This window comes from Prinia subflava, unplaced genomic scaffold (assembly GCF_021018805.1).
Source record: "Prinia subflava isolate CZ2003 ecotype Zambia unplaced genomic scaffold, Cam_Psub_1.2 scaffold_70_NEW, whole genome shotgun sequence".
NCBI lineage: Eukaryota > Metazoa > Chordata > Aves > Passeriformes > Cisticolidae > Prinia > Prinia subflava.
In genome coordinates, this window is record NW_026961077.1 from 152,462 (window position 1) to 214,000 (window position 61,539).

Sequence of the window (61,539 nt, forward strand, 5' to 3'; positions counted from 1 at the left end):
GGCAAACACCATCTGCAGCAGAATCTCAGCCAGTGCTGGAAAAAGCAGGAAAGTTGATGCAGCTGCTTCTTTGCTTGCTAGGACCCACTAAAACCAACAGGACTCATGCTTGGCACAAAGCAAGAAAGCACGAGTACACCAACAGAAAGCTGACTGCGGTGTCCACTCTGCACAACAAAGCTGCGTGTTTCTAGAGAGCACTTTCATGGAAACGAAGCAAATAAAACAGTAGCAAGTTTGCTCGTGCTTCCGCAGACATGAAAAACACAAGCTATATGAGAATCTCAGCCACTGCTTGAAAAAAGTGGCAAAGCGTCTGCAGCAGCTTCTTGACTTGCTGAGGAAAAAAAACCACCAGGGCCTTGTTCATTCTGGCAAAAGCAGAAAAATGCACAAGCCCACCAACAGAAGGCTTGCTGCAGCGTTCACTCTGCCAAACCAAGCTGTGTGTTCTACAGAGCACACCCATGGAAATCAAGCAAAAAACCAGTAACATATTTGCTCTTGCTTCTATGGACAACGAAAAACACCAACTGTAGCAGAGTCTCACCCAGTACTGGAGAAGGCAGGAAAGTTGCTGTAGCAGCTTCTCTAATTGCTGGCAACACTGAAAAGCACCAAGAGGGCTTGTGCTTGGACGAAATCCGGAAAGGACAAGCACAGCAAAAGGTAGCTGATTGCACTCTTTTCTCCGCAAAAAAAAAGAGAAAAACAAAACAAGTTGTGCTTTCCACATAGCCACTTACCTAGAAATCAATCCAAAAAGTCTGGAGAAAGGACTAACAGCAACAGTGGCAGAATGTGAAGCGGTGCTGGAAAAGGCAGAAAAGTGTCTACAGTAGCTTCCTTGCTTACTGCGAACACAGAAAACCAACAAGGAGGTTCATTCTATCAAGCCGAGAAAGCTGACTGCACTGTTCACTGTGACAAACAAAGCGCTGTGGTCTCTACTGCTCTGAGAGACAAAGGCAGCAAACTAGCCCGCTACACCTTTGCTCTTTCTACTGCAGATGTGAAAAACACCATCTTTATCAGCCTCGCACAAAGTGGTGGAAAAGTCAGGAGACTTGCTTCAGCAGCTCGCTTGCTGAGAAAAACACAAAACCTACAGGGCTAGTTGATTCCCGCAAACCGAGAAAGCAGAAGCACACTACAGAAAGCTGACTGCACTGTTTACTCTGCCAAACCAAGCTGTGTGTTCTACAGAGCACACCCATGGAAATCAAGCCAAGAAGGCAGTAATACCTTTGTACTTGCTACTCCACACATGGCAAACAACCATCTGCAGCAGAATCTCAGCCAGTGCTGGAGAAAGCAGGAAAGTTGCTGCAGCAGCTTCTTGGCTGGCTGGGAACACAGAAAAGCAATGGCCCTGTTCATTCCGGCACAAGCAGAAGCACACAGCAAGAAAGCTGACTGCACTCTTTGCAAAAGGAAGCTCTGTGCCCTCTACTGCTCTGCAAGAGAAATGGAGCGAAATAGCCACACCTTTCTACTTGCTACTGCACACATGGCAAACACCATCTGCAGCAGAATCTCAGCCAGTGCTGGAGAAAGCAGGAAAGTTGATGCAGCTGCTTCTTTGCTTGCTAGGACCCACTAAAACCAACAGGACTCATGCTTGGCACAAAGCAAGAAAGCACGAGTACACCAACAGAAAGCTGACTGCGGTGTCCACTCTGCACAACAAAGCTGCGTGTTCTAGAGAGCACTTTCATGGAAACGAAGCAAATAAAACAGTAGCAAGTTTGCTCGTGCTTCCGCAGACATGAAAAACACAAGCTATATGAGAATCTCAGCCACTGCTTGAAAAAAGTGGCAAAGCGTCTGCAGCAGCTTCTTGACTTGCTGAGGAAAAAAACCACCAGGCCTTGTTCATTCTGGCAAAAGCAGAAAAATGCACAAGCCCACCAACAGAATGCTTGCTGCAGCGTTCACTCTGCCAAACCAAGCTGTGTGTTCTACAGAGCACACCCATGGAAATCAAGCAAAAAACCAGTAACATATTTGCTCTTGCTTCTATGGACACGAAAAACGCCAACTGTAGCAGAGTCTCACCCAGTACTGGAGAAGGCAGGAAAGTTGCTGTAGCAGCTTCTCTAATTGCTGGCAACACTGAAAGCACCAAGAGGGCTTGTGCTTGGACGAAATCTGGAAAGCACAAGCACAGCAAAAGGTAGCTGATTGCACTATTTTCTCCGCAAAAAAAAAGAGAAAAACAAAACAAGTTGTGCTTTCCACATAGCACTTACCTAGAAATCAATCCAAAAAGTCTGGAGAAAGGACTAACAGCAACAGTGGCAGAATGTGAAGCGGTGCTGGAAAAGGCAGAAAAGTGTCTACAGTAGCTTCCTTGCTTACTGCGAACACAGAAAACCAACAAGGAGGTTCATTCTATCAAGCCGAGAAAGCTGACTGCACTGTTCACTGTGACAAACAAAGCGCTGTGGTCTCTACTGCTCTGAGAGACAAAGGCAGCAAACTAGCCCGCTACACCTTTGCTCTTTCTACTGCAGATGTGAAAAACACCATCTTTATCAGCCTCGCACAAAGTGGTGGAAAAGGCAGGAGACTCGCTTCAGCAGCTCGCTTGCTGAGAAAAACACAAAACCTACAGGGCTAGTTGATTCCCGCAAACCGAGAAAGCAGAAGCACACTACAGAAAGCTGACTGCACTGTTTACTCTGCCAAACCAAGCTGTGTGTTCTACAGAGCACACCCATGGAAATCAAGCCAAGAAGGCAGTAACACCTTTGTACTTGCTACTCCACACATGGCAAACAACCATCTGCAGCAGAATCTCAGCCAGTGCTGGAGAAAGCAGGAAAGTTGCTGCAGCAGCTTCTTGGCTGGCTGGGAACACAGAAAAGCAATGGCCCTGTTCATTCCGGCACAAGCAGAAGCACACAGCAAGAAAGCTGACTGCACTCTTTGCAAAAGGAAGCTCTGTGCCCTCTACTGCTCTGCAAGAGAAATGGAGCGAAATAGCCACACCTTTCTACTTGCTACTGCACACATGGCAAACAGCATCTGCAGCAGAATCTCAGCCAGTGCTGGAGAAAGCAGGAAAGTTGATGCAGCTGCTTCTTTGCTTGCTAGGACCCACTAAAACCAACAGGACTCATGCTTGGCACAAAGCAAGAAAGCACGAGTACACCAACAGAAAGCTGACTGCGGTGTCCACTCTGCACAACAAAGCTGCGTGTTCTAGAGAGCACTTTCATGGAAACGAAGCAAATAAAACAGTAGCAAGTTTGCTCGTGCTTCCGCAGACATGAAAAACACAAGCTATATGAGAATCTCAGCCACTGCTTGAAAAAAGTGGCAAAGCGTCTGCAGCAGCTTCTTGACTTGCTGAGGAAAAAAACCACCAGGCCTTGTTCATTCTGGCAAAAGCAGAAAAATGCACAAGCCCACCAACAGAAGGCTTGCTGCAGCGTTCACTCTGCCAAACCAAGCTGTGTGTTCTACAGAGCACACCCATGGAAATCAAGCAAAAAACCAGTAACATATTTGCTCTTGCTTCTATGGACACGAAAAACGCCAACTGTAGCAGAGTCTCACCCAGTACTGGAGAAGGCAGGAAAGTTGCTGTAGCAGCTTCTCTAATTGCTGGCAACACTGAAAGCACCAAGAGGGCTTGTGCTTGGACGAAATCCGGAAAGCACAAGCACAGCAAAAGGTAGCTGATTGCACTCTTTTCTCCGCAAAAAAAAAGAGAAAAACAAAACAAGTTGTGCTTTCCACATAGCACTTACCTAGAAATCAATCCAAAAAGTCTGGAGAAAGGACTAACAGCAACAGTGGCAGAATGTGAAGCGGTGCTGGAAAAGGCAGAAAAGTGTCTACAGTAGCTTCCTTGCTTACTGCGAACACAGAAAACCAACAAGGAGGTTCATTCTATCAAGCCGAGAAAGCTGACTGCACTGTTCACTGTGACAAACAAAGCGCTGTGGTCTCTACTGCTCTGAGAGACAAAGGCAGCAAACTAGCCCGCTACACCTTTGCTCTTTCTACTGCAGATGTGAAAAACACCATCTTTATCAGCCTCGCACAAAGTGGTGGAAAAGGCAGGAGACTCGCTTCAGCAGCTCGCTTGCTGAGAAAAACACAAAACCTACAGGGCTAGTTGATTCCCGCAAACCGAGAAAGCAGAAGCACACTACAGAAAGCTGACTGCACTGTTTACTCTGCCAAACCAAGCTGTGTGTTCTACAGAGCACACCCATGGAAATCAAGCCAAGAAGGCAGTAACACCTTTGTACTTGCTACTCCACACATGGCAAAAAACCATCTGCAGCAGAATCTCAGCCAGTGCTGGAGAAAGCAGGAAAGTTGCTGCAGCAGCTTCTTGGCTGGCTGGGAACACAGAAAAGCAATGGCCCTGTTCATTCCGGCACAAGCAGAAGCACACAGCAAGAAAGCTGACTGCACTCTTTGCAAAAGGAAGCTCTGTGCCCTCTACTGCTCTGCAAGAGAAATGGAGCGAAATAGCCACACCTTTCTACTTGCTACTGCACACATGGCAAACACCATCTGCAGCAGAATCTCAGCCAGTGCTGGAGAAAGCAGGAAAGTTGATGCAGCTGCTTCTTTGCTTGCTAGGACCCACTAAAACCAACAGGACTCATGCTTGGCACAAAGCAAGAAAGCACGAGTACACCAACAGAAAGCTGACTGCGGTGTCCACTCTGCACAACAAAGCTGCGTGTTCTAGAGAGCACTTTCATGGAAACGAAGCAAATAAAACAGTAGCAAGTTTGCTCGTGCTTCCGCAGACATGAAAAACACAAGCTATATGAGAATCTCAGCCACTGCTTGAAAAAAGTGGCAAAGCGTCTGCAGCAGCTTCTTGACTTGCTGAGGAAAAAAACCACCAGGCCTTGTTCATTCTGGCAAAAGCAGAAAAATGCACAAGCCCACCAACAGAATGCTTGCTGCAGCGTTCACTCTGCCAAACCAAGCTGTGTGTTCTACAGAGCACACCCATGGAAATCAAGCAAAAAACCAGTAACATATTTGCTCTTGCTTCTATGGACACGAAAAACGCCAACTGTAGCAGAGTCTCACCCAGTACTGGAGAAGGCAGGAAAGTTGCTGTAGCAGCTTCTCTAATTGCTGGCAACACTGAAAGCACCAAGAGGGCTTGTGCTTGGACGAAATCTGGAAAGCACAAGCACAGCAAAAGGTAGCTGATTGCACTATTTTCTCCGCAAAAAAAAAAGAGAAAAACAAAACAAGTTGTGCTTTCCACATAGCACTTACCTAGAAATCAATCCAAAAAGTCTGGAGAAAGGACTAACAGCAACAGTGGCAGAATGTGAAGCGGTGCTGGAAAAGGCAGAAAAGTGTCTACAGTAGCTTCCTTGCTTACTGCGAACACAGAAAACCAACAAGGAGGTTCATTCTATCAAGCCGAGAAAGCTGACTGCACTGTTCACTGTGACAAACAAAGCGCTGTGGTCTCTACTGCTCTGAGAGACAAAGGCAGCAAACTAGCCCGCTACACCTTTGCTCTTTCTACTGCAGATGTGAAAAACACCATCTTTATCAGCCTCGCACAAAGTGGTGGAAAAGGCAGGAGACTCGCTTCAGCAGCTCGCTTGCTGAGAAAAACACAAAACCTACAGGGCTAGTTGATTCCCGCAAACCGAGAAAGCAGAAGCACACTACAGAAAGCTGACTGCACTGTTTACTCTGCCAAACCAAGCTGTGTGTTCTACAGAGCACACCCATGGAAATCAAGCCAAGAAGGCAGTAACACCTTTGTACTTGCTACTCCACACATGGCAAACAACCATCTGCAGCAGAATCTCAGCCAGTGCTGGAGAAAGCAGGAAAGTTGCTGCAGCAGCTTCTTGGCTGGCTGGGAACACAGAAAAGCAATGGCCCTGTTCATTCCGGCACAAGCAGAAGCACACAGCAAGAAAGCTGACTGCACTCTTTGCAAAAGGAAGCTCTGTGCCCTCTACTGCTCTGCAAGAGAAATGGAGCGAAATAGCCACACCTTTCTACTTGCTACTGCACACATGGCAAACACCATCTGCAGCAGAATCTCAGCCAGTGCTGGAGAAAGCAGGAAAGTTGATGCAGCTGCTTCTTTGCTTGCTAGGACCCACTAAAACCAACAGGACTCATGCTTGGCACAAAGCAAGAAAGCACGAGTACACCAACAGAAAGCTGACTGCGGTGTCCACTCTGCACAACAAAGCTGCGTGTTCTAGAGAGCACTTTCATGGAAACGAAGCAAATAAAACAGTAGCAAGTTTGCTCGTGCTTCCGCAGACATGAAAAACACAAGCTATATGAGAATCTCAGCCACTGCTTGAAAAAAGTGGCAAAGCGTCTGCAGCAGCTTCTTGACTTGCTGAGGAAAAAAACCACCAGGCCTTGTTCATTCTGGCAAAAGCAGAAAAATGCACAAGCCCACCAACAGAAGGCTTGCTGCAGCGTTCACTCTGCCAAACCAAGCTGTGTGTTCTACAGAGCACACCCATGGAAATCAAGCAAAAAACCAGTAACATATTTGCTCTTGCTTCTATGGACACGAAAAACGCCAACTGTAGCAGAGTCTCACCCAGTACTGGAGAAGGCAGGAAAGTTGCTGTAGCAGCTTCTCTAATTGCTGGCAACACTGAAAGCACCAAGAGGGCTTGTGCTTGGACGAAATCCGGAAAGCACAAGCACAGCAAAAGGTAGCTGATTGCACTCTTTTCTCCGCAAAAAAAAAGAGAAAAACAAAACAAGTTGTGCTTTCCACATAGCACTTACCTAGAAATCAATCCAAAAAGTCTGGAGAAAGGACTAACAGCAACAGTGGCAGAATGTGAAGCGGTGCTGGAAAAGGCAGAAAAGTGTCTACAGTAGCTTCCTTGCTTACTGCGAACACAGAAAACCAACAAGGAGGTTCATTCTATCAAGCCGAGAAAGCTGACTGCACTGTTCACTGTGACAAACAAAGCGCTGTGGTCTCTACTGCTCTGAGAGACAAAGGCAGCAAACTAGCCCGCTACACCTTTGCTCTTTCTACTGCAGATGTGAAAAACACCATCTTTATCAGCCTCGCACAAAGTGGTGGAAAAGGCAGGAGACTCGCTTCAGCAGCTCGCTTGCTGAGAAAAACACAAAACCTACAGGGCTAGTTGATTCCCGCAAACCGAGAAAGCAGAAGCACACTACAGAAAGCTGACTGCACTGTTTACTCTGCCAAACCAAGCTGTGTGTTCTACAGAGCACACCCATGGAAATCAAGCCAAGAAGGCAGTAACACCTTTGTACTTGCTACTCCACACATGGCAAAAAACCATCTGCAGCAGAATCTCAGCCAGTGCTGGAGAAAGCAGGAAAGTTGCTGCAGCAGCTTCTTGGCTGGCTGGGAACACAGAAAAGCAATGGCCCTGTTCATTCCGGCACAAGCAGAAGCACACAGCAAGAAAGCTGACTGCACTCTTTGCAAAAGGAAGCTCTGTGCCCTCTACTGCTCTGCAAGAGAAATGGAGCGAAATAGCCACACCTTTCTACTTGCTACTGCACACATGGCAAACACCATCTGCAGCAGAATCTCAGCCAGTGCTGGAGAAAGCAGGAAAGTTGATGCAGCTGCTTCTTTGCTTGCTAGGACCCACTAAAACCAACAGGACTCATGCTTGGCACAAAGCAAGAAAGCACGAGTACACCAACAGAAAGCTGACTGCGGTGTCCACTCTGCACAACAAAGCTGCGTGTTCTAGAGAGCACTTTCATGGAAACGAAGCAAATAAAACAGTAGCAAGTTTGCTCGTGCTTCCGCAGACATGAAAAACACAAGCTATATGAGAATCTCAGCCACTGCTTGAAAAAAGTGGCAAAGCGTCTGCAGCAGCTTCTTGACTTGCTGAGGAAAAAAACCACCAGGCCTTGTTCATTCTGGCAAAAGCAGAAAAATGCACAAGCCCACCAACAGAAGGCTTGCTGCAGCGTTCACTCTGCCAAACCAAGCTGTGTGTTCTACAGAGCACACCCATGGAAATCAAGCAAAAAACCAGTAACATATTTGCTCTTGCTTCTATGGACACGAAAAACACCAACTGTAGCAGAGTCTCACCCAGTACTGGAGAAGGCAGGAAAGTTGCTGTAGCAGCTTCTCTAATTGCTGGCAACACTGAAAGCACCAAGAGGGCTTGTGCTTGGACGAAATCCGGAAAGCACAAGCACAGCAAAAGGTAGCTGATTGCACTCTTTTCTCCGCAAAAAAAAAGAGAAAAACAAAACAAGTTGTGCTTTCCACATAGCACTTACCTAGAAATCAATCCAAAAAGTCTGGAGAAAGGACTAACAGCAACAGTGGCAGAATGTGAAGCGGTGCTGGAAAAGGCAGAAAAGTGTCTACAGTAGCTTCCTTGCTTACTGCGAACACAGAAAACCAACAAGGAGGTTCATTCTATCAAGCCGAGAAAGCTGACTGCACTGTTCACTGTGACAAACAAAGCGCTGTGGTCTCTACTGCTCTGAGAGACAAAGGCAGCAAACTAGCCCGCTACACCTTTGCTCTTTCTACTGCAGATGTGAAAAACACCATCTTTATCAGCCTCGCACAAAGTGGTGGAAAAGGCAGGAGACTCCCTTCAGCAGCTCGCTTGCTGAGAAAAACACAAAACCTACAGGGCTAGTTGATTCCCGCAAACCGAGAAAGCAGAAGCACACTACAGAAAGCTGACTGCACTGTTTACTCTGCCAAACCAAGCTGTGTGTTCTACAGAGCACACCCATGGAAATCAAGCCAAGAAGGCAGTAACACCTTTGTACTTGCTACTCCACACATGGCAAACAACCATCTGCAGCAGAATCTCAGCCAGTGCTGGAGAAAGCAGGAAAGTTGCTGCAGCAGCTTCTTGGCTGGCTGGGAACACAGAAAAGCAATGGCCCTGTTCATTCCGGCACAAGCAGAAGCACACAGCAAGAAAGCTGACTGCACTCTTTGCAAAAGGAAGCTCTGTGCCCTCTACTGCTCTGCAAGAGAAATGGAGCGAAATAGCCACACCTTTCTACTTGCTACTGCACACATGGCAAACACCATCTGCAGCAGAATCTCAGCCAGTGCTGGAGAAAGCAGGAAAGTTGATGCAGCTGCTTCTTTGCTTGCTAGGACCCACTAAAACCAACAGGACTCATGCTTGGCACAAAGCAAGAAAGCACGAGTACACCAACAGAAAGCTGACTGCGGTGTCCACTCTGCACAACAAAGCTGCGTGTTCTAGAGAGCACTTTCATGGAAACGAAGCAAATAAAACAGTAGCAAGTTTGCTCGTGCTTCCGCAGACATGAAAAACACAAGCTATATGAGAATCTCAGCCACTGCTTGAAAAAAGTGGCAAAGCGTCTGCAGCAGCTTCTTGACTTGCTGAGGAAAAAAACCACCAGGCCTTGTTCATTCTGGCAAAAGCAGAAAAATGCACAAGCCCACCAACAGAAGGCTTGCTGCAGCGTTCACTCTGACAAACCAAGCTGTGTGTTCTACAGAGCACACCCATGGAAATCAAGCAAAAAACCAGTAACATATTTGCTCTTGCTTCTATGGACACGAAAAACGCCAACTGTAGCAGAGTCTCACCCAGTACTGGAGAAGGCAGGAAAGTTGCTGTAGCAGCTTCTCTAATTGCTGGCAACACTGAAAGCACCAAGAGGGCTTGTGCTTGGACGAAATCCGGAAAGCACAAGCACAGCAAAAGGTAGCTGATTGCACTCTTTTCTCCGCAAAAAAAAAGAGAAAAACAAAACAAGTTGTGCTTTCCACATAGCACTTACCTAGAAATCAATCCAAAAAGTCTGGAGAAAGGACTAACAGCAACAGTGGCAGAATGTGAAGCGGTGCTGGAAAAGGCAGAAAAGTGTCTACAGTAGCTTCCTTGCTTACTGCGAACACAGAAAACCAACAAGGAGGTTCATTCTATCAAGCCGAGAAAGCTGACTGCACTGTTCACTGTGACAAACAAAGCGCTGTGGTCTCTACTGCTCTGAGAGACAAAGGCAGCAAACTAGCCCGCTACACCTTTGCTCTTTCTACTGCAGATGTGAAAAACACCATCTTTATCAGCCTCGCACAAAGTGGTGGAAAAGGCAGGAGACTCGCTTCAGCAGCTCGCTTGCTGAGAAAAACACAAAACCTACAGGGCTAGTTGATTCCCGCAAACCGAGAAAGCAGAAGCACACTACAGAAAGCTGACTGCACTGTTTACTCTGCCAAACCAAGCTGTGTGTTCTACAGAGCACACCCATGGAAATCAAGCCAAGAAGGCAGTAACACCTTTGTACTTGCTACTCCACACATGGCAAACAACCATCTGCAGCAGAATCTCAGCCAGTGCTGGAGAAAGCAGGAAAGTTGCTGCAGCAGCTTCTTGGCTGGCTGGGAACACAGAAAAGCAATGGCCCTGTTCATTCCGGCACAAGCAGAAGCACACAGCAAGAAAGCTGACTGCACTCTTTGCAAAAGGAAGCTCTGTGCCCTCTACTGCTCTGCAAGAGAAATGGAGCGAAATGGCCACACCTTTCTACTTGCTACTGCACACATGGCAAACACCATCTGCAGCAGAATCTCAGCCAGTGCTGGAGAAAGCAGGAAAGTTGATGCAGCTGCTTCTTTGCTTGCTAGGACCCACTAAAACCAACAGGACTCATGCTTGGCACAAAGCAAGAAAGCACGAGTACACCAACAGAAAGCTGACTGCGGTGTCCACTCTGCACAACAAAGCTGCGTGTTCTAGAGAGCACTTTCATGGAAACGAAGCAAATAAAACAGTAGCAAGTTTGCTCGTGCTTCCGCAGACATGAAAAACACAAGCTATATGAGAATCTCAGCCACTGCTTGAAAAAAGTGGCAAAGCGTCTGCAGCAGCTTCTTGACTTGCTGAGGAAAAAAACCACCAGGCCTTGTTCATTCTGGCAAAAGCAGAAAAATGCACAAGCCCACCAACAGAAGGCTTGCTGCAGCGTTCACTCTGCCAAACCAAGCTGTGTGTTCTACAGAGCACACCCATGGAAATCAAGCAAAAAACCAGTAACATATTTGCTCTTGCTTCTATGGACACGAAAAACGCCAACTGTAGCAGAGTCTCACCCAGTACTGGAGAAGGCAGGAAAGTTGCTGTAGCAGCTTCTCTAATTGCTGGCAACACTGAAAGCACCAAGAGGGCTTGTGCTTGGACGAAATCCGGAAAGCACAAGCACAGCAAAAGGTAGCTGATTGCACTCTTTTCTCCGCAAAAAAAAAGAGAAAAACAAAACAAGTTGTGCTTTCCACATAGCACTTACCTAGAAATCAATCCAAAAAGTCTGGAGAAAGGACTAACAGCAACAGTGGCAGAATGTGAAGCGGTGCTGGAAAAGGCAGAAAAGTGTCTACAGTAGCTTCCTTGCTTACTGCGAACACAGAAAACCAACAAGGAGGTTCATTCTATCAAGCCGAGAAAGCTGACTGCACTGTTCACTGTGACAAACAAAGCGCTGTGGTCTCTACTGCTCTGAGAGACAAAGGCAGCAAACTAGCCCGCTACACCTTTGCTCTTTCTACTGCAGATGTGAAAAACACCATCTTTATCAGCCTCGCACAAAGTGGTGGAAAAGGCAGGAGACTCGCTTCAGCAGCTCGCTTGCTGAGAAAAACACAAAACCTACAGGGCTAGTTGATTCCCGCAAACCGAGAAAGCAGAAGCACACTACAGAAAGCTGACTGCACTGTTTACTCTGCCAAACCAAGCTGTGTGTTCTACAGAGCACACCCATGGAAATCAAGCCAAGAAGGCAGTAACACCTTTGTACTTGCTACTCCACACATGGCAAACAACCATCTGCAGCAGAATCTCAGCCAGTGCTGGAGAAAGCAGGAAAGTTGCTGCAGCAGCTTCTTGGCTGGCTGGGAACACAGAAAAGCAATGGCCCTGTTCATTCCGGCACAAGCAGAAGCACACAGCAAGAAAGCTGACTGCACTCTTTGCAAAAGGAAGCTCTGTGCCCTCTACTGCTCTGCAAGAGAAATGGAGCGAAATAGCCACACCTTTCTACTTGCTACTGCACACATGGCAAACACCATCTGCAGCAGAATCTCAGCCAGTGCTGGAGAAAGCAGGAAAGTTGATGCAGCTGCTTCTTTGCTTGCTAGGACCCACTAAAACCAACAGGACTCATGCTTGGCACAAAGCAAGAAAGCACGAGTACACCAACAGAAAGCTGACTGCGGTGTCCACTCTGCACAACAAAGCTGCGTGTTCTAGAGAGCACTTTCATGGAAACGAAGCAAATAAAACAGTAGCAAGTTTGCTCGTGCTTCCGCAGACATGAAAAACACAAGCTATATGAGAATCTCAGCCACTGCTTGAAAAAAGTGGCAAAGCGTCTGCAGCAGCTTCTTGACTTGCTGAGGAAAAAAACCACCAGGCCTTGTTCATTCTGGCAAAAGCAGAAAAATGCACAAGCCCACCAACAGAAGGCTTGCTGCAGCGTTCACTCTGCCAAACCAAGCTGTGTGTTCTACAGAGCACACCCATGGAAATCAAGCAAAAAACCAGTAACATATTTGCTCTTGCTTCTATGGACACGAAAAACGCCAACTGTAGCAGAGTCTCACCCAGTACTGGAGAAGGCAGGAAAGTTGCTGTAGCAGCTTCTCTAATTGCTGGCAACACTGAAAGCACCAAGAGGGCTTGTGCTTGGACGAAATCCGGAAAGCACAAGCACAGCAAAAGGTAGCTGATTGCACTCTTTTCTCCGCAAAAAAAAAGAGAAAAACAAAACAAGTTGTGCTTTCCACATAGCACTTACCTAGAAATCAATCCAAAAAAGCTGGAGAAAGGACTAACAGCAACAGTGGCAGAATGTGAAGCAGTGCTGGAAAAGGCAGAAAAGTGTCTACAGTAGCTTCCTTGCTTACTGCGAACACAGAAAACCAACAAGGAGGTTCATTCTATCAAGCCGAGAAAGCTGACTGCACTGTTCACTGTGACAAACAAAGCGCTGTGGTCTCTACTGCTCTGAGAGACAAAGGGAGCAAACTAGCCCGCTACACCTTTGCTCTTTCTACTGCAGATGTGAAAAACACCATCTTTATCAGCCTCGCACAAAGTGGTGGAAAAGTCAGGAGACTCCCTTCAGCAGCTCGCTTGCTGAGAAAAACACAAAACCTACAGGGCTAGTTGATTCCCGCAAACCGAGAAAGCAGAAGCACACTACAGAAAGCTGACTGCACTGTTTACTCTGCCAAACCAAGCTGTGTGTTCTACAGAGCACACCCATGGAAATCAAGCCAAGAAGGCAGTAACACCTTTGTACTTGCTACTCCACACATGGCAAACAACCATCTGCAGCAGAATCTCAGCCAGTGCTGGAGAAAGCAGGAAAGTTGCTGCAGCAGCTTCTTGGCTGGCTGGGAACACAGAAAAGCAATGGCCCTGTTCATTCCGGCACAAGCAGAAGCACACAGCAAGAAAGCTGACTGCACTCTTTGCAAAAGGAAGCTCTGTGCCCTCTACTGCTCTGCAAGAGAAATGGAGCGAAATAGCCACACCTTTCTACTTGCTACTGCACACATGGCAAACACCATCTGCAGCAGAATCTCAGCCAGTGCTGGAGAAAGCAGGAAAGTTGATGCAGCTGCTTCTTTGCTTGCTAGGACCCACTAAAACCAACAGGACTCATGCTTGGCACAAAGCAAGAAAGCACGAGTACACCAACAGAAAGCTGACTGCGGTGTCCACTCTGCACAACAAAGCTGCGTGTTCTAGAGAGCACTTTCATGGAAACGAAGCAAATAAAACAGTAGCAAGTTTGCTCGTGCTTCCGCAGACATGAAAAACACAAGCTATATGAGAATCTCAGCCACTGCTTGAAAAAAGTGGCAAAGCGTCTGCAGCAGCTTCTTGACTTGCTGAGGAAAAAAACCACCAGGCCTTGTTCATTCTGGCAAAAGCAGAAAAATGCACAAGCCCACCAACAGAAGGCTTGCTGCAGCGTTCACTCTGCCAAACCAAGCTGTGTGTTCTACAGAGCACACCCATGGAAATCAAGCAAAAAACCAGTAACATATTTGCTCTTGCTTCTATGGACACGAAAAATGCCAACTGTAGCAGAGTCTCACCCAGTACTGGAGAAGGCAGGAAAGTTGCTGTAGCAGCTTCTCTAATTGCTGGCAACACTGAAAGCACCAAGAGGGCTTGTGCTTGGACGAAATCTGGAAAGCACAAGCACAGCAAATAGTAGCTGATTGCACTCTTTTCTCCGCAAAAAAAAAAGAGAAAAACAAAACAAGTTGTGCTTTCCACATAGCACTTACCTAGAAATCAATCCAAAAAGTCTGGAGAAAGGACTAACAGCAACAGTGGCAGAATGTGAAGCGGTGCTGGAAAAGGCAGAAAAGTGTCTACAGTAGCTTCCTTGCTTACTGCGAACACAGAAAACCAACAAGGAGGTTCATTCTATCAAGCCGAGAAAGCTGACTGCACTGTTCACTGTGACAAACAAAGCGCTGTGGTCTCTACTGCTCTGAGAGACAAAGGCAGCAAACTAGCCCGCTACACCTTTGCTCTTTCTACTGCAGATGTGAAAAACACCATCTTTATCAGCCTCGCACAAAGTGGTGGAAAAGGCAGGAGACTCGCTTCAGCAGCTCGCTTGCTGAGAAAAACACAAAACCTACAGGGCTAGTTGATTCCCGCAAACTGAGAAAGCAGAAGCACACTACAGAAAGCTGACTGCACTGTTTACTCTGCCAAACCAAGCTGTGTGTTCTACAGAGCACACCCATGGAAATCAAGCCAAGAAGGCAGTAACACCTTTGTACTTGCTACTCCACACATGGCAAACAACCATCTGCAGCAGAATCTCAGCCAGTGCTGGAGAAAGCAGGAAAGTTGCTGCAGCAGCTTCTTGGCTGGCTGGGAACACAGAAAAGCAATGGCCCTGTTCATTCCGGCACAAGCAGAAGCACACAGCAAGAAAGCTGACTGCACTCTTTGCAAAAGGAAGCTCTGTGCCCTCTACTGCTCTGCAAGAGAAATGGAGCGAAATGGCCACACCTTTCTACTTGCTACTGCACACATGGCAAACACCATCTGCAGCAGAATCTCAGCCAGTGCTGGAGAAAGCAGGAAAGTTGATGCAGCTGCTTCTTTGCTTGCTAGGACCCACTAAAACCAACAGGACTCATGCTTGGCACAAAGCAAGAAAGCACGAGTACACCAACAGAAAGCTGACTGCGGTGTCCACTCTGCACAACAAAGCTGCGTGTTCTAGAGAGCACTTTCATGGAAACGAAGCAAATAAAACAGTAGCAAGTTTGCTCGTGCTTCCGCAGACATGAAAAACACAAGCTATATGAGAATCTCAGCCACTGCTTGAAAAAAGTGGCAAAGCGTCTGCAGCAGCTTCTTGACTTGCTGAGGAAAAAATCCACCAGGCCTTGTTCATTCTGGCAAAAGCAGAAAAATGCACAAGCCCACCAACAGAAGGCTTGCTGCAGCGTTCACTCTGCCAAACCAAGCTGTGTGTTCTACAGAGCACACCCATGGAAATCAAGCAAAAAACCAGTAACATATTTGCTCTTGCTTCTATGGACACGAAAAAATGCCAACTGTAGCAGAGTCTCACCCAGTACTGGAGAAGGCAGGAAAGTTGCTGTAGCAGCTTCTCTAATTGCTGGCAACACTGAAAGCACCAAGAGGGCTTGTGCTTGGACGAAATCCGGAAAGCACAAGCACAGCAAAAGGTAGCTGATTGCACTCTTTTCTCCGCAAAAAAAAAGAGAAAAACAAAACAAGTTGTGCTTTCCACATAGCACTTACCTAGAAATCAATCCAAAAAGTCTGGAGAAAGGACTAACAGCAACAGTGGCAGAATGTGAAGCGGTGCTGGAAAAGGCAGAAAAGTGTCTACAGTAGCTTCCTTGCTTACTGCGAACACAGAAAACCAACAAGGAGGTTCATTCTATCAAGCCGAGAAAGCTGACTGCACTGTTCACTGTGACAAACAAAGCGCTGTGGTCTCTACTGCTCTGAGAGACAAAGGCAGCAAACTAGCCCGCTACACCTTTGCTCTTTCTACTGCAGATGTGAAAAACACCATCTTTATCAGCCTCGCACAAAGTGGTGGAAAAGGCAGGAGACTCGCTTCAGCAGCTCGCTTGCTGAGAAAAACACAAAACCTACAGGGCTAGTTGATTCCCGCAAACCGAGGAAAGCAGAAGCACACTACAGAAAGCTGACTGCACTGTTTACTCTGCCAAACCAAGCTGTAGTGTTCTACAGAGCACACCCATGGAAATCAAGCCAAGAAGGCAGTAACACCTTTGTACTTGCTACTCCACACATGGCAAACAACCATCTGCAGCAGAATCTCAGCCAGTGCTGGAGAAAGCAGGAAAGTTGCTGCAGCAGCTTCTTGGCTGGCTGGGAACACAGAAAAGCAATGGCCCTGTTCATTCCAGCACAAGCAGAAGCACACAGCAAGAAAGCTGACTGCACTCTTTGCAAAAGGAAGCTCTGTGCCCTCTACTGCTCTGCAAGAGAAATGGAGCGAAATAGCCACACCTTTCTACTTGCTACTGCACACATGGCAAACACCATCTGCAGCAGAATCTCAGCCAGTGCTGGAGAAAGCAGGAAAGTTGATGCAGCTGCTTCTTTGCTTGCTAGGACCCACTAAAACCAACAGGACTCATGCTTGGCACAAAGCAAGGAAAGCACGAGTACACCAACAGAAAGCTGACTGCGGTGTCCACTCTGCACAACAAAGCTGCGTGTTCTAGAGAGCACTTTCATGGAAACGAAGCAAATAAAACAGTAGCAAGTTTGCTCGTGCTTCCGCAGACATGAAAAACACAAGCTATATGAGAATCTCAGCCACTGCTTGAAAAAAGTGGCAAAGCGTCTGCAGCAGCTTCTTGACTTGCTGAGGAAAAAAACCACCAGGCCTTGTTCATTCTGGCAAAAGCAGAAAAATGCACAAGCCCACCAACAGAAGGCTTGCTGCAGCGTTCACTCTGCCAAACCAAGCTGTGTGTTCTACAGAGCACACCCATGGAAATCAAGCAAAAAACCAGTAACATATTTGCTCTTGCTTCTATGGACACGAAAAACGCCAACTGTAGCAGAGTCTCACCCAGTACTGGAGAAGGCAGGAAAGTTGCTGTAGCAGCTTCTCTAATTGCTGGCAACACTGAAAGCACCAAGAGGGCTTGTGCTTGGACGAAATCTGGAAAGCACAAGCACAGCAAAAGGTAGCTGATTGCACTCTTTTCTCCGCAAAAAAAAAAGAGAAAAACAAAACAAGTTGTGCTTTCCACATAGCACTTACCTAGAAATCAATCCAAAAAGTCTGGAGAAAGGACTAACAGCAACAGTGGCAGAATGTGAAGCGGTGCTGGAAAAGGCAGAAAAGTGTCTACAGTAGCTTCCTTGCTTACTGCGAACACAGAGAAACCAACAAGGAGGTTCATTCTATCAAGCCGAGGAAAGCTGACTGCACTGTTCACTGTGACAAACAAAGCGCTGTGGTCTCTACTGCTCTGAGAGACAAAGGCAGCAAACTAGCCCGCTACACCTTTGCTCTTTCTACTGCAGATGTGAAAAACACCATCTTTATCAGCCTCGCACAAAGTGGTGGAAAAGTCAGGAGACTCCCTTCAGCAGCTCGCTTGCTGAGAAAAACACAAAACCTACAGGGCTAGTTGATTCCCGCAAACCGAGAAAGCAGAAGCACACTACAGAAAGCTGACTGCACTGTTTACTCTGCCAAACCAAGCTGTGTGTTCTACAGAGCACACCCATGGAAATCAAGCCAAGAAGGCAGTAACACCTTTGTACTTGCTACTCCACACATGGCAAACAACCATCTGCAGCAGAATCTCAGCCAGTGCTGGAGAAAGCAGGGAAAGTTGCTGCAGCAGCTTCTTGGCTGGCTGGGAACACAGAAAAGCAATGGCCCTGTTCATTCCGGCACAAGCAGAAGCACACAGCAAGAAAGCTGACTGCACTCTTTGCAAAAGGAAGCTCTGTGCCCTCTACTGCTCTGCAAGAGAAATGGAGCGAAATTAGCCACACCTTTCTACTTGCTACTGCACACATGGCAAACACCATCTGCAGCAGAATCTCAGCCAGTGCTGGAGAAAGCAGGAAAGTTGATGCAGCTGCTTCTTTGCTTGCTAGGACCCACTAAAACCAACAGGACTCATGCTTGGCACAAAGCAAGAAAGCACGAGTACACCAACAGAAAGCTGACTGCGGTGTCCACTCTGCACAACAAAGCTGCGTGTTCTAGAGAGCACTTTCATGGAAACGAAGCAAATAAAACAGTAGCAAGTTTGCTCGTGCTTCCGCAGACATGAAAAACACAAGCTATATGAGAAATCTCAGCCACTGCTTGAAAAAAGTGGCAAAGCGTCTGCAGCAGCTTCTTGACTTGCTGAGGAAAAAAACCACCAGGCCTTGTTCATTCTGGCAAAAGCAGAAAAATGCACAAGCCCACCAACAGAAGGCTTGCTGCAGCGTTCACTCTGCCAAACCAAGCTGTGTGTTCTACAGAGCACACCCATGGAAATCAAGCTAAAAACCAGTAACATATTTGCTCTTGCTTCTATGGACACGAAAAATGCCAACTGTAGCAGAGTCTCACCCAGTACTGGAGAAGGCAGGAAAGTTGCTGTAGCAGCTTCTCTAATTGCTGGCAACACTGAAAGCACCAAGAGGGCTTGTGCTTGGACGAAATCTGGAAAGCACAAGCACAGCAAAAGGTAGCTGATTGCACTCTTTTCTCCGCAAAAAAAAAAGAGAAAAACAAAACAAGTTGTGCTTTCCACATAGCACTTACCTAGAAATCAATCCAAAAAGTCTGGAGAAAGGACTAACAGCAACAGTGGCAGAATGTGAAGCGGTGCTGGAAAAGGCAGAAAAGTGTCTACAGTAGCTTCCTTGCTTACTGCGAACACAGAAAACCAACAAGGAGGTTCATTCTATCAAGCCGAGAAAGCTGACTGCACTGTTCACTGTGACAAACAAAGCGCTGTGGTCTCTACTGCTCTGAGAGACAAAGGCAGCAAACTAGCCCGCTACACCTTTGCTCTTTCTACTGCAGATGTGAAAAACACCATCTTTATCAGCCTCGCACAAAGTGGTGGAAAAGGCAGGAGACTCGCTTCAGCAGCTCGCTTGCTGAGAAAAACACAAAACCTACAGGGGCTAGTTGATTCCCGCAAACTGAGAAAGCAGAAGCACACTACAGAAAGCTGACTGCACTGTTTACTCTGCCAAACCAAGCTGTGTGTTCTACAGAGCACACCCATGGAAATCAAGCCAAGAAGGCAGTAACACCTTTGTACTTGCTACTCCACACATGGCAAACAACCATCTGCAGCAGAATCTCAGCCAGTGCTGGAGAAAGCAGGAAAGTTGCTGCAGCAGCTTCTTGGCTGGCTGGGAACACAGAAAAGCAATGGCCCTGTTCATTCCGGCACAAGCAGAAGCACACAGCAAGAAAGCTGACTGCACTCTTTGCAAAAGGAAGCTCTGTGCCCTCTACTGCTCTGCAAGAGAAATGGAGCGAAATGGCCACACCTTTCTACTTGCTACTGCACACATGGCAAACACCATCTGCAGCAGAATCTCAGCCAGTGCTGGAGAAAGCAGGAAAGTTGATGCAGCTGCTTCTTTGCTTGCTAGGACCCACTAAAACCAACAGGACTCATGCTTGGCACAAAGCAAGAAAGCACGAGTACACCAACAGAAAGCTGACTGCGGTGTCCACTCTGCACAACAAAGCTGCGTGTTCTAGAGAGCACTTTCATGGAAACGAAGCAAATAAAACAGTAGCAAGTTTGCTCGTGCTTCCGCAGACATGAAAAACACAAGCTATATGAGAATCTCAGCCACTGCTTGAAAAAAGTGGCAAAGCGTCTGCAGCAGCTTCTTGACTTGCTGAGGAAAAAAACCACCAGGCCTTGTTCATTCTGGCAAAAGCAGAAAAATGCACAAGCCCACCAACAGAAGGCTTGCTGCAGCGTTCACTCTGCCAAACCAAGCTGTGTGTTCTACAGAGCACACCCATGGAAATCAAGCAAAAAACCAGTAACATATTTGCTCTTGCTTCTATGGACACGAAAAACGCCAACTGTAGCAGAGTCTCACCCAGTACTGGAGAAGGCAGGAAAGTTGCTGTAGCAGCTTCTCTAATTGCTGGCAACACTGAAAGCACCAAGAGGGCTTGTGCTTGGACGAAATCTGGAAAGCACAAGCACAGCAAAAGGTAGCTGATTGCACTCTTTTCTCCGCAAAAAAAAAAAGAGAAAAACAAAACAAGTTGTGCTTTCCACATAGCACTTACCTAGAAATCAATCCAAAAAGTCTGGAGAAAGGACTAACAGCAACAGTGGCAGAATGTGAAGCGGTGCTGGAAAAGGCAGAAAAGTGTCTACAGTAGCTTCCTTGCTTACTGCGAACACAGAAAACCAACAAGGAGGTTCATTCTATCAAGCCGAGAAAGCTGACTGCACTGTTCACTGTGACAAACAAAGCGCTGTGGTCTCTACTGCTCTGAGAGACAAAGGCAGCAAACTAGCCCGCTACACCTTTGCTCTTTCTACTGCAGATGTGAAAAACACCATCTTTATCAGCCTCGCACAAAGTGGTGGAAAAGGCAGGAGACTCGCTTCAGTAGCTCGCTTGCTGAGAAAAACACAAAACCTACAGGGCTAGTTGATTCCCGCAAACTGAGAAAGCAGAAGCACACTACAGAAAGCTGACTGCACTGTTTACTCTGCCAAACCAAGCTGTGTGTTCTACAGAGCACACCCATGGAAATCAAGCCAAGAAGGCAGTAACACCTTTGTACTTGCTACTCCACACATGGCAAACAACCATCTGCAGCAGAATCTCAGCCAGTGCTGGAGAAAGCAGGAAAGTTGCTGCAGCAGCTTCTTGGCTGGCTGGGAACACAGAAAAGCAATGGCCCTGTTCATTCCGGCACAAGCAGAAGCACACAGCAAGAAAGCTGACTGCACTCTTTGCAAAAGGAAGCTCTGTGCCCTCTACTGCTCTGCAAGAGAAATGGAGCGAAATGGCCACACCTTTCTACTTGCTACTGCACACATGGCAAACACCATCTGCAGCAGAATCTCAGCCAGTGCTGGAGAAAGCAGGAAAGTTGATGCAGCTGCTTCTTTGCTTGCTAGGACCCACTAAAACCAACAGGACTCATGCTTGGCACAAAGCAAGAAAGCACGAGTACACCAACAGAAAGCTGACTGCGGTGTCCACTCTGCACAACAAAGCTGCGTGTTCTAGAGAGCACTTTCATGGAAACGAAGCAAATAAAACAGTAGCAAGTTTGCTCGTGCTTCCGCAGACATGAAAAACACAAGCTATATGAGAATCTCAGCCACTGCTTGAAAAAAGTGGCAAAGCGTCTGCAGCAGCTTCTTGACTTGCTGAGGAAAAAATCCACCAGGCCTTGTTCATTCTGGCAAAAGCAGAAAAATGCACAAGCCCACCAACAGAAGGCTTGCTGCAGCGTTCACTCTGCCAAACCAAGCTGTGTGTTCTACAGAGCACACCCATGGAAATCAAGCAAAAAACCAGTAACATATTTGCTCTTGCTTCTATGGACACGAAAAATGCCAACTGTAGCAGAGTCTCACCCAGTACTGGAGAAGGCAGGAAAGTTGCTGTAGCAGCTTCTCTAATTGCTGGCAACACTGAAAGCACCAAGAGGGCTTGTGCTTGGACGAAATCTGGAAAGCACAAGCACAGCAAAAGGTAGCTGATTGCACTATTTTCTCCGCAAAAAAAAAAGAGAAAAACAAAACAAGTTGTGCTTTCCACATAGCACTTACCTAGAAATCAATCCAAAAAGTCTGGAGAAAGGACTAACAGCAACAGTGGCAGAATGTGAAGCGGTGCTGGAAAAGGCAGAAAAGTGTCTACAGTAGCTTCCTTGCTTACTGCGAACACAGAAAACCAACAAGGAGGTTCATTCTATCAAGCCGAGAAAGCTGACTGCACTGTTCACTGTGACAAACAAAGCGCTGTGGTCTCTACTGCTCTGAGAGACAAAGGCAGCAAACTAGCCCGCTACACCTTTGCTCTTTCTACTGCAGATGTGAAAAACACCATCTTTATCAGCCTCGCACAAAGTGGTGGAAAAAGGCAGGAGACTCGCTTCAGCAGCTCGCTTGCTGAGAAAAACACAAAACCTACAGGGCTAGTTGATTCCCGCAAACCGAGAAAGCAGAAGCACACTACAGAAAGCTGACTGCACTGTTTACTCTGCCAAACCAAGCTGTGTGTTCTACAGAGCACACCCATGGAAATCAAGCCAAGAAGGCAGTAACACCTTTGTACTTGCTACTCCACACATGGCAAACAACCATCTGCAGCAGAATCTCAGCCAGTGCTGGAGAAAGCAGGAAAGTTGCTGCAGCAGCTTCTTGGCTGGCTGGGAACACAGAAAAGCAATGGCCCTGTTCATTCCGGCACAAGCAGAAGCACACAGCAAGAAAGCTGACTGCACTCTTTGCAAAAGGAAGCTCTGTGCCCTCTACTGCTCTGCAAGAGAAATGGAGCGAAATAGCCACACCTTTCTACTTGCTACTGCACACATGGCAAACACCATCTGCAGCAGAATCTCAGCCAGTGCTGGAGAAAGCAGGAAAGTTGATGCAGCTGCTTCTTTGCTTGCTAGGACCCACTAAAACCAACAGGACTCATGCTTGGCACAAAGCAAGAAAGCACGAGTACACCAACAGAAAGCTGACTGCGGTGTCCACTCTGCACAACAAAGCTGCGTGTTCTAGAGAGCACTTTCATGGAAACGAAGCAAATAAAACAGTAGCAAGTTTGCTCGTGCTTCCGCAGACATGAAAAACACAAGCTATATGAGAATCTCAGCCACTGCTTGAAAAAAGTGGCAAAGCGTCTGCAGCAGCTTCTTGACTTGCTGAGGAAAAAATCCACCAGGCCTTGTTCATTCTGGCAAAAGCAGAAAAATGCACAAGCCCACCAACAGAAGGCTTGCTGCAGCGTTCACTCTGCCAAACCAAGCTGTGTGTTCTACAGAGCACACCCATGGAAATCAAGCAAAAAACCAGTAACATATTTGCTCTTGCTTCTATGGACACGAAAAACGCCAACTGTAGCAGAGTCTCACCCAGTACTGGAGAAGGCAGGAAAGTTGCTGTAGCAGCTTCTCTAATTGCTGGCAACACTGAAAGCACCAAGAGGGCTTGTGCTTGGACGAAATCCGGAAAGCACAAGCACAGCAAAAGGTAGCTGATTGCACTCTTTTCTCCACAAAAAAAAAGAGAAAAACAAAACAAGTTGTGCTTTCCACATAGCACTTACCTAGAAATCAATCCAAAAAGTCTGGAGAAAGGACTAACAGCAACAGTGGCAGAATGTGAAGCGGTGCTGGAAAAGGCAGAAAAGTGTCTACAGTAGCTTCCTTGCTTACTGCGAACACAGAAAACCAACAAGGAGGTTCATTCTATCAAGCCGAGAAAGCTGACTGCACTGTTCACTGTGACAAACAAAGCGCTGTGGTCTCTACTGCTCTGAGAGACAAAGGCAGCAAACTAGCCCGCTACACCTTTGCTCTTTCTACTGCAGATGTGAAAAACACCATCTTTATCAGCCTCGCACAAAGTGGTGGAAAAGGCAGGAGACTCGCTTCAGCAGCTCGCTTGCTGAGAAAAACACAAAACCTACAGGGCTAGTTGATTCCCGCAAACCGAGAAAGCAGAAGCACACTACAGAAAGCTGACTGCACTGTTTACTCTGCCAAACCAAGCTGTGTGTTCTACAGAGCACACCCATGGAAATCAAGCCAAGAAGGCAGTAACACCTTTGTACTTGCTACTCCACACATGGCAAACAACCATCTGCAGCAGAATCTCAGCCAGTGCTGGAGAAAGCAGGAAAGTTGCTGCAGCAGCTTCTTGGCTGGCTGGGAACACAGAAAAGCAATGGCCCTGTTCATTCCGGCACAAGCAGAAGCACACAGCAAGAAAGCTGACTGCACTCTTTGCAAAAGGAAGCTCTGTGCCCTCTACTGCTCTGCAAGAGAAATGGAGCGAAATAGCCACACCTTTCTACTTGCTACTGCACACATGGCAAACACCATCTGCAGCAGAATCTCAGCCAGTGCTGGAGAAAGCAGGAAAGTTGATGCAGCTGCTTCTTTGCTTGCTAGGACCCACTAAAACCAACAGGACTCATGCTTGGCACAAAGCAAGAAAGCACGAGTACACCAACAGAAAGCTGACTGCGGTGTCCACTCTGCACAACAAAGCTGCGTGTTCTAGAGAGCACTTTCATGGAAACGAAGCAAATAAAACAGTAGCAAGTTTGCTCGTGCTTCCGCAGACATGAAAAACACAAGCTATATGAGAATCTCAGCCACTGCTTGAAAAAAGTGGCAAAGCGTCTGCAGCAGCTTCTTGACTTGCTGAGGAAAAAATCCACCAGGCCTTGTTCATTCTGGCAAAAGCAGAAAAATGCACAAGCCCACCAACAGAAGGCTTGCTGCAGCATTCACTCTGCCAAACCAAGCTGTGTGTTCTACAGAGCACACCCATGGAAATCAAGCAAAAAACCAGTAACATATTTGCTCTTGCTTCTATGGACACGAAAAACGCCAACTGTAGCAGAGTCTCACCCAGTACTGGAGAAGGCAGGAAAGTTGCTGTAGCAGCTTCTCTAATTGCTGGCAACACTGAAAGCACCAAGAGGGCTTGTGCTTGGACGAAATCCGGAAAGCACAAGCACAGCAAAAGGTAGCTGATTGCACTCTTTTCTCCGCAAAAAAAAAGAGAAAAACAAAACAAGTTGTGCTTTCCACATAGCACTTACCTAGAAATCAGTCCAAAAAGTCTGGAGAAAGGACTAACAGCAACAGTGGCAGAATGTGAAGCGGTGCTGGAAAAGGCAGAAAAGTGTCTACAGTAGCTTCCTTGCTTACTGCGAACACAGAAAACCAACAAGGAGGTTCATTCTATCAAGCCGAGAAAGCTGACTGCACTGTTCACTGTGACAAACAAAGCGCTGTGGTCTCTACTGCTCTGAGAGACAAAGGCAGCAAACTAGCCCGCTACACCTTTGCTCTTTCTACTGCAGATGTGAAAAACACCATCTTTATCAGCCTCGCACAAAGTGGTGGAAAAGGCAGGAGACTCGCTTCAGCAGCTCGCTTGCTGAGAAAAACACAAAACCTACAGGGCTAGTTGATTCCCGCAAACCGAGAAAGCAGAAGCACACTACAGAAAGCTGACTGCACTGTTTACTCTGCCAAACCAAGCTGTGTGTTCTACAGAGCACACCCATGGAAATCAAGCCAAGAAGGCAGTAACACCTTTGTACTTGCTACTCCACACATGGCAAACAACCATCTGCAGCAGAATCTCAGCCAGTGCTGGAGAAAGCAGGAAAGTTGCTGCAGCAGCTTCTTGGCTGGCTGGGAACACAGAAAAGCAATGGCCCTGTTCATTCCGGCACAAGCAGAAGCACACAGCAAGAAAGCTGACTGCACTCTTTGCAAAAGGAAGCTCTGTGCCCTCTACTGCTCTGCAAGAGAAATGGAGCGAAATAGCCACACCTTTCTACTTGCTACTGCACACATGGCAAACACCATCTGCAGCAGAATCTCAGCCAGTGCTGGAGAAAGCAGGAAAGTTGATGCAGCTGCTTCTTTGCTTGCTAGGACCCACTAAAACCAACAGGACTCATGCTTGGCACAAAGCAAGAAAGCACGAGTACACCAACAGAAAGCTGACTGCGGTGTCCACTCTGCACAACAAAGCTGCGTGTTCTAGAGAGCACTTTCATGGAAACGAAGCAAATAAAACAGTAGCAAGTTTGCTCGTGCTTCCGCAGACATGAAAAACACAAGCTATATGAGAATCTCAGCCACTGCTTGAAAAAAGTGGCAAAGCGTCTGCAGCAGCTTCTTGACTTGCTGAGGAAAAAAACCACCAGGCCTTGTTCATTCTGGCAAAAGCAGAAAAATGCACAAGCCCACCAACAGAAGGCTTGCTGCAGCGTTCACTCTGCCAAACCAAGCTGTGTGTTCTACAGAGCACACCCATGGAAATCAAGCAAAAAACCAGTAACATATTTGCTCTTGCTTCTATGGACACGAAAAACGCCAACTGTAGCAGAGTCTCACCCAGTACTGGAGAAGGCAGGAAAGTTGCTGTAGCAGCTTCTCTAATTGCTGGCAACACTGAAAGCACCAAGAGGGCTTGTGCTTGGACGAAATCCGGAAAGCACAAGCACAGCAAAAGGTAGCTGATTGCACTCTTTTCTCCGCAAAAAAAAAGAGAAAAACAAAACAAGTTGTGCTTTCCACATAGCACTTACCTAGAAATCAGTCCAAAAAGTCTGGAGAAAGGACTAACAGCAACAGTGGCAGAATGTGAAGCGGTGCTGGAAAAGGCAGAAAAGTGTCTACAGTAGCTTCCTTGCTTACTGCGAACACAGAAAACCAACAAGGAGGTTCATTCTATCAAGCCGAGAAAGCTGACTGCACTGTTCACTGTGACAAACAAAGCGCTGTGGTCTCTACTGCTCTGAGAGACAAAGGCAGCAAACTAGCCCGCTACAGCTTTGCTCTTTCTACTGCAGATGTGAAAAACACCATCTTTATCAGCCTCGCACAAAGTGGTGGAAAAGGCAGGAGACTCGCTTCAGCAGCTCGCTTGCTGAGAAAAACACAAAACCTACAGGGCTAGTTGATTCCCGCAAACCGAGAAAGCAGAAGCACACTACAGAAAGCTGACTGCACTGTTTACTCTGCCAAACCAAGCTGTGTGTTCTACAGAGCACACCCATGGAAATCAAGCCAAGAAGGCAGTAACACCTTTGTACTTGCTACTCCACACATGGCAAACAACCATCTGCAGCAGAATCTCAGCCAGTGCTGGAGAAAGCAGGAAAGTTGCTGCAGCAGCTTCTTGGCTGGCTGGGAACACAGAAAAGCAATGGCCCTGTTCATTCCGGCACAAGCAGAAGCACACAGCAAGAAAGCTGACTGCACTCTTTGCAAAAGGAAGCTCTGTGCCCTCTACTGCTCTGCAAGAGAAATGGAGCGAAATAGCCACACCTTTCTACTTGCTACTGCACACATGGCAAACACCATCTGCAGCAGAATCTCAGCCAGTGCTGGAGAAAGCAGGAAAGTTGATGCAGCTGCTTCTTTGCTTGCTAGGACCCACTAAAACCAACAGGACTCATGCTTGGCACAAAGCAAGAAAGCACGAGTACACCAACAGAAAGCTGACTGCGGTGTCCACTCTGCACAACAAAGCTGCGTGTTCTAGAGAGCACTTTCATGGAAACGAAGCAAATAAAACAGTAGCAAGTTTGCTCGTGCTTCCGCAGACATGAAAAACACAAGCTATATGAGAATCTCAGCCACTGCTTGAAAAAAGTGGCAAAGCGTCTGCAGCAGCTTCTTGACTTGCTGAGGAAAAAATCCACCAGGCCTTGTTCATTCTGGCAAAAGCAGAAAAATGCACAAGCCCACCAACAGAAGGCTTGCTGCAGCGTTCACTCTGCCAAACCAAGCTGTGTGTTCTACAGAGCACACCCATGGAAATCAAGCAAAAAACCAGTAACATATTTGCTCTTGCTTCTATGGACACGAAAAACGCCAACTGTAGCAGAGTCTCACCCAGTACTGGAGAAGGCAGGAAAGTTGCTGTAGCAGCTTCTCTAATTGCTGGCAACACTGAAAGCACCAAGAGGGCTTGTGCTTGGACGAAATCCGGAAAGCACAAGCACAGCAAAAGGTAGCTGATTGCACTCTTTTCTCCGCAAAAAAAAAGAGAAAAACAAAACAAGTTGTGCTTTCCACATAGCACTTACCTAGAAATCAATCCAAAAAGTCTGGAGAAAGGACTAACAGCAACAGTGGCAGAATGTGAAGCGGTGCTGGAAAAGGCAGAAAAGTGTCTACAGTAGCTTCCTTGCTTACTGCGAACACAGAAAACCAACAAGGAGGTTCATTCTATCAAGCCGAGAAAGCTGACTGCACTGTTCACTGTGACAAACAAAGCGCTGTGGTCTCTACTGCTCTGAGAGACAAAGGCAGCAAACTAGCCCGCTACACCTTTGCTCTTTCTACTGCAGATGTGAAAAACACCATCTTTATCAGCCTCGCACAAAGTGGTGGAAAAGGCAGGAGACTCGCTTCAGCAGCTCGCTTGCTGAGAAAAACACAAAACCTACAGGGCTAGTTGATTCCCGCAAACCGAGAAAGCAGAAGCACACTACAGAAAGCTGACTGCACTGTTTACTCTGCCAAACCAAGCTGTGTGTTCTACAGAGCACACCCATGGAAATCAAGCCAAGAAGGCAGTAACACCTTTGTACTTGCTACTCCACACATGGCAAACAACCATCTGCAGCAGAATCTCAGCCAGTGCTGGAGAAAGCAGGAAAGTTGCTGCAGCAGCTTCTTGGCTGGCTGGGAACACAGAAAAGCAATGGCCCTGTTCATTCCGGCACAAGCAGAAGCACACAGCAAGAAAGCTGACTGCACTCTTTGCAAAAGGAAGCTCTGTGCCCTCTACTGCTCTGCAAGAGAAATGGAGCGAAATAGCCACACCTTTCTACTTGCTACTGCACACATGGCAAACACCATCTGCAGCAGAATCTCAGCCAGTGCTGGAGAAAGCAGGAAAGTTGATGCAGCTGCTTCTTTGCTTGCTAGGACCCACTAAAACCAACAGGACTCATGCTTGGCACAAAGCAAGAAAGCACGAGTACACCAACAGAAAGCTGACTGCGGTGTCCACTCTGCACAACAAAGCTGCGTGTTCTAGAGAGCACTTTCATGGAAACGAAGCAAATAAAACAGTAGCAAGTTTGCTCGTGCTTCCGCAGACATGAAAAACACAAGCTATATGAGAATCTCAGCCACTGCTTGAAAAAAGTGGCAAAGCGTCTGCAGCAGCTTCTTGACTTGCTGAGGAAAAAATCCACCAGGCCTTGTTCATTCTGGCAAAAGCAGAAAAATGCACAAGCCCACCAACAGAAGGCTTGCTGCAGCATTCACTCTGCCAAACCAAGCTGTGTGTTCTACAGAGCACACCCATGGAAATCAAGCAAAAAACCAGTAACATATTTGCTCTTGCTTCTATGGACACGAAAAACGCCAACTGTAGCAGAGTCTCACCCAGTACTGGAGAAGGCAGGAAAGTTGCTGTAGCAGCTTCTCTAATTGCTGGCAACACTGAAAGCACCAAGAGGGCTTGTGCTTGGACGAAATCCGGAAAGCACAAGCACAGCAAAAGGTAGCTGATTGCACTCTTTTCTCCGCAAAAAAAAAGAGAAAAACAAAACAAGTTGTGCTTTCCACATAGCACTTACCTAGAAATCAGTCCAAAAAGTCTGGAGAAAGGACTAACAGCAACAGTGGCAGAATGTGAAGCGGTGCTGGAAAAGGCAGAAAAGTGTCTACAGTAGCTTCCTTGCTTACTGCGAACACAGAAAACCAACAAGGAGGTTCATTCTATCAAGCCGAGAAAGCTGACTGCACTGTTGTCACGAGCCAAAGGATGGTCGTGATGGTTCGTTTTGATTTCAGAGTGCAAAAAGAGGCAGTGATAACTTAATTCAAGTGAAATCAATTGTATCTTTATTGATACACACAGTTATGCGATAGAAAAGAAGGGGAAAGAAGAGAGGGAGAGAGAGAGGGAGAGAAAGGGGGGTAAAGAAAGGGTATAGCTACCAACTGACAGACGGGGGTCCTCGTGACGTCGTTGCCAACAGACCACCTTCGCAGTCTCCGTGGCACGTAGGTCAATAGAGCCGTCGTCCGCTGGGGAGGCCTCGAAAGCCTGCTCTTCTGGTGGAGTTGTTATAGTTCTTTTCGAAGCGAGAGGCAAGATGCCAAGAACGGGGGTCGGTCTCGTGGGCCTCGCAGGTGTTCTTTCACAATAGGGGGAGCGGTGCAGCTCAGGTCTTACCAAGTACGGTCAGTACAGAAACACCCCTTAGCAAACATGGCCAGAAACTGTAACAGTCCCCATTGTTTCATGCCTGGGTCCCTGAGGAGGGCGTCTTGGTCCGGTGACAGCAGGTGCAGGGAAAACTTGGCCTGTGCTGTGGCTCAGAGTCCATGGGGGTCTCAGCCTCTGACAGTCGTGAGGCAGAAATGAGGGATTTTCGGACCGACTCTTACACCACCCCGTGACTCATGACTGGTCGGCAGGAGAGCTCCATCAGTTGAGTTCGTTGCGTTGTTCTGAAGTCTTCAGGACTCATTCTCAGTGTCAGTAGTATACCCAGGAAAATAGAGTCCAGAGAAAAAGAGAGGGGGAAAAGAAATAGAGAAGGAAAAAGGAAAAACAAGAGATATAATAATGATTCCAATGACATTAAAATTTCAAAACAAATAATTGTTGTTGATTAATAAAACTCTTCATGATGATAAATGATTCAGAAAATCAAATAATCAAGACAAAATCTTAACAATATTAATTAAAATAATATTATTAATTAAAACAATTTTTCAAGTATTCAAAGCAAAAAGTCTTAAAACAATTTTTAAGAGGATTATAGTGATATTAATTAAAACAATTTTCAATCAAGGCAAAAAATTATTGTAAAACAATTTTCAAGTAGCATAAACAAATTTAAAAATGATTAACACAAATCACAAGAATCAAAATACATAATTTTCTGTAAATATATATATTACTTAGGCAAAATCCATTTCACAGTCCGCGGCTATGGCCTACTTGTAAAGTTTGTCTTGTGTCAACATCTCTAAGTATATCTATTGTTTCTAAGTAAAGAATGAGATTGCTGCAAAACAAAAGCCAATCAAAATAAAGTTAAAAGAACAACGATGGGATGACATAATTTGTTATCAAGGTCTTGGTTTTATCTAAAATTTCACTTAGATCCTGATGGAGCAACAATTACTTTACCAAAGTGAGGTTCATCCCAATCAGAGTAGGCCGTAGCTTGTGGATCAGTGTGTAATTAGATTGTAAAAGCTGGTAAGAAGTAACTGGAGCTGAAAAAGAAAAATCAAAAGCTGTAATTTTAGTAAAGTTACAAGCACAAAAGTTCGAATGATTTTTGGTTTCTAGTATAACATTTTCTACAGTTACAACATCACAAGCAGTCCTAAAGCATACACATCCATTGCCTACATATAAAAGCACTGTTTCAGGAGTCTCGTTAGGATAAACTTTAAAATGACAAATATTTTGTTCTATGTCTAAACAAATGTAATTTTATTACTTTCACAAATAAAGCCTTGTTGTTCTCGGACTATGCAGGATTCTAAGTTAACAGTTTGCCATTTTTTATCGACTTGACGGGCCCACTCCCTATACTGGAAAAGATAGAGAATAGCTCCATCATGTTTTAATCTTAACACAATAATAGGGAATATCAAATGTATCAAAGCATTACATATGGTCAATACAAAAGCTGTGGCTGTGTTTATAAAAGAGTCATAAATAAGATTCACTAAGTTCAACTAGAATTGAAAATCTCTTTTGAAATCATTGGCATTGTTCCAAATTACTTTCCAAATTTCAGTAGAAAAAGCTGCCATCTTTTATAATTGAGGCAGCCACTAACTGCATCCACTACTGAGACTGGAGGCAGCTAAGAGCTAAAAGATTTAGTTTTGCGATCAATTATCAATTTATAATCATTCACATTTACCAGTTCTCAGTTTGATAATATGTTTGATAATAGCCACTGAGTCGTTCCCAAAGCCAATAAGGACGACTGTAAAAGATGTTGTCAAATTCTTAATTGTAACAACCAATTTATTAACGAATATTTCTAAATCAATACTGTTTAAAATTCTTAATTTTGTTCCTATAACACAAATAATGTTTAAAATATCACCAGTTTTATCATGGTTTTATGTGGTCTTTATGTCCATCGGAGTTCTCCTGTGAAAAGTAAACACAACAGAATCTGCCTTCAAAGGCAGAAAAGTTAGTATGAAGGAATTATCCAGGGTGTGTTTATGCTTGGAACTGCCGGGCAAAAAGCAGTGATTTTGGAACATTTGTTAGCCTCCCATCCATAACAGGTATGAGAAGCCCATTTGATCTTTTCACGTTTTGTCCAATCTGGGACAATTTCTGCAGAAAAGTGAGACTGCTTGGGGCAAAAGGGAGGGGCTGTTCCAGTGACTGAGGCAGGTTTGTCTGGGTTACCATCCAAGTTCATTGTCAGATTTTTTACAGCTCCAAATGAGGCTCCTTTGGCCACCCCGTCAGGTGGGGGGGGTTGCATATGGAGAAGGGCCTCTCAGGACAACAGGTTGTTGTACTGACAATCCTGAAAAAGCAAAACACCATTCCATGTGGAAAGGATCTGTAGGATAAGTAGGACCAAGTGTTTGGTGGGCGGTTGCCTCAAAAATTAACAATTTTAAAGCCTCATGATGAGAATCACCCCATTCCCAAATTTTTCCTTTTCTCAGCAGGCTGTAAAGGGTTCTGGCAATTATAGAAAAATCAGGGATGTGTTTTCTGCAAAGCACTAGTAATTCTGAAACTTGTTGCAGTTCCTTCGTAGATTCTGGCATTTTAATTTGATTGAAGGAGGTTATCAAATGCGTATCATGCTTCTTTTCCATCAAATTCCCAGAAATTTTACTTTCAGGGGAAATTTGTAGATCAAAGCTTTCAAAGTTGGAGATTATTTTCTGTTGAGGATCTTCCACTTCTATTTCATCCCTACCCACAAAAATATCATCGATGCATTGGTAAACAGCTACATTGTCAGCTATGGGTATTTTTTCTAACTCTTGGGCCAAAGCAGGGTGGGCACGGGTGGGTGAATGTCGGTTCCCTTGAGAAGGAAGGCTTTGCTTTGGCTCCTTGCCTGGGTGCTGAGAGGGGGAGGGTGGGGGGGGGTTGGATTGTTAGACTGTTTCTGGGCTCACTGCCCAGATTCTCAGAAGAAAGGTGTGTAATTTGCTGTGACTTTTTAGGGAGGGGTTGCCCTGGCAAATTTGGGTTTTGTTTGGGGACCCCTTTTTTAATATCTAATAGCAACAAGTGTTGGCGGCTAGTGATTTGTTTACTTTTCTCTGGTTTTTCACTACTAGGAGTTTTAACATAGTTGGTCACTTCTACTGCAATTTCACTTAATACATAGACATTACGATCACCAGCAGGTGAATTAGATTGAGGGGCTGGGGGCTGGGAGGGGGTAGGATAAGGACTGAAACCACGATCTGTAGATCCGGTTGGTTCACTTGGGTTTCCGAGGGATCTGTCTAGCTTTTCTACAGAACTTAAAACAATTGCTATAGGTTTAAGTAATTCCAAAGGCTTTTGAATTAAAGGAATCATAATTTCAGGCTTTACAGGCAATTGCATTGGAGAGTCATCATGTATCATTTGCAGGCAGGCAGCTTTGTGAATGTTTTCCATGGGCTGTTCGGGAGTACCAATTAAAGTTAAATGGTTTCCCTTTTCCAAGGGGTTATACCCCTCTGCCCAGTGAGCTGAGCATTGAATCAGGGACCATGAATTATGTTTTAAGGAAACTCCATGTCCCCAATACCCACTAACTTCTTGTTCTGTCAATTTAATTTGATCTCCACCACCGAGAGAAACTCGGGAAACATGTCCTGTCTCTGATTCATGAGGGAAATGCGAGTACTCTCCTTTTAACTTAGATAATTCAGTGGTGGTGTCCGGGATTTCTTTAGTGATTATTTGTGGGTCTGAATTTTCATCAATATAGTTGCATTCTGTTTTAACTAGAGGTGTTGTGTTAGGGCAGCAGTGTTCCTCACAATTTTTTACTAACACTAATTCTTTCTGGGGGTAAATCTGATAAATGTGAGGAGTTTCTTTTTCTTCTGCCTTTTTTGGGAAGTTAGCATTCTCTAAATTTTTAGAATATTCATCTCCCAAGGCAGTCCGTAGCAAATTATTTTCATCTCGCAGCAAATGATTTTCATTTTGCAAAATTTCAACTAAATTTTGAAGGGAGTCTATTATTGCATTTTCTTCACTTCTTCGCTTAAAGCGAGTTTCTACAGCTGCGGTAAGGCAGGCTCCCAGAACTGAGCACAGTATGGTTTTATTTTTGCCCAGTTTAAATTTTGTTTCATGTTGTAAAGAACATACTTTATCAACCACACTTTCCAAATTAGACCAGTTATTATTAGCCCAAAATTCCACCTCTGGAGAGGGTCTGGCATTGTGTTTAGCTAGTAGAGCATAAAATTCAGTTTTATGTATAAAATCATTAGTCATTTTGTAAAGGGGATCAGAAAACCACTACAGGGAGGTAATGCTTGGTTGTACACACACACAGCTACGCTGCGTCTCCCCTCTTTCCCTGGGGTGGGTGAAGGGACAAAATCTGTCTGCTGAGGCACTGTTTAGTTACGTCAAGGTGTCCCTTCTCTCAACAAGACAGTTCACACACAAAAAACAGTTTCTCTTTTTGCACTAGGAGATCTTTTGTGAAATCCTGAAGACAGATACACCTCAATAGAGTATAGGGATGCTTTCACCTAGGTGTCTACAGTGTGCGAAGAATCAGAAAAGCCCCCCTTGCTTTCTAGCTTCGTTCACCGAAGTGACGGGCTAGGTGCGGCTGAGGCAAATCTTCCTCTTCCTAGTACAGACTATAGACAACCTGCAACCCCTCTGTCAATCAGGATCCTGTCCGTGACGCCAATTTAATGTCACGAGCCAAAGGATGGTCGTGATGGTTCGTTTTGATTTCAGAGTGCAAAAAGAGGCAGTGATAACTTAATTCAAGTGAAATCAATTGTATCTTTATTGATACACACAGTTATGCGATAGAAAAGAAGGGGAAAGAAGAGAGGGAGAGAGAGAGGGAGAGAAAGGGGGGTAAAGAAAGGGTATAGCTACCAACTGACAGACGGGGGTCCTCGTGACGTCGTTGCCAACAGACCACCTTCGCAGTCTCCGTGGCACGTAGGTCAATAGAGCCGTCGTCCGCTGGGGAGGCCTCGAAAGCCTGCTCTTCTGGTGGAGTTGTTATAGTTCTTTTCGAAGCGAGAGGCAAGATGCCAAGAACGGGGGTCGGTCTCGTGGGCCTCGCAGGTGTTCTTTCACAATAGGGGGAGCGGTGCAGCTCAGGTCTTACCAAGTACGGTCAGTACAGAAACACCCCTTAGCAAACATGGCCAGAAACTGTAACAGTCCCCATTGTTTCATGCCTGGGTCCCTGAGGAGGGCGTCTTGGTCCGGTGACAGCAGGTGCAGGGAAAACTTGGCCTGTGCTGTGGCTCAGAGTCCATGGGGGTCTCAGCCTCTGACAGTCGTGAGGCAGAAATGAGGGATTTTCGGACCGACTCTTACAACTGTTCACTGTGACAAACAAAGCGCTGTGGTCTCTACTGCTCTGAGAGACAAAGGCAGCAAACTAGCCCGCTACACCTTTGCTCTTTCTACTGCAGATGTGAAAAACACCATCTTTATCAGCCTCGCACAAAGTGGTGGAAAAGGCAGGAGACTCGCTTCAGCAGCTCGCTTGCTGAGAAAAACACAAAACCTACAGGGCTAGTTGATTCCCGCAAACCGAGAAAGCAGAAGCACACTACAGAAAGCTGACTGCACTGTTTACTCTGCCAAACCAAGCTGTGTGTTCTACAGAGCACACCCATGGAAATCAAGCCAAGAAGGCAGTAACACCTTTGTACTTGCTACTCCACACATGGCAAACAACCATCTGCAGCAGAATCTCAGCCAGTGCTGGAGAAAGCAGGAAAGTTGCTGCAGCAGCTTCTTGGCTGGCTGGGAACACAGAAAAGCAATGGCCCTGTTCATTCCGGCACAAGCAGAAGCACACAGCAAGAAAGCTGACTGCACTCTTTGCAAAAGGAAGCTCTGTGCCCTCTACTGCTCTGCAAGAGAAATGGAGCGAAATGGCCACACCTTTCTACTTGCTACTGCACACATGGCAAACACCATCTGCAGCAGAATCTCAGCCAGTGCTGGAGAAAGCAGGAAAGTTGATGCAGCTGCTTCTTTGCTTGCTAGGACCCACTAAAACCAACAGGACTCATGCTTGGCACAAAGCAAGAAAGCACGAGTACACCAACAGAAAGCTGACTGCGGTGTCCACTCTGCACAACAAAGCTGCGTGTTCTAGAGAGCACTTTCATGGAAACGAAGCAAATAAAACAGTAGCAAGTTTGCTCGTGCTTCCGCAGACATGAAAAACACAAGCTATATGAGAATCTCAGCCACTGCTTGAAAAAAGTGGCAAAGCGTCTGCAGCAGCTTCTTGACTTGCTGAGGAAAAAAACCACCAGGCCTTGTTCATTCTGGCAAAAGCAGAAAAATGCACAAGCCCACCAACAGAAGGCTTGCTGCAGCGTTCACTCTGCCAAACCTCGGTCCCAAAGGTCTGCAAGAACTTTTCGATCAATAGGCTTTACTTTTCAGATTGTTCAGTGAAGTCTGCATCTGGATTCAATGTGTTGCTTTCTGGAGTTGATCAAAAAACAAGTCTTGTTGTTAGTTGCTTGTGTTGCCAACCAGCAGAGAAGATGCTGCAGACACTTTTTTGCCCTATCTATTACTGGCTTATACACTGCACCGGTTGGTGTCTTTCATGTCCTTAGAAGAAGAACCAAAGCTGTTACTGCCTAATTTGCTTAATTTCCATGAAAGAGCTCTGTAACATAAAGCTTTGCTTTTCCGAGTGAACAGTGATCTCTGCTTTTGGTTTCTATGTCGTGCTTTCTGGAGTTGATCAAAACACAAGTCATGTTAGTTGTTTGTGCTGCCAACCAGCAGAGGAGCTGCTGTAGAAACTTTCCCGAATTATCCATTACTTGTATACACTCTGCACCAGTTAGTGTTTCCCATGTCTATAGAGCAAGACCAAAGCTGTTACTGCCTAATTTACTATGTTTCCATGAAAGAGCTCTGTAACATAAAGCTTTGCTTTTCCGAGTGAACAGTGATCTCTGATTTTGGTTTCCATGGCTTGCTTTCTGGAGTTGATCAAAACACAAGTCTTGTTCTTAGTTGCTTGCGTTGCCAACCAGCAGAGAAGATGCTGCAGACACTTTTTTGCCTTATCCCTTACTGGCTTATACACTGCACTGGTTGGTGTCTTTCATGTCCACAGTAGAAGAAGCGAAGCTGTTGCTGCCAAATTTGCTTAATTTCCATGAAAGAGCTCTGTAATTTAAAGCTTTGCTTTTCCTAGTGAACAGTGATCTCTGCTTTTGGTTTCTATGGTTTGCTTTCTGGAGTTGATCAAAACACAATTCTTGTCTGTTTGTTTGTGTTCCCAGGAAGCAGAGAAGTTGCTGCAGACACTTTCCTGCCTTTTGCAGTACCGGTTTACACTTTGCACATGGATGTGTATTCCTTGTCACCACACCAAGAATAAAGGTGGTTACTTCCTATTTGGCTTGATTTCCATGAAAGAGCCATGTAACAGAAAACTTTCCTTTGACACTCTCCCGCTCGATGTTTCTCATGTCTATAGAGCAGAACCAAAGCTGGTATTGCCTAGATTACTAAGTCTCCATGAAAGTGCTCTGTAACATAAAGCTTTGCTTTTCCGAGTGAACAGTGATCTCTGCTTTTTGTTTCTATGTCGTGCTTTGTGGAGTTGATCAAAACACAATTCTTGTCTGTAGTTTGTGTTGCCAAACAGCAGAGAAACTGCTGCAGACACTTTCGTGCCTTATCCATTACTTGCTTACACTCTGCACCAGTTAGTGTTTCCCATGTCTATGGAGCAAGACCAAAGCTGGTATTGCTTAATTTGATAGAGCTCCATGCAAGACCTTTTCAATCAATAGGCTTTGCTTTTCAGATTGAACAGTGAAGTCTGCATCTGGTTTCAATGTGTTGCTTTCTGGAGTTGATCAAAACACAAGTCTTGTTGTTAGTTGCTTGTGTTGCTAACCAGCAGAGAAGCTGCTGCAGACACTTTTTTGCCTTATCCATTACTGGCTTATACTCTGCACCGGTTGGTGTCTTTCATGTCCTTAGAAGAAGAACCAAAGCTGTTACTGCCTAATTTGCTTAATTTCCATGAAAGAGCTCTGTAACATAAAGCTTTGCTTTTCCGAGTGAACAGTGATCTCTGCTTTTGGTTTCTATGGCTTGCTTTCTGGAGTTGATCAAAACACAAGTCATGTTAGTTGTTTGTGCTGCCAACCAGCAGAGGAGCTGCTGTAGAAACTTTCCCGAATTATCCATTACTTGGTTACACTCTGCACCAGTTAGTGTTTCCCATGTCTATAGAGCAAGACCAAAGCTGGTATTGCCTAAATTGTTAGAGTTCCTTGGAAGAGATTTCTCGATCACAAGGCTTTGCTTTTCAGATTGAACAGTGAAGTCTGCATCTGGATTCAATGTGTTGCTTCCTGGAGTTGATCAAAACACAATTCTTGTCTGTTTGTTTGTGTTCCCAGGAAGCAGAGAAGCTGCTGCAGACACTCTCTTGCCTTTTGCAGTACCGGTTTACACTTTGCACATGGATGTGTATTCCTTGTCACCAGACCAAGAATAAAGGTGGGTACTTCCTAATTGGCTAGATTACCATGATAGAGCTATGTAACATAAAGCTTTGCTTTTCAGAGTGAACAGTGATCTCTGCTTTTGGTTTCTATGGCTTGCTTTCTGGAGTTGATCAAAACACAAGTCATGCTAGTTGTTTGTGCTGCCAACCAGCTGAGAAGCTGCTGCAGACACTTTCTTGCCTTATCCCTTACTGGCTTATACACTGCACCGGTTGGTGTCTTTCATGTCCGTAGAAGGAGAACTAAGGCTCTTACTACCTAATTTGCTAAATTTCCATCCAAGGGTTATGTAACATAAAGCTTTCCTTTTCAGAGTGAGCAGTGATCTCTGCTTTTGGTTTCTATGGTTTGCTTTCACGAGTTGATCAAAACACAAGTCATGTTAGTTGTTTGTGTTGCCAACTAGCAGAGAAGCTGCTGCAGAATCTTTCCTGAATTATCCATTACGGGCTTACACTCTGCACCAGTTAGTGTTTCCCATGTCTATAGAGCAAGACTAATGCTGTTATTGCCTAATTTGGTAGAGTTCCATGGAAGAGCTTTCTCAATCACAAGCCTTTCCTTTTCTGAGTGAACAGTGAAGTCTGCATCTGGTTTCAATGTGTTGCTTTCTGGAGTTGATCAAATCACAATTCTTGTCTGTTGTTTGTGTTCCCTTGAAGCAGAGAAGCTGCTGCAGACACTTTCCTGCCTTTTGCAGTACGGGTTTACACTTTGCACATGGATGTGTTTTCCTTCTCACCACACCAAGAATAAAGGTGGTTACTTCCTAAATTGGCTTGATTTCCATGAAAGAGCCATGTAACAGAAAACTTTCCTTTGACACTCTCCCGCTTGATGTTTCTCATGTCTATAGAGCAAGACCAAACCTGTTACTGCCTAATTTACTAAGTTTCCATGAAAGAGCTCTGTAACATAAAGCTTTGCTTTTCCGAGTGAACAGTGATCTCTGCTTTTGGTTTCCATGGCTTGCTTTCTGGAGTTGATCAAAACACAAGTCTTGTTCTTAGTTGCTTGTGTTGCCAACCAACAGAGAAGATGCTGCAGACACTTTTTTGCCTTATCCCTTACTGGCTTATACACTGCACTGGTGGGTGTCTTTCATGTCCACAGTAGAAGAAGCGAAGCTGTTGCTGACAAATTTGCTTAATTTCCATGAAAGAGCTCTGTAACATAAAGCTTTGCTTTTCCGAGTGAACAGTGATCTCTGCTTTTGGCTTCTATGGCTTGCTTTCTGGAGTTGATCAAAACACAAATCATGTTTTTGTTTGCGTTGCCAACCAGCAGAGAAGCTGCCGCAGACACTTTCCTGCCTTTTGCAGTACGGGTTTACACTTTGCACATGGATGTGTTTTTCTTTGTCACCAGACCAAGAATGAAGGTGGTTCCTTCTTAATTGGCTTGATTTCCATGAAAAGGCTAGGTAACATAAAGCTTTCCTTTGATACTCTACCGCTTGATGTTTCTCATGTCTATAGAGCAAGACCAAACTGTTACTGCCTAATTTACTAAATTTCCATGATAGAGCTCTGTAACATAAAGCTTTGCTTTTCCGAGTGAACAGTGATCTCTGCTTTTTGTTTCTATGGCTTGCTTTCTGGAGTTGATCAAAACACAAGTCATGTTAGTTGTTTGTGCTGCCAACCAGCAGAGGAGCTGCTGTAGAAACTTTCCTGAATTATCCATTACTTGCTTACACTCTGCACCAGTTAGTGTTTCCCATGTCTATGGAGCAAGACCAAAGCTGGTATTGCTTAATTTGATAGAGCTCCATGGAAGAGATTTCTCGATCACAAGGCTTTGCTTTTCAGATTGAACAGTGAAGTCTGTATCTGGATTCAATGTGTTGCTTTCTGGAGTTGATCAAAACACAATTCTTGTCTGTTTGTTTGTGTTCCCAGGAAGCAGAGAAGCTGCTGCAGACACTTTCCTGCCTTTTGCAGTACCGGTTTACACTTTGCACATGGATGTGTATTCCTTGTCACCACACCAAGAATAAAGGTGATTACTTCCTATTTGGCTTGATTTCCATGAAAGAGCCATGTAACAGAAAACTTTCCTTTGACACTCTCCCGCTCGATGTTTCTCATGTCTATAGAGCAGAACCAAAGCTGGTATTGCCTAGATTACTAAGTCTCCATGAAAGTGCTCTGTAACATAAAGCTTTGCTTTTCAGATTGAACACTGAAGTCTGCATTTGGTTTCAATGTGTTACTTTCTGGAGTTGATCAAATCCCAGTTCTTGTCTGTTTGTTTGTGTTCCCAGGAAAGAGAGAAGCTGCTGCAGACACTTTCCTGCCTTTTGCAGTGCCAGTTTACACTTTGCACATGGATGTGTTTTCCTTGTCACCAGACCAAGAATAAAGGTGGGTACTTCCTAATTGGCTAGATTACCATGATAGAGCTATGTAACATAAAGCTTTGCTTTTCAGAGTGAGCAGTGATCTCTGCTTTTGGTTTCTATGGCTTGCTTTCTGGAGTTGATCAAAACACAAGTCATGCTAGTTGTTTGTGCTGCCAACCAGCTGAGAAGCTGCTGCAGACACTTTTTTGCCTTATCCCTTACTGGCTTATACACTGCACCGGTTGGTGTCTTTCATGTCCATAGAAGGAGAACTAAAGCTGTTACTACCTAATTTGCTAAATTTCCATCCAAGGTTTATGTAACATAAAGCTTTCCTTTTTAGAGTGAGCAGTGATCTCTGCTTTTGGTTTCTATGGTTTGCTTTCACGAGTTGATCAAAACACAAGTCATGTTAGTTGTTTGTGTTGCCAACTAGCAGAGAAGCTGCTGCAGAATCTTTCCTAAATTATCCATTACGGGCTTACACTCTGCACCAGTTAGTGTTTCCCATGTCTATAGAGCAAGACTAATGCTGTTATTGCCTAATTTGGTAGAGTTCCATGGAAGAGTTTTCTCAATCACAAGCCTTTGCTTTTCTCAGTGAACAGTGAAGTCTGCATCTGGTTTCAAAGTGTTGCTTTCTAGAGTTGATCAAATCACAATTCTTGTCTGTTTGTTTGTGTTCCCAGGAGGCAGAGAAGCTGCTGCAGACACTTTCCTGCCTTTTGCAGTACGGGTTTACACTTTGCACATGGATGTGTTTTCCTTGTCACCACACCAGGAATAAAGGTGGTTCCTTCCTAATTGGCTTGATTTCCATGAAAGAGCCATGTAACAGAAAACTTTCCTTTGACACTCTCCCGCTCGATGTTTCTCATGTCTATAGAGCAAGACCAAACCTGTTACTGCCATTTTACTAAGTTTCCATGAAAGAGCTCTGTAACATAAATCTTTGCTTTTCCGAGTGAACAGTGATCTCTGCTTTTGGTTTCCATGGCTTGCTTTCTGGAGTTGATCAAAACACAAGTCTTGTTCTTAGTTGCTTGTGTTGCCAACCAACAGAGAAGATGCTGCAGACACTTTTTTGCCTTATCCCTTACTGGCTTATACACTGCACTGGTTGGTGTCTTTCATGTCCATAGTAGAAGAAGCGAAGCTGTTGCTGCCTCATTTGCTTAATTTCCATGAAAGAGCTCTGTAACATAAAGCTTTGCTTTTCCGAGTGAACAGTGATCTCTGCTTTTGGTTTCTATGGCTTGCTTTCACGAGTTGATCAAAACACAAGTCATGTTAGTTGTTTGTGCTGCCAACCAGCAGAGGAGCTGCTGTAGAAACTTTCCTGAATTATCCATTACTTGCTTACACTCTGCACCAGTTAGTGTTTCCCATGTCTATGGAGCAAGACCAAAGCTGGTATTGCTTAATTTGATAGAGCTCCATGCAAGACCTTTTCAATCACAAGGCTTTGCTTTTCAGATTGAACAGTGAAGTCTGCATCTGGATTCAATGTGTTGCTTTCTGGAGTTGATCATAACACAAGTCTTGTTGTTAGTTGCTTGTGTTGCCAACCAGCAGAGAAGCTGCTGCAGACACTTTTTTGCCTTATCCGTTACTGGCTTATACACTGCACCGGTTGGTGTCTTTCATGTCCTTAGAAGAAGAACCAAAGCTGTTACTGCCTAATTTGCTTAATTTCCATGAAAGAGCTCTGTAACATAAAGCTTTGCTTTTCCGAGTGAACTGTGATCTCTGCTTTTGGTTTCTATGTCTTGCTTTCTGGAGTTGATCAAAACACAAGTCATGTTAGTTGTTTGTGTTGCCAACTAGCAGAGAAGCTGCTGAAGAATCTTTCCTGAATTATCCATTACTTGCTTACACTCTGCGCCAGTAAGTGTTTCCCATGTCTATGGAGCAAGACCAAAGCTGGTATTGCTTAATTTGATAGAGCTCCATGGAAGAGATTTCTCGATCACAAGGCTTTGCTTTTCAGATTGAACAGTGAAGTCTGTATCTGGATTCAATGTGTTGCTTTCTGGAGTTGATCAAAACACAATTCTTGTCTGTTTGTTTGTGTTCCCAGGAAGCAGAGAAGCTGCTGCAGACACTTACTTGCCTTTTGCAGTACCGGTTTACGCTTTGCACATGGATGTGTATTCCTTGTCACCACACCAAGAATAAAGGTGATTACTTCCTATTTGGCTTGATTTCCATGAAAGAGCCATGTAACAGAAAACTTTCCTTTGACACTCTCCCGCTCGATGTTTCTCATGTCTATAGAGCAGAACCAAAGCTGGTATTGCCTAGATTACTAAGTCTCCATGAAAGTGCTCTGTAACATAAAGCTTTGCTTTTCAGATTGAACACTGAAGTCTGCATTTGGTTTCAATGTGTTACTTTCTGGAGTTGATCAAATCCCAGTTCTTGTCTGTTTGTTTGTGTTCCCAGGAAAGAGAGAAGCTGCTGCAGACACTTTCCTGCCTTTTGCAGTGCCAGTTTACACTTTGCACATGGATGTGTTTTCCTTGTCACCAGACCAAGAATAAAGGTGGGTACTTCCTAATTGGCTAGATTACCATGATAGAGCTATGTAACATAAAGCTTTGCTTTTCAGAGTGAACAGTGATCTCTGCTTTTGGCTTCCATGGCTTGCTTTATGGAGTTGATCAAAACACAAGTCATGCTAGTTGTTTGTGTTGCCAACCAGCTGAGAAGCTGCTGCAGACACTTTCTTGCCTTATCCATTACTGGCTTATACACTGCACCGGTTGGTGTCTTTCATGTCCATAGAAGGAGAACTAAAGCTGTTACTACCTAATTTGCTAAATTTCCATCCAAGGGTTATGTAACATAAAGCTTTCCTTTTCAGAGTGAGCAGTGATCTCTGCTTTTGGTTTCTATGGTTTGCTTTCACGAGTTGATCAAAACACAAGTCATGTTAGTTGTTTGTGTTGCCAACTAGCAGAGAAGCTGCTGCAGAATCTTTCCTGAATTATCCATTACGGGCTTACACTCTGCACCAGTTAGTGTTTCCCATGTCTATAGAGCAAGACTAATGCTGTTATTGCCTAATTTGGTAGAGTTCCATGCAAGAGCTTTCTCAATCACAAGCCTTTGCTTTTCTCAGTGAACAGTGAAGTCTGCATCTGGTTTCAATGTGTTGCTTTCTGGAGTTGATCAAATCACAATTCTTGTCTGTTGTTTGTGTTCCCTTGAAGCAGAGAAGCTGCTGCAGACACTTTCCTGCCTTTTGCAGTACGGGTTTACACTTTGCACATGGATGTGTTTTCCTTGTCACCACACCAGGAATAAAGGTGGTTCCTTCCTAATTGGCTTGATTTCCATGAAAGAGCCATGTAACAGAAAACTTTCCTTTGACACTCTCCCGCTCGATGTTTCTCATGTCTATAGAGCAAGACCAAACTGTTACTGCCTAATTTACTAAGTTTCCATGAAAGAGCTCTGTAACATAAAGCTTTGCTTTTCCGAGTGAACAGTGATCTCTGCTTTTTGTTTTTATGTCGTGTGCTTTCTGGAGTTGATCAAAACACAAGTCTTGTTCTTAGTTGCTTGTGTTGCCAACCAACAGAGAAGATGCTGCAGACACTTTTTTGCCTTATCCCTTACTGGCTTATACACTGCACTGGTTGGTGTCTTTCATGTCCACAGTAGAAGAAGCGAAGCTGTTGCTGCCTCATTTGCTTAATTTCCATGAAAGAGCTCTGTAACATAAAGCTTTGCTTTTCCGAGTGAACAGTGATCTCTGCTTTTGGTTTCTATGGTTTGCTTTCTGGAGTTGATCAAAACACAAGTCATGTTAGTTGTTTGTGCTGCCAACCAGCAGAGGAGCTGCTGTAGAAACTTTCCTGAATTATCCATGACACTCTGCACCAGTAAGTGTTTCCCATGTCTATGGAGCAAGACCAAAGCTGGTATTGCTTAATTTGATAGAGCTCCATGGAAGAGATTTCTCGATCACAAGGCTTTGCTTTTCAGATTGAACAGTGAAGTCTGTATCTGGATTCAATGTGTTGCTTTCTGGAGTTGATCAAAACACAATTCTTGTCTGTTTGTTTGTGTTCCCAGGAAGCAGAGAAGCTGCTGCAGACACTTTCCTGCCTTTTGCAGTACCGGTTTACACTTTGCACATGGATGTGTATTCCTTGTCACCACACCAAGAATAAAGGTGATTACTTCCTATTTGGCTTGATTTCCATGAAAGAGCCATGTAACAGAAAACTTTCCTTTGACACTCTCCCGCTCGATGTTTCTCATGTCTATAGAGCAGAACCAAAGCTGGTATTGCCTAGATTACTAAGTCTCCATGAAAGTGCTCTGTAACATAAAGCTTTGCTTTTCAGATTGAACACTGAAGTCTGCATTTGGTTTCAATGTGTTACTTTCTGGAGTTGATCAAATCCCAGTTCTTGTCTGTTTGTTTGTGTTCCCAGGAAAGAGAGAAGCTGCTGCAGACACTTTCCTGCCTTTTGCAGTGCCAGTTTACACTTTGCACATGGATGTGTTTTCCTTGTCACCAGACCAAGAATAAAGGTGGGTACTTCCTAATTGGCTAGATTACCATGATAGAGCTATGTAACATAAAGCTTTGCTTTTCAGAGTGAGCAGTGATCTCTGCTTTTGGTTTCTATGGCTTGCTTTCTGGAGTTGATCAAAACACAAGTCATGCTAGTTGTTTGTGCTGCCAACCAGCTGAGAAGCTGCTGCAGACACTTTTTTGCCTTATCCCTTACTGGCTTATACACTGCACCGGTTGGTGTCTTTCATGTCCATAGAAGGAGAACTAAAGCTGTTACTACCTAATTTGCTAAATTTCCATCCAAGGGTTATGTAACATAAAGCTTTCCTTTTTAGAGTGAGCAGTGATCTCTGCTTTTGGTTTCTATGGTTTGCTTTCACGAGTTGATCAAAACACAAGTCATGTTAGTTGTTTGTGTTGCCAACTAGCAGAGAAGCTGCTGCAGAATCTTTCCTAAATTATCCATTACGGGCTTACACTCTGCACCAGTTAGTGTTTCCCATGTCTATAGAGCAAGACTAATGCTGTTATTGCCTAATTTGGTAGAGTTCCATGGAAGAGCTTTCTCAATCACAAGCCTTTGCTTTTCTCAGTGAACAGTGAAGTCTGCATCTGGTTTCAAAGTGTTGCTTTCTAGAGTTGATCAAATCACAATTCTTGTCTGTTTGTTTGTGTTCCCAGGAGGCAGAGAAGCTGCTGCAGACACTTTCCTGCCTTTTGCAGTACGGGTTTACACTTTGCACATGGATGTGTTTTCCTTGTCACCACACCAGGAATAAAGGTGGTTCCTTCCTAATTGGCTTGATTTCCATGAAAGAGCCATGTAACAGAAAACTTTCCTTTGACACTCTCCCGCTCGATGTTTCTCATGTCTATAGAGCAAGACCAAACCTGCTACTGCCATTTTACTAAGTTTCCATGAAAGAGCTCTGTAACATAAAGCTTTGCTTTTCCGAGTGAACAGTGATCTCTGCTTTTGGTTTCCATGGCTTGCTTTCTGGAGTTGATCAAAACACAAGTCTTGTTCTTAGTTGCTTGTGTTGCCAACCAACAGAGAAGATGCTGCAGACACTTTTTTGCCTTATCCCTTACTGGCTTATACACTGCACTGGTTGGTGTCTTTCATGTCCATAGTAGAAGAAGCGAAGCTGTTGCTGCCAAATTTGCTTAATTTCCATGAAAGAGCTCTGTAACATAAAGCTTTGCTTTTCCGAGTGAACAGTGATCTCTGCTTTTGGTTTCTATGGCTTGCTTTCTGGAGTTGATCAAAACACAAATCATTTTAATTGTTTGTGCTGCCAACCAGCAGAGGAGCTGCTGTAGAAACTTTCCTGAATTATCCATTACTTGCTTACACTCTGCACCAGTTAGTGTTTCCCATGTCTATGGAGCAAGACCAAAGCTGGTATTGCTTAATTTGATAGAGCTCCATGGAAGAGATTTCTCGATCACAAGGCTTTGCTTTTCAGATTGAACAGTGAAGTCTGTATCTGGATTCAATGTGTTGCTTTCTGGAGTTGATCAAAACACAATTCTTGTCTGTTTGTTTGTGTTCCCAGGAAGCAGAGAAGCTGCTGCAGACACTTACTTGCCTTTTGCAGTACCGGTTTACACTTTGCACATGGATGTGTATTCCTTGTCACCACACCAAGAATAAAGGTGATTACTTCCTATTTGGCTTGATTTCCATGAAAGAGCCATGTAACAGAAAACTTTCCTTTGACACTCTCCCGGTCGATGTTTCTCATGTCTATAGAGCAGAACCAAAGCTGGTATTGCCTAGATTACTAAGTCTCCATGAAAGTGCTCTGTAACATAAAGCTTTGCTTTTCAGATTGAACACTGAAGTCTGCATTTGGTTTCAATGTGTTACTTTCTGGAGTTGATCAAATCCCAGTTCTTGTCTGTTTGTTTGTGTTCCCAGGAAAGAGAGAAGCTGCTGCAGACACTTTCCTGCCTTTTGCAGTGCCAGTTTACACTTTGCACATGGATGTGTTTTCCTTGTCACCAGACCAAGAATAAAGGTGGGTACTTCCTAATTGGCTAGATTACCATGATAGAGCTATGTAACATAAAGCTTTGCTTTTCAGAGTGAACAGTGATCTCTGCTTTTGGCTTCCATGGCTTGCTTTATGGAGTTGATCAAAACACAAATCATGTTTTTTGTTTGCGTTGCCAACCAGCAGAGAAGCTGCCGCAGACACTTTCCTGCCTTTTGCAGTACGGGTTTACACTTTGCACATGGATGTGTTTTTCTTTGTCACCAGTCCAAGAATGAAGGTGGTTCCTTCCTAATTGGCTTGATTTCCATGAAAAGGCTAGGTAACATAAAGCTTTCCTTTGATACTCTACCGCTTGATGTTTCTCATGTCTATAGAGCAAGACCAAACTGTTACTGCCTACTTTACTAAGTTTCCATGATAGAGCTCTGTAACATAAAGCTTTGCTTTTCCGAGTGAACAGTGATCTCCTTTTTGTTTCTATGTCGTACTTTCTGGAGTTGATCAAAACACAATTCTTGTCTGTTGTTTGTGTTGCCAACCAGCAGAGAAGCTGCTGCAGACACTTTCGTGCCTTATCCATTACTTGCTTACACTCTGCACCAGTTAGTGTTTCCCATGTCTATGGAGCAAGACCAAAGCTGGTATTGCTTAATTTGATAGAGCTCCATGCAAGACCTTTTCAATCAATAGGCTTTGCTTTTCAGATTGAACAGTGATCTCTGCATCTGGATTCAATGTGTTGCTTTCTGGAGTTGATCAAAACACAAGTCTTGTTGTTAGTTGCTTGTGTTGCCAACCAGCAGAGAAGCTGCTGCAGACACTTTTTTGCCTTATCCATTACTGGCTTATACACTGCACCGGTTGGTGTCTTTCATGTCCTTAGAAGAAGAACCAAAGCTGTTGCTGCCTAATTTGCTTAATTTCCATGAAAGAACTCTGTAACATAAAGCTTTGCTTTTCCGAGTGAACAGTGATCTCTGCTTTTGGTTTCTATGGCTTGCTTTCTGGAGTTGATCAAAACACAAGTCATGTTAGTTGTTTGTGCTGCCAACCAGCAGAGAAGCTGCTGTAGAAACTTTCCCGAATTATCCATTACTTGCTTACACTCTGCACCAGTTAGTGTTTCCCATGTTTATAGAGCAAGACCAAAGCTGGTATTGCCTAAATTGTTAGAGTTCCATGGAAGAGATTTCTCGATCACAAGGCTTTGCTTTTCAGATTGAACAGTGAAGTCTGCATCTGGCTTCAATGTGTTGCTTCCTGGAGTTGATCAAAACACAATTCTTGTCTGTTTGTTTGTGTTCCCAGGAAGCAGAGAAGCTGCTGCAGACACTCTCTTGCCTTTTGCAGTACCGGTTTACGCTTTGCACATGGATGTGTATTCCTTGTCACCAGACCAAGAATAAAGGTGGGTACTTCCTAATTGGCTAGATTACCATGATAGAGCTATGTAACATAAAGCTTTGCTTTTCCGAGTGAACAGTGATCTCTGCTTTTGGTTTCTATGGCTTGCTTTCTGGAGTTGATCAAAACACAAGTCATGCCAGTTGTTTGTGCTGCCAACCAGCTGAGAAGCTGCTGCAGACACTTTCTTGCCTTATCCATTACTGGCTTATACACTGCACCGGTTGGTGTCTTTCATGTCCATAGAAGGAGAACTAAAGCTGTTACTACCTAATTTGCTAAATTTCCATCCAAGGTTTATGTAACATAAAGCTTTCCTTTTCAGAGTGAGCAGCGATCTCTGCTTTTGGTTTCTATGGTTTGCTTTCACGAGTTGATCAAAACACAAGTCATGTTAGTTGTTTGTGTTGCCAACTAGCAGAGAAGCTGCTGCAGAATCTTTCCTGAATTATCCATTACGGGCTTACACTCTGCACCAGTTAGTGTTTCCCATGTCTATAGAGCAAGACTAATGCTGTTATTGCCTAATTTGGTAGAGTTCCATGGAAGAGCTTTCTCAATCACAAGCCTTTGCTTTTCTCAGTGAACAGTGAAGTCTGCATCTGGTTTCAATGTGTTGCTTTCTGGAGTTGATCAAATCACAATTCTTGTCTGTTGTTTGTGTTCCCTTGAAGCAGAGAAGCTGCTGCAGACACTTTCCTGCCTTTTGCAGTACGGGTTTACACTTTGCACATGGATGTGTTTTCCTTGTCACCAGACCAAGAATAAAGGTGGTTCCTTCCTAATTGGCTTGATTTCCATGAAAAGGCTAGGTAACATAAAGCTTTCCTTTGACACTCTACCGCTTGATGTTTCTCATGTCTATAGAGCAAGACCAAACTGTTACTGCCTAATTTACTAAGTTTCCATGATAGAGCTATGTAACATAAATCTTTGCTTTTCCGAGTGAACAGTGATCTCTGCTTTTTGTTTTTATGTCGTGTGCTTTCTGGAGTAGATCAAAACACAATTCTTGTCTGTTGTTTGTGTTGCCAACCAGCAGAGAAGCTGCTGCAGACACTTTCGTGCTTTATCCATTACTTGCTTACACTCTGCACCAGTTAGTGTTTCCCATGTCTATGGAGCAAGACCAAAGCTGGTATTGCTTAATTTGATAGAGCTCCATGCAAGACCTTTTCAATCAATAGGCTTTGCTTTTCAGATTGAACAGTGAAGTCTGCATCTGGATTCAATGTGTTGCTTTCTGGAGTTGATCAAAACACAAGTGTTGTTGTTAGTTGCTTGTGTTGCTAACCAGCAGAGAAGCTGCTGCAGACACTTTCCTGCCTTTTGCAGTACGGGTTTACACTTTGCACATGGATGTGTTTTCCTTGTCACCACACCAAGAATAAAGGTGGTTACTTCCTAAATTGGCTTGATTTCCATGAAAGAGCCATGTAACAGAAAACTTTCCTTTGACACTCTCCCGGTCGATGTTTCTCATGTCTATAGAGCAAGACCAAACCTGTTACTGCCTAATTTACTAAGTTTCCATGAAAGAGCTCTGTAACATAAAGCTTTGCTTTTCCGAGTGAACAGTGATCTCTGCTTTTGGTTTCCATGGCTTGCTTTCTGGAGTTGATCAAAACACAAGTCTTGTTGTTAGTTGCTTGTGTTGCCAACCAGCAGAGAAGATGCTGCAGACACTTTTTTGCCTTATCCCTTACTGGCTTATACACTGCACTGGTTGGTGTCTTTCATGTCCACAGTAGAAGAAGCGAAGCTGTTGCTGCCAAATTTGCTTAATTTCCATGAAAGAGCTCTGTAACATAAAGCTTTGCTTTTCCGAGTGAACAGTGATCTCTGCTTTTGGTTTCTATGGCTTGCTTTCTGGAGTTGATCAAAACACAAGTCATGTTAGTTGTTTGTGCTGCCAACCAGCAGAGGAGCTGCTGTAGAAACTTTCCTGAATTATCCATTACGGACTTACACTCTGCACCAGTTAGTGTTTCCCATGTCTATAGAGCAAGACCAAAGCTGGTATTGCTTAATTTGATAGAGCTCCATGGAAGAGATTTCTCGATCACAAGGCTTTGCTTTTCAGATTGAACAGTGAAGTCTGTATCTGGATTCAATGTGTTGCTTTCTGGAGTTGATCAAAACACAATTCTTGTCTGTTTGTTTGTGTTCCCAGGAAGCAGAGAAGCTGCTGCAGACACTTACTTGCCTTTTGCAGTACCGGTTTACACTTTGCACATGGATGTGTATTCCTTGTCACCACACCAAGAATAAAGGTGATTACTTCCTATTTGGCTTGATTTCCATGAAAGAGCCATGTAACAGAAAACTTTCCTTTGACACTCTCCCGCTCGATGTTTCTCATGTCTATAGAGCAGAACCAAAGCTGGTATTGCCTAGATTACTAAGTCTCCATGAAAGTGCTCTGTAACATAAAGCTTTGCTTTTCAGATTGAACACTGAAGTCTGCATTTGGTTTCAATGTGTTACTTTCTGGAGTTGATCAAATCCCAGTTCTTGTCTGTTTGTTTGTGTTCCCAGGAAAGAGAGAAGCTGCTGCAGACACTTTCCTGCCTTTTGCAGTGCCAGTTTACACTTTGCACATGGATGTGTTTTCCTTGTCACCAGACCAAGAATAAAGGTGGGTACTTCCTAATTGGCTAGATTACCATGATAGAGCTATGTAACATAAAGCTTTGCTTTTCCGAGTGAACAGTGATCTCTGCTTTTGGTTTCTATGGCTTGCTTTCTGGAGTTGATCAAAACACAAGTCATGCTAGTTGTTTGTGTTGCCAACCAGCTGAGAAGCTGCTGCAGACACTTTCTTGCCTTATCCATTACTGGCTTATACACTGCACCGGTTGGTGTCTTTCATGTCCATAGAAGGAGAACTAAAGCTGTTACTACCTAATTTGCTAAATTTCCATCCAAGGGTTATGTAACATAAAGCTTTCCTTTTCAGAGTGAGCAGTGATCTCTGCTTTTGGTTTCTATGGTTTGCTTTCACGAGTTGATCAAAACACAAGTCATGTTAGTTGTTTGTGTTGCCAACTAGCAGAGAAGCTGCTGCAGAATCTTTCCTGAATTATCCATTACGGGCTTACACTCTGCACCAGTTAGTGTTTCCCATGTCTATAGAGCAAGACTAATGCTGTTATTGCCTAATTTGGTAGAGTTCCATGGAAGAGCTTTCTCAATCACAAGCCTTTGCTTTTCTCAGTGAACAGTGAAGTCTGCATCTGGTTTCAATGTGTTGCTTTCTGGAGTTGATCAAATCACAATTCTTGTCTGTTGTTTGTGTTCCCTTGAAGCAGAGAAGCTGCTGCAGACACTTTCCTGCCTTTTGCAGTACGGGTTTACACTTTGCACATGGATGTGTTTTCCTTGTAACCACACCAGGAATAAAGGTGGTTCCTTCCTAATTGGCTTGATTTCCATGAAAGAGCCATGGAACAGAAAACTTTCCTTTGACACTCTCCCGCTCGATGTTTCTCATGTCTATAGAGCAAGACCAAACCTGTTACTGCCTAATTTACTAAGTTTCCATGAAAGAGCTCTGTAACATAAAGCTTTGCTTTTCCGAGTGAACAGTGATCTCTGCTTTTGGTTTCCATGGCTTGCTTTCTGGAGTTGATCAAAACACAAGTCTTGTTGTTAGTTGCTTGTGTTGCCAACCAGCAGAGAAGATGCTGCAGACACTTTTTTGCCTTATCCCTTACTGGCTTATACACTGCACTGGTTGGTGTCTTTCATGTCCACAGTAGAAGAAGCGAAGCTGTTGCTGCCTCATTTGCTTAATTTCCATGAAAGAGCTCTGTAACATAAAGCTTTGCTTTTCCTAGTGAACAGTGATTTCTGCTTTTGGTTTCTATGGCTTGCTTTCTGGAGTTGATCAAAACACAATTCTTGTCTGTTTGTTTGTGTTCCCAGGAAGCAGAGAAGCTGCTGCAGACACTTACTTGCCTTTTGCAGTACCGGTTTACACTTTGCACATGGATGTGTATTCCTTGTCACCACACCAAGAATAAAGGTGATTACTTCCTATTTGGCTTGATTTCCATGAAAGAGCCATGTAACAGAAAACTTTCCTTTGACACTCTCCCGGTCGATGTTTCTCATGTCTATAGAGCAGAACCAAAGCTGGTATTGCCTAGATTACTAAGTCTCCATGAAAGTGCTTTGTAACATAAAGCTTTGCTTTTCAGATTGAACACTGAAGTCTGCATTTGGTTTCAATGTGTTACTTTCTGGAGTTGATCAAATCCCAGTTCTTGTCTGTTTGTTTGTGTTCCCAGGAAAGAGAGAAGCTGCTGCAGACACTTTCCTGCCTTTTGCAGTACGGGTTTACACTTTGCACATGGATGTGTTTTCCTTGTCACCACACCAGGAATAAAGGTGGTTCCTTCCTAATTGGCTTGATTTCCATGAAAGAGCCATGTAACAGAAAACTTTCCTTTGACACTCTCCCGCTCGATGTTTCTCATGTCTATAGAGCAAGACCAAACCTGTTACTGCCATTTTACTAAGTTTCCATGAAAGAGCTCTTTAACATAAAGCTTTGCTTTTCCGAGTGAACAGTGATCTCTGCTTTTGGTTTCCATGGCTTGCTTTCTGGAGTTGATCAAAACACAAGTCTTGTTCTTAGTTGCTTGTGTTGCCAACCAACAGAGAAGATGCTGCAGACACTTTTTTGCCTTATCCCTTACTGGCTTATACACTGCACTGGTTGGTGTCTTTCATGTCCATAGTAGAAGAAGCGAAGCTGTTGCTGCCTCATTTGCTTAATTTCCATGAAAGAGCTCTGTAACATAAAGCTTTGCTTTTCCGAGTGAACAGTGATCTCTGCTTTTGGTTTCTATGGCTTGCTTTCTGGAGTTGATCAAAACACAAGTTATTTTAGTTGTTTGTGCTGCCAACCAGCAGAGGAGCTGCTGTAGAAACTTTCCTGAATTATCCATTACTTGCTTACACTCTGCACCAGTTAGTGTTTCCCATGTCTATGGAGCAAGACCAAAGCTGGTATTGCTTAATTTGATAGAGCTCCATGGAAGAGATTTCTCGATCACAAGGCTTTGCTTTTCAGATTGAACAGTGAAGTCTGTATCTGGATTCAATGTGTTGCTTTCTGGAGTTGATCAAAACACAATTCTTGTCTGTTTGTTTGTGTTCCCAGGAAGCAGAGAAGCTGCTGCAGACACTTACTTGCCTTTTGCAGTACCGGTTTACACTTTGCACATGGATGTGTATTCCTTGTCACCACACCAAGAATAAAGGTGATTACTTCCTATTTGGCTTGATTTCCATGAAAGAGCCATGTAACAGAAAACTTTCCTTTGACACTCTCCCGGTCGATGTTTCTCATGTCTATAGAGCAGAACCAAAGCTGGTATTGCCTAGATTACTAAGTCTCCATGAAAGTGCTCTGTAACATAAAGCTTTGCTTTTCAGATTGAACACTGAAGTCTGCATTTGGTTTCAATGTGTTACTTTCTGGAGTTGATCAAATCCCAGTTCTTGTCTGTTTGTTTGTGTTCCCAGGAAAGAGAGAAGCTGCTGCAGACACTTTCCTGCCTTTTGCAGTGCCAGTTTACACTTTGCACATGGATGTGTTTTCCTTGTCACCAGACCAAGAATAAAGGTGGGTACTTCCTAATTGGCTAGATTACCATGATAGAGCTATGTAACATAAAGCTTTGCTTTTCAGAGTGAACAGTGATCTCTGCTTTTGGCTTCCATGGCTTGCTTTATGGAGTTGATCAAAACACAAATCATGTTTTTTGTTTGCGTTGCCAACCAGCAGAGAAGCTGCCGCAGACACTTTCCTGCCTTTTGCAGTACGGGTTTACACTTTGCACATGGATGTGTTTTCCTTGTCACCAGACCAAGAAAAAAGGTGGGTACTTCCTAATTGGCTAGATTACCATGATAGAGCTATGTAACATAAAGCTTTCCTTTTCAGAGTGAGCAGTGATCTCTGCTTTTGGTTTCTATGGTTTGCTTTCACGAGTTGATCAAAACACAAGTCATGTTAGTTGTTTGTGTTGCCAACTAGCAGAGAAGGTGCTGCAGAATCTTTCCTGAATTATCCATTACGGGCTTACACTCTGCACCAGTTAGTGTTTCCCATGTCTATAGAGCAAGACTAATGCTGTTATTGCCTAATTTGGTAGAGTTCCATGGAAGAGCTTTCTCAATCACAAGCCTTTGCTTTTCTCAGTGAACAGTGAAGTCTGCATCTGGTTTCAATGTTTTGCTTTCTAGAGTTGATCAAATCACAATTCTTGTCTGTTTGTTTGTGTTCCCAGGAAAGAGAGAAGCTGCTGCAGACACTTTCCTGCCTTTTGCAGTACGGGTTTACACTTTGCACATGGATGTGTTTTCCTTGTCACCACACCAGGAATAAAGGTGGTTCCTTCCTAATTGGCTTGATTTCCATGAAAGAGCAATGTAACAGAAAACTTTCCTTTGACACTCTCCCGCTCGATGTTTCTCATGTCTATAGAGCAAGACCAAACCTGTTACTGCCATTTTACTAAGTTTCCATGAAAGAGCTCTGTAACATAAAGCTTTGCTTTTCCGAGTGAACAGTGATCTCTGCTTTTGGTTTCCATGGCTTGCTTTCTGGAGTTGATCAAAACACAAGTCTTGTTCTTAGTTGCTTGTGTTGCCAACCAGCAGAGAAGATGCTGCAGACACTTTTTTGCCTTATCCCTTACTGGCTTATACACTGCACTGGTTGGTGTCTTTCATGTCCATAGTAGAAAAAGCGAAGCTGTTGCTGCCTCATTTGCTTAATTTCCATGAAAGAACTCTGTAACATAAAGCTTTGCTTTTCCGAGTGAACAGTGATCTCTGCTTTTGGTTTCTATGGCTTGCTTTCTGGAGTTGATCAAAACACAAGTCATGTTAGTTGTTTGTGCTGCCAACCAGCAGAGAAGCTGCTGTAGAAACTTTCCTGAATTATCCATTACTTGCTTACACTCTGCACCAGTTAGTGTTTCCCATGTTTATAGAGCAAGACCAAAGCTGGTATTGCCTAAATTGTTAGAGTTCCATGGAAGAGATTTCTCGATCACAAGGCTTTGCTTTTCAGATTGAACAGTGAAGTCTGCATCTGGCTTCAATGTGTTGCTTTCTGGAGTTGATCAAAACACAATTCTTGTCTGTTTGTTTGTGTTCCCAGGAAGCAGAGAAGCTGCTGCAGACACTCTCTTGCCTTTTGCAGTACCGGTTTACGCTTTGCACATGGATGTGTATTCCTTGTCACCAGACCAAGAATAAAGGTGGGTACTTCCTAATTGGCTAGATTACCATGATAGAGCTATGTAACATAAAGCTTTGCTTTTCAGAGTGAACAGTGATCTCTGCTTTTGGTTTCTATGGCTTGCTTTCTGGAGTTGATCAAAACACAAGTCATGCCAGTTGTTTGTGCTGCCAACCAGCTGAGAAGCTGCTGCAGACACTTTCTTGCCTTATCCATTACTGGCTTATACACTGCACCGGTTGGTGTCTTTCATGTCCATAGAAGGAGAACTAAAGCTGTTACTACCTAATTTGCTAAATTTCCATCCAAGGTTTATGTAACATAAAGCTTTCCTTTTCAGAGTGAGCAGCGATCTCTGCTTTTGGTTTCTATGGTTTGCTTTCACGAGTTGATCAAAACACAAGTCATGTTAGTTGTTTGTGTTGCCAACTAGCAGAGAAGCTGCTGCAGAATCTTTCCTGAATTATCCATTACGGGCTTACACTCTGCACCAGTTAGTGTTTCCCATGTCTATAGAGCAAGACTAATGCTGTTATTGCCTAATTTGGTAGAGTTCCATGGAAGAGCTTTCTCAATCACAAGCCTTTGCTTTTCTCAGTGAACAGTGAAGTCTGCATCTGGTTTCAATGTGTTGCTTTCTGGAGTTGATCAAATCACAATTCTTGTCTGTTGTTTGTGTTCCCTTGAAGCAGAGAAGCTGCTGCAGACACTTTCCTGCCTTTTGCAGTACGGGTTTACACTTTGCACATGGATGTGTTTTCCTTGTCACCAGACCAAGAATAAAGGTGGTTCCTTCCTAATTGGCTTGATTTCCATGAAAAGGCTAGGTAACATAAAGCTTTCCTTTGACACTCTACCGCTTGATGTTTCTCATGTCTATAGAGCAAGACCAAACTGTTACTGCCTACTTTACTAAGTTTCCATGATAGAGCTATGTAACATAAAGCTTTGCTTTTCCGAGTGAACAGTGATCTCTGCTTTTTGTTTTTATGTCGTGTGCTTTCTGGAGTAGATCAAAACACAATTCTTGTCTGTTGTTTGTGTTGCCAACCAGCAGAGAAGCTGCTGCAGACACTTTCGTGCTTTATCCATTACTTGATTACACTCTGCACCAGTTAGTGTTTCCCATGTCTATGGAGCAAGACCAAAGCTGGTATTGCTTAATTTGATAGAGCTCCATGCAAGACCTTTTCAATCAATAGGCTTTGCTTTTCAGATTGAACAGTGAAGTCTGCATCTGGATTCAATGTGTTGCTTTCTGGAGTTGATCAAAACACAAGTCTTGTTGTGAGTTGCTTGTGTTGCTAACCAGCAGAGAAGCTGCTGCAGACACTTTCCTGCCTTTTGCAGTACGGGTTTACACTTTGCACATGGATGTGTTTTCCTTGTCACCACACCAAGAATAAAGGTGGTTACTTCCTAAATTGGCTTGATTTCCATGAAAGAGCCATGTAACAGAAAACTTTCCTTTGACACTCTCCCGGTCGATGTTTCTCATGTCTATAGAGCAAGACCAAACCTGTTACTGCCTAATTTACTAAGTTTCCATGAAAGAGCTCTGTAACATAAAGCTTTGCTTTTCCGAGTGAACAGTGATCTCTGCTTTTGGTTTCCATGGCTTGCTTTCTGGAGTTGATCAAAACACAAGTCTTGTTCTTAGTTGCTTGTGTTGCCAACCAGCAGAGAAGATGCTGCAGACACTTTTTTGCCTTATCCCTTACTGGCTTATACACTGCACTGGTTGGTGTCTTTCATGTCCACAGTAGAAGAAGCGAAGCTGTTGCTGCCTCATTTGCTTAATTTCCATGAAAGAGCTCTGTAACATAAAGCTTTGCTTTTCCGAGTGAACAGTGATCTCTGCTTTTGGTTTCTATGGCTTGCTTTCTGGAGTTGATCAAAACACAAGTCATGTTAGTTGTTTGTGCTGCCAACCAGCAGAGGAGCTGCTGTAGAAACTTTCCTGAATTATCCATTACGGACTTACACTCTGCACCAGTTAGTGTTTCCCATGTCTATAGAGCAAGACCAAAGCTGGTATTGCTTAATTTGATAGAGCTCCATGGAAGAGATTTCTCGATCACAAGGCTTTGCTTTTCAGATTGAACAGTGAAGTCTGTATCTGGATTCAATGTGTCTTTCTGGAGTTGATCAAAACACAATTCTTGTCTGTTTGTGTTCCCTTGAAGCAGAGAAGCTGCTGCAGACACTTACTTGCCTTTTGCAGTACCGGTTTACACTTTGCACATGGATGTGTATTCCTTGTCACCACACCAAGAATAAAGGTGATTACTTCCTATTTGGCTTGATTTCCATGAAAGAGCCATGGAACAGAAAACTTTCCTTTGACACTCTCCCGGTTGATGTTTCTCATGTCTATAGAGCAGAACCAAAGCTGGTATTGCCTAGATTACTAAGTCTCCATGAAAGTGCTCTGTAACATAAAGCTTTGCTTTTCAGATTGAACACTGAAGTCTGCATTTGGTTTCAATGTGTTACTTTCTGGAGTTGATCAAATCCCAGTTCTTGTCTGTTTGTTTGTGTTCCCAGGAAAGAGAGAAGCTGCTGCAGACACTTTCCTGCCTTTTGCAGTGCCAGTTTACACTTTGCACATGGATGTGTTTTCCTTGTCACCAGACCAAGAATAAAGGTGGGTACTTCCTAATTGGCTAGATTACCATGATAGAGCTATGTAACATAAAGCTTTGCTTTTCCGAGTGAACAGTGATCTCTGCTTTTGGTTTCTATGGCTTGCTTTCTGGAGTTGATCAAAACACAAGTCATGCTAGTTGTTTGTGTTGCCAACCAGCTGAGAAGCTGCTGCAGACACTTTCTTGCCTTATCCATTACTGGCTTATACACTGCACCGGTTGGTGTCTTTCATGTCCATAGAAGGAGAACTAAAGCTGTTACTACCTAATTTGCTAAATTTCCATCCAAGGGTTATGTAACATAAAGCTTTCCTTTTCAGAGTGAGCAGTGATCTCTGCTTTTGGTTTCTATGGTTTGCTTTCACGAGTTGATCAAAACACAAGTCATGTTAGTTGTTTGTGTTGCCAACTAGCAGAGAAGCTGCTGCAGAATCTTTCCTGAATTATCCATTACGGGCTTACACTCTGCACCAGTTAGTGTTTCCCATGTCTATAGAGCAAGACTAATGCTGTTATTGCCTAATTTGGTAGAGTTCCATGGAAGAGCTTTCTCAATCACAAGCCTTTGCTTTTCTCAGTGAACAGTGAAGTCTGCATCTGGTTTCAATGTGTTGCTTTCTGGAGTTGATCAAATCACAATTCTTGTCTGTTTGTGTTCCCTTGAAGCAGAGAAGCTGCTGCAGACACTTTCCTGCCTTTTGCAGTACGGGTTTACACTTTGCACATGGATGTGTTTTCCTTGTAACCACACCAGGAATAAAGGTGGTTCCTTCCTAATTGGCTTGATTTCCATGAAAGAGCCATGTAACAGAAAACTTTCCTTTGACACTCTCCCGCTCGATGTTTCTCATGTCTATAGAGCAAGACCAAACCTGTTACTGCCTAATTTACTAACTAAGTTTCCATGAAAGAGCTCTGTAACATAAAGCTTTGCTTTTCCGAGTGAACAGTGATCTCTGCTTTTGGTTTCCATGGCTTGCTTTCTGGAGTTGATCAAAACACAAGTCTTGTTGTTAGTTGCTTGTGTTGCCAACCAGCAGAGAAGATGCTGCAGACACTTTTTTGCCTTATCCCTTACTGGCTTATACACTGCACTGGTTGGTGTCTTTCATGTCCACAGTAGAAAAAGCGAAGCTGTTGCTGCCTCATTTGCTTAATTTCCATGAAAGAGCTCTGTAACATAAAGCTTTGCTTTTCCGAGTGAACAGTGATCTCTGCTTTTGGTTTCTATGGTTTGCTTTCTGGAGTTGATCAAAACACAAGTCATGTTAGTTGTTTGTGCTGCCAACCAGCAGAGGAGCTGCTGTAGAAACTTTCCTGAATTATCCATTACACTCTGCACCAGTAAGTGTTTCCCATGTCTATGGAGCAAGACCAAAGCTGGTATTGCTTAATTTGATAGAGCTCCATGGAAGAGATTTCTCTATCACAAGGCTTTGCTTTTCAGATTGAACAGTGAAGTCTGTATCTGGATTCAATGTGTTGCTTTCTGGAGTTGATCAAATCACAATTCTTGTCTGTTTGTTTGTGTTCCCAGGAAGCAGAGAAGCTGCTGCAGATACTTACTTGCCTTTTGCAGTACCGGTTTACACTTTGCACATGGATGTGTATTCCTTGTCACCACACCAAGAATAAAGGTGATTACTTCCTATTTGGCTTGATTTCCATGAAAGAGCCATGTAACAGAAAACTTTCCTTTGACACTCTCCCGGTCGATGTTTCTCATGTCTATAGAGCAAGACCAAACCTGTAACTGCCATTTTACTAAATTTCCATGAAAGAGCTCTGTAACATAAATCTTTGCTTTTCCGAGTGAACAGTGATCTCTGCTTTTGGTTTCCATGGCTTGCTTTCTGGAGTTGATCAAAACACAATTCTTGTCTGTTTGTTTGTGTTCCCAGGAAGCAGAGAAGCTGCTGCAGACACTTACTTGCCTTTTGCAGTACCGGTTTACACTTTGCACATGGATGTGTATTCCTTGTCACCACACCAAGAATAAAGGTGATTACTTCCTATTTGGCTTGATTTCCATGAAAGAGCCATGTAACAGAAAACTTTCCTTTGACACTCTCCCGGTCGATGTTTCTCATGTCTATAGAGCAGAACCAAAGCTGGTATTGCCTAGATTACTAAGTCTCCATGAAAGTGCTCTGTAACATAAAGCTTTGCTTTTCAGATTGAACACTGAAGTCTGCATTTGGTTTCAATGTGTTACTTTCTGGAGTTGATCAAATCCCAGTTCTTGTCTGTTTGTTTGTGTTCCCAGGAAAGAGAGAAGCTGCTGCAGACACTTTCCTGCCTTTTGCAGTACGGGTTTACACTTTGCACATGGATGTGTTTTCCTTGTAACCACACCAGGAATAAAGGTGGTTCCTTCCTAATTGGCTTGATTTCCATGAAAGAGCCATGTAACAGAAAACTTTCCTTTGACACTCTCCCGCTCGATGTTTCTCATGTCTATAGAGCAAGACCAAACTGTTACTGCCTAATTTACTAAGTTTCCATGAAAGAGCTCTGTAACATAAAGCTTTGCTTTTCCGAGTGAACAGTGATCTCTGCTTTTTGTTTTTATGTCGTGTGCTTTCTGGAGTAGATCAAAACACAATTCTTGTCTGTTGTTTGTGTTGCCAACCAGCAGAGAAGCTGCTGCAGACACTTTCGTGCTTTATCCATTACTTGCTTACACTCTGCACCAGTTAGTGTTTCCCATGTCTATGGAGCAAGACCAAAGCTGGTATTGCTTAATTTGATAGAGCTCCATGCAAGACCTTTTCAATCAATAGGCTTTGCTTTTCAGATTGAACAGTGAA

At 44.2% G+C, this 61,539-nt stretch overlaps 3 long non-coding RNA genes across 3 annotated transcripts; all 3 read left to right on the top strand.

Annotated features, from left to right (window-relative positions):
• The first annotated feature begins 40,440 nt into the window (after positions 1-40,440).
• Positions 40,441-48,825, top strand: LOC134546401 (uncharacterized). The gene is made up of 8 exons (XR_010079149.1): positions 40,441-40,536; positions 40,802-40,901; positions 43,325-43,424; positions 44,963-45,062; positions 45,328-45,427; positions 46,973-47,072; positions 47,338-47,437; positions 48,725-48,825. It is a non-coding gene; the product is annotated as an uncharacterized LOC134546401 (long non-coding RNA).
• A 2,166-nt stretch (positions 48,826-50,991) lies between these two features.
• Positions 50,992-52,848, top strand: LOC134546403 (uncharacterized). Its single transcript, XR_010079151.1, has 3 exons — positions 50,992-51,093; positions 51,359-51,458; positions 52,748-52,848. It is a non-coding gene; the product is annotated as an uncharacterized LOC134546403 (long non-coding RNA).
• Positions 52,849-53,988: 1,140 nt separating this feature from the next.
• On the top strand, positions 53,989-58,723 carry LOC134546402 (uncharacterized). Its single transcript, XR_010079150.1, has 4 exons — positions 53,989-54,090; positions 54,356-54,455; positions 56,001-56,100; positions 58,629-58,723. It is a non-coding gene; the product is annotated as an uncharacterized LOC134546402 (long non-coding RNA).
• The last annotated feature ends 2,816 nt before the right edge of the window (positions 58,724-61,539 follow it).